The sequence below is a fragment of the Rutilus rutilus genome (genome assembly GCF_951802725.1).
Source record: "Rutilus rutilus genome assembly, chromosome: 13".
In the NCBI taxonomy this organism is placed as follows: Eukaryota; Metazoa; Chordata; class Actinopteri; order Cypriniformes; family Leuciscidae; genus Rutilus; species Rutilus rutilus.
Window position 1 is genome coordinate 20474926 of NC_140218.1, and position 72089 is coordinate 20547014.

Below are 72089 nucleotides of genomic sequence, written 5' to 3' on the forward strand. Positions count from 1 at the left end.
GCAGGTGCACGTGATGCAACGCTGTCAGAGCCGACAGCCTCGTGTGTCAGACTCATTTCAGTGCAAAATAATTACGTCAAAAACGATTTAATACTGCAAATAGCCTACTAGTTTTTTATGTTTATTTATAATTAATTTAGGCGGACAACAAGGCGCACAGTGCGCAGCTAATTAATAATTAAAAAAAAAAATTCCTAACGTCATTTTTAGTCGATTTTTAGTCTAAAATTTCAGGACTTTAGTCGACCAAGATTTTCTTTGGTTGATTACAGCCCTACTGCGTATGCGTCCTCTTCAGCTGTGGCTAGCACCTCAGGTACCACCCCATGCCTGCCAGCTAATGCTATGGCCTCACTCCAACCTGCGCTCGCTCAGGGCAGCTCACGTGCCGGGCACGATGAACACAGGAGCAGACATGCTTTCTCGGGGCAACGTTCCCCCAGAAGAATGGTCACTCCACCCCCAGACGGTTCTCCTACTATGGGAGGTCTTCGGGAAGGCAGAAGTAGACCTCTTCGCCTCAGAAGACAACTGTCACTGCCCAATCTTCTTTTCAAAGAACAGGGATGCGTTGGCCCACGAATGGCCCAACCTTCCTCTTTATGCGTTTCCTCCGGTCTCGATGCTCCCTCAGGTCATCGAACGGATCAGGAACACGAAGTGCGCAGTCCTCTTGGTAGCCCCCCTCTGGAGAACCCAGACTTGGTTCCCAGAGCTGATGCAACTGTCTGTAGTGGACCCATGGCCAGTTCCTCTGAGGAGCGGCCTCCTGGCTCAGGCGAACAGGACGATCTGGCACCCCCATCCCGACTTGTGGGCCCTACATGTTTGGCCACTCAACGGGTACCCCAGGGCCTCCCAGAGGGTGTCCTAAACACGATTATGGAGGCTAGAGCTCCGTCTACTAGACGTCTCTACCACCTCAAATGGTCAGTGTTCTCCAGCTGGTGTTTAGCTCGGAACCTCGACCCGCACACTTGTGAATTACCTACGGTACTATCCTTCCTTCAGGAGATGCTGGACGCGGGACGCTCCCCCTCCACGCTCAAGGTGTACGTGGCAGCCATTGCGGCATTTCATGTACTAGTAGCCAGGTCTTCTTTGGGTAAAACGACCTTGTAGTTCGCTTCCTTAAAGGAGCCAGAAGGCTTAACCCGTCTCGACCACCTTCAGTGCCGATTTGGGACCTTTCCCTGGTTCTACGGGCTCTTAAAGGACCTCCCTTTGAACCACTTCGATCGGCTGATCTAAAAACCCTCTCCCTGAAAACCGCCCTGCTGTTAGCACTGGCGTCAGTTAAAAGAGTAGGGGACTTACAAGCGCTTTCTACAAGCCCTTCCTGTCTTGAGTTTGGCCCTAACGACTCTAAGGTCATCCTTAGACCAAGACACGGATATGTACCTATGGTGCTCTCAACTCCGTTCAGAGCCCAGGTTATTTCTCTGTCGGCTCTCCCAGTCACGGGAGATGACAGTGATGCTCACACGCTCTGCCCCGTCAGAGCTCTAAGAGTTTATCTGGAGCGTTCGGCCTCTTTCAGACAGTCTGAACAGCTCTTTAAATGTTTCGGGGGCCGGACCAAGGGTCTTCCGGTCACGAAACTCACGCTATCCAGATGGATAGTCGACGCCATTGCTCTGGCATACAGCTCACTGGGCCTCCCTTGTCCCTTAGGTGTTAGAGCTCACTCTACTAGAGGCATGGCCTCCTCGTGGGCTTGGTCCAGTGGTATCCCTATCGAAGACATTTGTGCGGCGGCCGGCTGGTCCGCTCCGTCCACATTTGTTAGATTTTATAACTTAGAGGTCCCTGCTTTGCAGGCACAAGTTCTCTCCATCTAGGCCCTGGCTCTGTGGATCCAGGCTAGTGGTGACTCTGACACATGGTTGTCACCCCGAGTCACGTGGGTCTTATACTTAGGTGTCTGGCCCCTCGGTCCAGCTCTAAGGACACATTATGAATATCTCTTGGCCCGATGTTCTGGTCTGTGGTATTCGGCTACTCTGTCATAGTCCCGGCTCTCCCTGGACTCTCAGGGTAGCCACTAGACTAATAGCACAGTGTTTTAAAAAGTGTTCCCACAGCGTTTGCAACGCAGTACGAGAGAACGTTCTCGTAAGGGAACGTACTTGGTTACTTACGTAACCTCGGTTCCCTTAGAGATAAGGGAACGAGTACTGCGTTGCCTTGCCGTACTATTTCTCTACATCAGGTGTTTTTCACTTCAGTCGATTAGACCTGTCATATGGCGAGTTTTCTCTGTATTTATACTCTCCTGTCACGCCCAATTTGGCGCGCTCGAGTCTGGCAGGGCGCCAATCGCTCTCATTGGTTCGCGCGCCTCTGCTTTCTCGCCATTGGTTTGTGCAGTTGCCTCAGCACAGCCTATCAGCGCTCTCGCGCGAGCTTCATGCTCTCGCCTGTGCTGCAGCAATGCGTTTTAAAATAAAGGCTTCAATATTCTCGAGAAAAGGAGTTTTCCCACAGCGTTTGCAATACAGTACTCGTTCCCTTATCTCTAAGGGAACCGAGGTTATTTCCTAGTCCAGGAAACACAATTACAATTTTCTAAATAAATTAATATTATTGAATATTAATATTAATATTATGTTGAACATTTAATCCTATTTGCTTCTATTATTGTGTCTACACCTGGGCACTGATAGCCAACAAAATATAATATTAATGTACTGTAAATGGGTGGTAGCTGTTAAGTGAACACATTCAAAACTATTGTATGCAGGGTAAAGTTCAAGTGTCCTCATGAAATCAGCGGGACATACATGTTATCTGTATCCGGAAATGGAAATAAACCCCACCAGAGTTTCACAACTTTGAATCACAGGAACAGACCTCAGAAAGAAAAAAAACGCTTGAAATACATTAATAGATTAACGTTGAGGCTATAATAAATCAAATCTTCATACAGTTGTAAAAAGGGACCTTTGAGACCTACCAAACCTCCAACTCTCATATCTGCATATAATAAAGGTCTTTCACGTGAGTGAGGTTCGCAAACAACGCGACACAAAATAAGGTCAGTGATATTGATGATTTTGAATTGTTATGATTTTTTTGGTGTGTGTGTGGCCAATTTGACTAGTATCTAAACAATTATTGGTGTATTAAAGAATTTCTCACTTTCATAGGCTTGTTGTCCTTCATTTCCTGGTTTGTGCCAAGTGTTCCTACGTGGCTAACACCAAGTGCTATTCCTTTACACAGTGTTTTACAAGGTAACTCATGAAATTAACGATCTGTCACAAATTTCAAATAAAGAAGTTAATTAATTGATTATATATATGCCTCCGATGCCTTTATGGCATTAATAGATAGATTCACAACATATATTTATAGATTCACAATATTACTGTTTTTACTGTATATTTCAATGTGAATATTATCAGCGTTATTATCAATGTTAAAGCAGTTTTTGCTGCTTAATATTTTTGTATGATACTATTCAAACATTTGTGGTAAGACTAAAAAAGAGAGAAATTAATACTAATTGATAAAAAGTGACAGTGAGGACATTTATAAATAAATACATACATTTATAAATAAATAAATAAATAAATTTAATATAATCTAATAAATCCAAATAAATGCGGTTCATTGAACTTTCTATTAATAAAAGAATCCTGAAAAAAGTATCACCCTTTGAACAAAAATGTTAAGCAGAATAACTGTTTGCAACATTGATAATAAGAATAGGCTATAATAGAATAATAGTAGAATAGCAAATCAGGATATTAAAATTTACATTTACATTTATGCACTTACATTGCATTTCAAGGTACACATTTTACATTCTTATCAGTTATCAGAATGATTTCGGAAAGATCATGTGACAGTAACACTAGACTCGAGTAATGATGCTGAAAATTCAGCCATCACAGGAATAAATTACATTTTAAAAGATATTCAAATAGAAAACATTTATTTTATAATGCAGCCTTGGTGAGCACAAGATACTTTTTTTATAACATTAAAGGGGAACTGAAATGAACAAAATATAATTTGATAACATGTTGCTTATTGAAACTGTAAACAAATTATTTCAAAAATAATATTAAAAGTAAAACATATATGAAGTTTTTCCCAATACTGAAATTTACAATTGTTGTTATCAGAGCGCAGCCGTGTTCGATGACATCACTGGCATGGTACCACTGCCTACTAACGTTATGTCAGGCTATCTACTGCTACTCCGACTGAACTGACTGATTTTGACTGTACAATTTTTTTTTTTTTATTGTACAAGTTAACACTAAAAACAGCATTTAAGAAAGAAATTGAATCATCAAATGAAATAATAAAACTGCATTTTCTTCACTGTATGAATGAAACGTATACTGATTCTTATATAGACACCCTAGCCTAACCAGACATCTGCAACTTTTACACCATCCAGACTGCATGCACTCTACTCGACTGACAGCTGCTGAAAAAGGTTTGAATCAACGATGAATCCGTTTTGACTGCTAAATTCTGCATTATGTTCTGCAATGTGTAGCTACTTCTGAGGGTTAAAGTCATCGGTTCGAATTTCTTGATTGCCGTTTTGACAGTGTCCACCTGGACATTTTAGTCATATTGGCTAATTCTCCTTAATTATTGCCCTGTTTTGATACAAATTGTGCTTATCAACCTTGAATGACATCAGCACGCATTATTTTGGCAGTAAAATTTTGGGCGGTTTTTTCTTGTAGTATGCGGGTTCTCTTACGAGTATCTTACGCTATGGGGAAATCTCTTTTCCGCAAGATATTGAAGCAAAAAATTATCCTTAATTTTGAAATAATGTAAAATGCGTTGTGGCAGCATGCAGGCATAGGCAAGACGGCTCGCGTGCCTATTGGCTGTCCTGCGGCAACTGCAGCAGCCTATCGAGAGAGGCCCCCGTGACGCCAGATCCAATGGGGGCGCTTCACGCCCACTACGTCACGTCCCGCCTAAACTCATGTGGCCTGGGCCTTATAAATATGGCTCAATGGGCTGGTTTCACTGATTTTTCATCTCTTCAGTGGAGCTCACGCATCGCTGGATCCCGAGAGGAAGAAGCCGCGCTGTCTGAGAAAGCTCTTCAGCGGGACAGCGAGCCACTGCACCTGAAGCCGCTGGCCGCACCGCCTTCAGTCGCCGTTCCTGCTGCGCTATCCGGCGTTATATCCTTTTCTCTACTACTGTGTTTTGTGTGTGTGTGTGCGTGTCCGCCACCGCGACACACACTCTTATTGCACTAAAAGAGCCTTTCCTGGGTGAGGATCACGGAGCTCTCGCGCTGCCTTCACTGCGAGCTACTGCCTACGGTGACTCTGAGGACTCGCCTGGCATCCTTCTCCGAGACTGCACCTCCGCCCGCCGCGGTACCGCGCCGTAAAATGCGCCGTGCTCAACGGGTCCCGGAACCTCCCCCAACCCGCAAAGCTCGCCGGTTCGCCCGCCTGCTTCACCTGCTTCGCTAGAGTCTCTTCCTGATGGACAGCGGCCGCCGTCTGCCGCCGCTTCCGTCGTGAATATCGACCAAGAAGCCGCGTCTGTGGGGGATGATACCTGCTCTCCCTCTGTTCCAGCCGCGCAAACTGCGCTGTTCACAGGGGATGTCAGGAGCGGACGGTCACGGGGTTAGTTTTTTCTTTACGTTACAAGAAAGCTACCCCCGCCCATTCACGCGTCACTCACCGGCGAAAGGAGAAAATAGAGTGTTTTAGTCCCGTCGAGGCCGGACTAACCTCCATTTCTCACACATTTCTCATTCCCCTCTGAAGTTCAGGCGACTGGAAATGTCAATATTGCAGTAAACGAGCCTGTTGTAATACATGCACGCCTGCAAACAAACGCCGTCACAAGACACGTTGACGCTCTCTTATATGCTTGCGCTAACTGAAAGCTTATGTATTCCCCCTGTGGCTCAGTGGCGGAATCTTTGGCTTTCGCGCCAGAGACCTGTGTTCGAATCCTGTGTCTGCCGGCAGATAAAATTATGCCGTCAATGCTTTCGTTCTGTCAGTTCCCTTAAAAAGGCGACTGCAGATGTGTATTTTGCAGCCAGCGAGCGCGTTGTACAACCCGTTCGCCTGCACCCAAACACTGTTTCTATGGCAACTCAAAGTCTTCCTAGCCAGTCTAGGGAAACGACGGTGTTCAAGTCCCGCTGCGGCCGGACTTCCACCAAAACTTCTCGCTCGTTCAGTTCCAGAAAATGTGACTGTTCCAGTGTATTTAGCAGAAAACAAGCCGGTTTCACAGCCCGTTTGCCTGCACACAAACCCAGATAAATCCCATAAAGAGAGTGTATTTTCTGGTATTCCGGCCACGGCCGATGGTGTTCTGAGTGTAGTAAAATGCCCACAGCCCAGTGCTCATTCCTACACACAAGCACAGCCCGCCACACGCGGCTCGCACAAATAAACAGAGTTTCTGTATCACAGTTTCTGTAAAAACGAAACCAACGCACATACAGTCTGCTCAAGCAGGCGGTGTTTTCAGTGTTATGAGTGTGCCCGCTGTCCCGCGCCCACATTCACTCAAGATCCGGCCACGGCCGATGGTGTTATGAGTGTAGTAAAACATTCCTACACACAAGCACAGCCCGCCAAAATACAGGGCTCGCACACATAAAATCGACTCATGTCGATTGTGCATTAAATGTAGTGTATGTGCCCACGACCCAGTGCCCACAAACACTACACACTGCATGTCCCACGGTTTCTGTAAAAATGAAACCAACACACATACAGTCAGCTCACGCCGACAGTGTTTTCAGTGCAGTAAATGTGCCCGCTGTCCCGCGCCCACATTCACTCACGGACATGACAAGCCCCACGGGTTCCCCCCGCTCGCTCTCCCTCGGCAACCCGCCGTAAGAGAGTCGAGCGCGGGCAGGCTGCCCGCTGTGATCAGCGCGCCCCCCGCCTCGAACGCTACAAGCACGATGTTTGTGTTTCAGCACACCGGAGTGCTCCGGTCGCCACCATGTCGCGGCCAGAGCCCAGATTTCATTCAACCCCTAGCTATTCATGCAAGTGCGTGGGCAAAGCTTCCCGGGGTATCAGAATGGGTGCTAAACATCATAAAGAGAGGCTATTCGCTACAGTTCGCTCGACGTCCCCGCCGTTATGCGGCGCGAACTGAAACTACGGTGGAAAAGGAAGTAGCACATCTACTTCGAGCCGAAATAGCGAAACTGTTGAGCAAAGGGGCCATAGAGCCTTTATCTCAGGCTCAGAGCGAAGGGGGTCTATACAGCAGATACTTTCTGGTACCGAAAAAAGACAGGGGTCTCAGACCCATTCTAGATCTGAGACAGCTGAACAAAGTGCTTTCAAAACGCCGGTTCAGAATGCTCACAACCAGGAAAATCCTCACGCGAATTCGCCAGGGGGACTGGTTTATGTCAATAGATCAGAAGGACGCGTATTTCCAAATACAAATAGCGTCACGTCACAGGCGTTTCTTGAGATTCGCCATCGAGGGCCAGGCTTATCAATACACAGTCCTGCCGTTCGGCTTGTCCCTAGCACCCCGTACATTCACGATGTGCATGGACGCAGCGCTCGCACCCCTGAAACTCCGGGGCATGCGAGTTTTGAACTACCTGGACGATTGGCTGATTCTAGCTCGATCACAATCAGAGCTCATAGAACACAGGACCATTTTACTCGAGCATCTCGAGAATCTAGGTCTCAAAGTCAATTGGGCGAAGAGTTCACTGTCTCCCAGTCAGAGAATTTCTTTTCTGGGCTTGGAACTGGACTCGCTGTCTATGACAGCTCAGCTATCGCCACAGCGCAGGCTGGACATCCAGCGCATGACGAAATCCTTCCGCCGCGGCACTATAGTCCCGCTCAGAAGGTTTCAGAAAATGCTGGGTCTTATGGCCTCAGCATCATCAGTGCTCCAGCTGGGTCTGCTTCGCATGTGCCCGCTGCAGTTCTGGCTAAAAGCGCGAGTACCACGGCGAGCTTGGACCTCTGGTCTTTTTCGCCTCAAGATCACTCAAGGATGCATCGCAGCCCTGAAATCTTGGAAAGTGACCGACTGGTACCGGTCAGGTGTAAGCCTGGGGACTTCCTCGAGCGTGATGGTGGTGTCTACGGACGCTTCCACCTCGGGATGGGGAGCGCTGCTCGAGGGCAGACCGTTCTTCGGCCAGTGGTCGGAACAGGAAAAACTCCTACACATAAACTGCCTGGAAATGATGGCAGTCAACAACGTGCTGAGGCGTTTTTGTCCCCGATAAAAGGACACCACGTCTTGGTCTGTTCGGACAACATGTCGGTGGTATCCTATATAAATCACCAGGGAGGTATCAGATCCCGAAACCTGTACAGGCTGACGGAACGCCTCCTGGTTTGGGCTCAGCACACCCTGCGCTCGCTGAGAGCAGCGCATGTGCCAGGCCATCTGAACTTGGGACCAGACAGACTGTCCAGGAACAATGTTCCGGCAGGAGAATGGTCTCTACACCCACAGACAGTCCAACTGCTGTGGAAAACTTTCGGCAGAGCAAAGATAGACCTGTTTGCGTCTCAAGAAAACGCTCACTGCCCGTAGTTTTTCTCCAAGAGCAGGGATGCGCTGGCCCACGTCTGGCCCCCTGCCCGCTCTATGCTTTTCCCCCAGTTGCGCTCCTGCCTCAGGTACTAGAGCGAATCAGGGAAAACGGATGCTCGGTGCTACTAGTGGCTCCGTTCTGGAAGATCCAAGCTTGGTTCCCAGTTCTGATGCAGCTGTCAAGCACTCCCCCATGGCCGATACCAGTGAGGAGGGACTCTTTCAGGCCAAGGGCTCGATCTGGCATCCTCACCCAGAGCTGTGGTCCCTACATGTGTGGGCCATCAATGGGTACCCGATAACCTCCCAGTGGGAGTGTTGAACACGATCACGCAGGGCTCCGTCTACTAGACGGCTCTACTCCTCGAAATGGTCTGTGTTTTCTAGCTGGTGCGCAGCTCGTGGTATATCACACACAGACTGTGGAGTGACAGAGGTTCTCTCCTTCCTACAAGAGCTACTGGACAAGGGTAGAGCCCCTTCCACGCTTAAGGTGTATGTTGCGGCTATAGCGGCATTCGCTAAACCGACGCTTGGCCAGTCACTGGGGAGAAACAATCTGGTCATCCGCTTCCTTAGAGGAGCTAGGAGGTTAAATCCTCCCAGACCCCCCTCAGTTCCCATTTGGGACCTTTCTACGGTTCTGGAAGCCATGAAGGGGCCCCCATTCGAGCCAATACAGTCAATAGAAGTCAAACACTTGTCATTCAGGACAGCGTTTCTTCTGGCTCTCGCTTCTGTGAAGCGCGTAGGGGACTTGCAAGCGCTCTCAGTAAGCGCAATGTGCATGGAATTTGGGCCAAATGACTCGAAGGTCATACTCAAACCAAAGCACGGATATGTTCCTAAGTCCCTCAACACACCGTTCAGGGCTCAGGTGATTTCTCTGTCGGCTCTGCCGGTCTGTAATGAGGAGAAGGACGCCAGCTTCCTTTGCCCAGTCAGGGCATTAAGAGCTTATGTGTCACGCTCAACCGTCTTCAGACAGACGGAGCAGCTCTTCGTTTTGTTCAGCGGACGTTCTAAGGGACTAGCTGCATCGAAACAGACCCTATCCAGGTGGATAGTTGATGCTATAGCGCTGGCTTACACTTCTAAGGGCCTGCAGTGCCCATTAGGTGTCAAAGCGCACTCCACTAGAGGCATGGCCTCATCGTGGGCTTGGTATAGCGGGATTGCCTTGCAAGATATATCTGTATGGCGGCAGGCTGGGCCTCCCCGTCTACATTTATAAGGTTTTATAACCTAGAGGTTCCCGCTTTGCAGGCTAAGCTACTTTCGGTCCAATAAATCAGAACTACCTGCCCCGACGCTATCGGCTCAGAATTCTGAAACTGCTTGAGCAACGCTCGCAGATCGATCAAATATCTCTAATGGGCAGTGTTTAAGACCCATTATATTCATCTGTCCAGGCCGATTTCTCGCCCTAGCAGTGTGAAACAATATAAATGGCCCCTTATCAGGTGCTATTCAGTCAGGGATGACGCTTTCAGCCCTCTTCCCATACTCTCTGTGAGTCCCTTGTGATTTTGCTCTATATGAGCCCCGGGCACCTGCCCGTGGGACTTTGGTGTTGGATCTCAGCACGCACAGCGTTTTACACTGTGTTCCCCATAGCGTAAGATACTTACGCAGTACGAGAGACCTCTCGTAAGAGAACGTACTCAGTTACTAACGTAACCTCGGTTCTCTCTAGAAGAGGGAACGAGTACTGCGTATCTTTGCCGTGCCTGCAACACGCTCTGGTTCGCTTCGGCGATGAAAAACCAGTGAAACCAGCCCATCGAGCCATATTTATAAGGCCCAGGCCACGTGAGTTTAGGCGGGACGTGACGTAGTGGGCACAAAGCGCCCCCATTGGATCTGGCGTCACGGGGGCCTCTCTCGATAGGCTGCTGCAGTTGCCGCAGGACAGCCAATAGGCACGCGAACCGTCTTGCCTATGCCTGCATGCTGCCGCAACACATTTTACATTATTTCAAAATTAAGGATAATTTTTGGCTTCAATATCTCGCGGAAAAGAGATTTCCCCATAGCGTAAGATACTTACGCAGTACTCGTTCCCTCTTCTAGAGAGAACCGAGGTTACGTCAGTAACCGAGTACGTTTTGGTGAGCTTTTGGGCTGGAAATCACCGTCCCAATCTGGCAACACTGCATTTTCGAACCTGAAAAACGCGTCTGGTGTGATCGGGGCCTTTTTACACTTTATTTAGTAGAAGGATATTAATTATTTTGTAGGTAATGTCAAGGCTATATTTTTAGTCTTATATAATTGTCGTTTAATAACGATACAAATGGTTTTAAAATTGTTTCAGGTAGCCTTAAAGCAGACCGAAAGTGCACATTATAGGCTAGGCATTTCATTGACAAGCAGAATGTGTACCAACCAGTCTAAGCCTAACGACCAAATAAAACGTGTGAAAGACAACGTGACCGGTCGGCTCCAGTCTTAAGTTCTCAAGGTATTTGCTAATATGAATTAAATACTCATTAAAAAAACTATTCATTATGTCTTGTGTTTCGCTTTGTACATTTTAGTACAAACTACTAAATCGTTTAGCAACAGCATAATAAATCATGTCATAGCGAGCGATGAAAATTGGACTCACAAAAAAAACATACTATGTTTTGGTTAATAACTATGAAACTTAATTACAGCTCATAAGGGAAATATGGATGGGAAAACACGCGGAGAGATGAGTCAAGTTCAGGGTATCCCATTAGCACAGCGGTTGGTGAAGTACTGGGATAGAGTGGAGCACTTCCAGGCATCAAAAGAGGATTTGCTTATTGCCACATATCCTAAATCAGGTAGAGTACAGAAGAAGAAAACAACATGACGAAAACAACACGAATCAATTTAAATAATAAAATCATAACTTTTGTGAAAGGTACCACATGGACACAGGAAGTAGTGGATACCATCCTGAATGAAGGAAATGTGGAAAAGTGCAGGCGCGCGCCCACTCATGAGCGCATGCCGTTCTTAGAGATTACCTCTGCAGACGGTTTAAATGCTGGTATGTGTTATAGAACCAAAAACTGTTTAGCAACTTAAACACACACACACACACACACACACACACACACACACACACACTCTCTCTCTCGGTTTCGCTATCTTTGTGGGGACTCTCCATTGTATACTGATGATGATTTGTATACTGTACAAACTGTGTAGGCCTATTCTAAATCTAAATGAGAACAATAGAAGCAGTTAAACTAACAATAGGAAAAAAAATTTTTAATTAATCACTTTTCCACACCTCGCTGGCTGGTCTCCACAATGTTGGTGATTTCAGGTTTTACTATTTGGTCCCCACAATGTAATATAAACCTCTACACACACACACACACACACACACACACATATGTGGTTTACGGGGACTCTCCATAGGTGTAATGGTTTTATACCGTACAAACTTATGTCCCCCTACACCTACACCCCTAAACTTTTTTTTTTTTTAAATGTTAGCATTTTTTTATTATAAAACACAGTTTTGTATGATTTTAAGCCATTTGAAAGTGTCCTTGTAAACCATGAATACGTTGTAATACGTCATTATACTATGTCATTATACACATTTGTGTCCTCATAAACCATAGGCCATATATACAAGAACACACACACACACACACACACACACATATATGCAAGGTATCCTTTATGCATCTTAAATGATTAAACTGTGTAATGTTTTAGGTATAACTCAGCTGGAGGTTATGGATCCGCCTCGTGTTATCAAGACTCATCTTCCTATCCAACTTGTGCCTCGTTCTTTCTGGGAGGCTGGTTGCAAGGTTGAAATAAGTTTTTGTGCTGTACTGAAAAATATTAAATAATTATACGTGAATGCCAACCCCACCTGCATTTCTCCATAGGTTATATATATGGCCCGTAATCCGAAAGACACTGTGGTTTCATATTATCATTTTGACCACATGAATCTTAACCATCCAGTGCCCGGGACTTGGCAACAATATCTGGAAAAATTCATGACAGGGCAATGTGAGTCATGCTGCAGTTAGACCATTCATTCATTACACCAATTGCCTTATTCTGTGTCGTGTAAAACGTGAATGGACTAAATTATGATAACTTAAATGAACTAATGACTGAATAATTTTTTTTTGTCAGTGGGTTGGGGATCCTGGTATGACCATGTTAAAGGATACTGGAGGGAAAGGCAAAACAAGAAAATCCTTTACACATTCTTTGAAGACATGAAAGAGGTCAATCTGCTTTCTACAAAACATATATATTTTTTCCTATAAAAAAAGTCTCAGTACTTCAGTCTTAGTTTGACTATAATTTACTTGACTTATTAATGATCTTTGCAACGGAAGAGAATCAATAAAAACTAACTTTAGCTGGACAATAACTTTATTCTAGAGCTGCTGTAAAGCCAAAACAATCTCTGATACTTTGATACTTTAATTTCCTATTATCACTGTAAAGCTTGCTTTGAAACAATCTATATTGTTAAAAGCGCTATATAAATGAAGGTGGATGGACTTGATCATTTATTTATAATTCCAGGACCCTGTTCGTGAAGTAACCCACATTGCTCAATTCCTCGGAAAGCAGTTATCAAAAAGTGAGATAGATCAAATTGTGCAAATGACAGATTTTTCTGCAATGCGAGAAAACCCCATGGCAAACTACTCAACTTACCCAGACACAATCTTTGATCGTACCGCCTCAGAGTTCATGAGAAAAGGTCATTTTCATTTTTTTTTTAAAGTACAATTGAGCAACATGGCCTGAATGCTTTTTCCTATTCTTTTTCTCAATTTGTATTTGTTGTATTTTATAGGTGAGGTTGGTGACTGGAAGAATCACTTCAGTGCAGAAGAGGATGCTGCTTTTGAGGAACAGCACTGCAAATTAATGGCTGATTGTCCTATTCCAATACGGTTCACAATATGAAAGATTCACAGGGAGTGTCTCTATTTCCTAGTCCAGGAAACACAATTACAATTTTAAATAAATTAATATTATTGAATATTAATATTACGTTGAACATGTAATCCTATTTGCTTCTATTATTGTGTCTATACCTGGGCACTGATAGCCAACAAAATATAATATTAATGTACTGTAAATGGGTGGTAGCTGTTAAGTGAACACATTCAAAACTATTGTATGCAGGGTAAAGTTCAAGTGTCCTCATGAAATCAGCGGGACATACATGTTATCTGTATCCGGAAATGGAAATAAACCCCACCAGAGGGCATAAATGTTTTTTTGTTTTGTTTTGTTTTTTTAAGTTTCACAACTTTGAATCACAGGAACAGACCTCAGAAAGAAAAAAAAACCTCTTGAAATACATTAATAGATTAAAACTTTGAGGCTATAATAAATCAAATCTTCATACAGTTGTAAAAAGTGATCAAGGCCTAAGTGACCTTTGAGACCTACCAAACCTCCAACTCTCATATCTGCAAATAATAAAGGTCTTTCACGTGAGTGAGGTTCGCAAACAACGCGGCACAAAATAAGGTCAGTGATATTGATGATTTTGATTTGTTACGATTTTTTGTGTGTGTGTGTGTGGCCAATTTGACTAGTATCTAAACTATTATTGGTGTATTAAAGAATTTCTCACTTTCATAGGCATGTTGTCCTTCATTTCCTGGTTTGTGCCAAGTGTTCCTACGTGGCTAACACCAAGTGCTATTCCTTTACACAGTGTTTTACAAGGTAACTCATGAAATTAACGATCTGTCACAAATTTCAAATAATAAAGAAGTTAATTAATTGATTATATATATGCCTCCGATGACTTTATGGCATTTATAGATAGATTCACAACATATATTTATAGATTCACAATATTACTGTTTTTACTTTATTTCAATGTGAATATTATCAGTGTTATTATCAATGTTAAAGCAGTTTTTGCTGCTTAACATTTTTGTATGATACTATTCAAACATTTGTGGTAAGATTAAAAAAGAGCGAGAAATTAATACTTTTATTAATCAAGGATGCATTGAATTGATAAAAAGTGACAGTGAGGACATTTATAAATAAATACATTAATACATTTAATATAATCTAATAAATGCAAATAAATGCGGTTCATTGAACTTTCTATTAATAAAAGAATCCTGAAAAAAGTATCACCCTTTGAACAAAAATGTTAAGCAGAACAACTGTTTGCAACATTGATAATAAGAATAGTCTAATAATAGAATAATAGTAGAAATGTTACCTGAGCAGCAAATCAGGATATTAGACTTTACATTTTTACATTTACATTTATGCACTTTTATGCACTTACATTGCATTTCAAGGTACACATTTTACATTCTTATCAGTTCTTATCAGTTATCAGAATGATTTCGGAAAGATCATGTGACAGTGACACTAGACTCCAGTAATGATCACAGGAATAAATTACATTTTAAAAGATATTCAAATAGAAAACATTTATTTTAATTTGTAATAACCTAATATTTCACAATATTAAGCTACTGTTTTTACTGTATTTTTGATCAAATAAATGCAGCCTTGGTGAGCATAAGATACTTTTTTTATAACATTAAAGGGGAACTGAAATGAACAAAATATAATTCGATAACATGTTGGTTATTGAAATTGTAAACAAATTAATTCAAAAATAATATTAAAAGCAAAACATATATGAAGTTTTTCCCAATACTGAAATTTACATTTGTTGTTATCAGAGCGCAGCCGTGTTCGATGACGTCACTGGCATGCTAAATTACCACTGTAGGCTACTAACGTTATGTCAGGCTATCTACTGCTACTCTGACTGAACTGACTGATTTTGACTGTACACATTTTTTTTATTGTACAAGTTAACACTAAAAACAGCATCTAAGTAAGAAATTGAATCATCAAATGAAATAATAAAACTGCATGTTCTTCACTGTATGAATGAAACGTATACTGATTCTAATATAGACTGCTGTCACTTTAAGAACTACAGTAATGCAGGGATCTAGAATATACTGATACATACAGAACCTTGTGTTTTTGACACTTTAAATGCAATAAGACGATAAGAGAATTTAGTTTAGTGCACGCGCTGTGACAGCTGGCTGTCTGTGCATTGCGTTTAGGCGTCTCTCATACACAGTTTGAAACCGGCTGAAATCACAGTAAGATCTTGCGGGTGTCGTCGATGGATAGCCTATTGCTTATAATGGATAGCATCCTCGATGTCAGATTAAATTAGCAGTGTGATCTACGGTGAACATCACGATAACAACTAAGGGGTGAGTGGAACTTGTTTACAGGACCCGCCGTGGTCACATTTATGCCACAGTCATTTTGCCAACAGGTTATTCGGTCCTTTATGGCATCGGAGGTGTTAGATTCGCTTGTTGGACAGATCACAATTTTTGAATTTTTGCAATGCAATAAGACCCTCCTCTCGATCTGTTATGCTCTTGAGATGCCATTTTGCTGGAGCTATCAAAGTAGCCTATCATGCCAGTGACGTCACAGCTCAAGATGGCTGCGCCCTAACAACAAACTAACATCACTGTTTTCCCCCCTTGTAACTACTTCAGCAGTTTTAAGTGTCCTACCACAAATAACAATGATAACACATCTGTTATATCACCTTTACTTTCTATTTCGTTTCAGTTCCCCTATTATGGATTTTTGAAAATGACCTTTCATGTAGTGTGTAACATAGCTCTAAGTGAATGAAAACATCCTGCAAAGTTTTAAATCTGAAAGTGCACCGTATATAAAGTTATTGTCTTTCAAAAGTAAGTCAATGAAATTAATTGTTTTACAAACGAGTCATAAGCAGTTTCGTTGTGACGTCAAGACAAAACATTAGCATATTGCCTGGCCTCTTATTGCGCGCGCAGACACCAGGGAAAACTTGAACCTCAAACCTGGATAGCATCATGTCGAGAAGATGCTGTGCTCTACAATATGAAGGTAAAGACAGTTTTTTCCCACTGCCCAAGGACGAGCATGTGAAGAATCAGTGGTTAAAATTAATCTTTACCATGATATCACAGCAGTATAATTAAAGTTCATTGCAGGATTCGCAAACCGCTTGCTCTTGAAAGATGGTGTTCAAAATACTTCGTTTTGAGTTTTATATTGTGTAGCTCTCCTGCTAACTCACTTTATCACTGTCTTACTTAAATACTTCTGCTAATCACTTGTGGGCCACTATTACCTATAACTGTGTCTATTAATGCAGATTGTCTGTCGTTCTCACTACTTTGAGGAAAGATTAAGCATGGAGCAAGATTTGTTCTACCAACGTTTATGTTACATCAGTCATTCAAGCTAGAGGTCGGCTAATGTTGCATACATGCACTGTTATTGATACAGTTTCCACGTGTTCACCGCAATATATTACAAAAATACTCGGTAAATAAATTAGTACAAGTAAAATGATCGGTTTGTTGATGGACATGCACTTGTTAATGCTGATGGTGAGGAATTACAGTTGCAACATCTCATAATGTACCTCAAACTGAGTAGTGTATAGAGCGCTTGCACTGATATGGTAAAATCTACGTCATTGTTCGTTACTGTCTTGTGTCTTTAGTTTACGGTGTAGGAAGCCTCAGGACAGCTGACGTTGTTATGGCAGTGGGCGTTTTTGTTTTCGACGCGCGCTGTACGCAGTAAACCAATCACAACAGACTGAGCTGTCTGGCCAATCAGAGCAGAGTAGCTCGCGGAAAGGCGGGATTTAAAGAGATTGATTCATCTGACGAGTCGTTTGAGAATCATTGAAAATGTGGTGCTGTGCAAATATGTCTTTTGACCTTTGATGCATGTAAACCTGTTGTAGGAGACTCCAAAACAACATAAGGAAACTTTAAAATAGCATAATAGGGGCACTTTAAACAATGTTTCTAAACTTTTGTTGTGTTTTATGTAAACCACAGGGCTTGTGGGAACATGTGCGATCTGGGTTCTTCGTAACCTTTTAAAAACGTACTTGTTTGTTGTGGCACAAAGGTAAGTAGCCTATAGGCCTATTAGTTATGCTATTTAGCCCATGCTGCAGGGTTGAAGATATCTCCATTTGGATGGAGATGTTTTTGTATTGATGTTTTTTGCATATTTCACTTTTCTGTCCTTTTAAGCACTGCAGATGCTGAAACAGACCTTATACAGAAGAACAGACTTAATGGTGGACTAAAAGAGAAAATCCAGTTCTGGATCCTCACGGTGGTTCTTTCCATTGTGGGGTCCCGTGTTGCATCACTGGTAGTTTTAGAGTTCTCCCTTAGAGCCATTTCAGCACGGATCACAGGAGGATCAGTACGAACAAAATTCATTGTGACATTTCATACATTTGTGACAACTTGTTATCATTCTAGATTAATCACCCCTGTTCTTTTTGTTTAGGACTCGATTATTGACCCACTGTTACTGCAGCTTGTCCTGTGCCAGTTCTCTTTGGGCTGCGCACTAACCTGCAGCCTAAATTTCCTCCATGAGGGGGCACCGCAAGGCTGGCTAAGCCTCCTCCTTGCAGTTGGACTGAGCTGGTTCTTGGCTAGCCGATGCAGCAAAGTATGGCAACATGTAAAGACAATGTATCCAGTACATAGCGCACAGCGCTATTGTGGACTTTGCATTGGACTCTTGACCACTGGCACTTCTATATTAACCTGGCTCTGCAGTGCCCTAATTATAACTTTTAGTGTATCTGGAATCGCTGCCATATCAAACATAAACAAACACTTTCTGTCAACCACTGAGGCTCTACGATTTTGGACCCCACTCACAATCTGCTACACTCTACTGGTTGTGTATATGAATGGTAAGACAAACAAAAACTATAAGACTTAAGTGGTTTCATCACTGGAATTCCCTTGACAAAGAATAGAAACATTCATGAATTCAGAAAATCATATTAGGCTATGTATTATATAGCATACAAAAGTTTGGGGTTGGTAAAGAGTTTGTGTTTTTGTTTTTTTTTAAGATATTTCTTATGCTCACCAAGGCTGCATTTATTTGATCAAATATACAGTAAAAACAGTAATACTGGGAAATCTTATTACAATTTAAAATGTTTTCTATTTCTGTTATTTAATAGAATATCATATTTATGTTAAATGTTAACTGATGGCGAAACTGAATTTTCAGCATGAATTATTCCAGTTTTCAGTGTGACATGATCCTTTAGAAATCAATATGCTGATTTGGTGCTCAAGAAAAAAGTTGTGCATGCTTAATATTTTGGTGGAAACCAAGTATTTTGTAACATTATCATTGTATTTACTGTGATTTTTAATCAATTGAATGTGTCCTTGCTAAATAAAGTAGGCCTATTAAAAAAAATTGCCAATTTCATGCCAACATTGTCTAATCATGAATCTATACTCATTCTTTCAGAGGATCGCCATCAACAACCTGGCCAGCAGATTCTCAATACAGTTGTAGTGCGACTGGGTGGGCTTTTTGTGTTACTGATTACAGTAGGCAGTTGGTCAGATGTACTCCATGTTCTAATCTGTTTCACTGGTGAAGCTGCGTGCCTGTTACCATCTCAAGACCTTTTGGAAGCCATATATCAGGTTAGCACTAATAGACTGTATTCGGTGTCTGATCCCCACAGCATCCATAGATAAGATTTAGTGGGGAAATATTAAGAGCATTAAATGTAATAACATACTGTATTTTTTACAGCATGCCACCTACATGCAGCCCATTAAAAAGACCTGGAAACCGGGGAGAACAAAAGAAAAATCTGATCTGATCTTGAGTGAAAACTGAACACTTAACCTCAGTTATATATATATATATATATATACAACTATATATATCTTTTTTTTCTAGAAAATAAATTCTCTTCTTCAGTTCTGTAAACACAACCCCATGAGGGTCTCTGGTTTATCTGAAAAAATTTACATGTAAGTATTTTTAAGAGATATGCTGTTCTGTCCTTAAAATAAATGCATTCCTCACTATTTTAGTAGGCCTACTGCATGAAAATAAAGGCCTTATGAATGCCTTCCATCATAATAAATATAGCCATTCAATATGCATATGGTGAATTCAATTCCCTCTACACCTAAATAAATAGCCTACATTATAATGTTTAATCAGAGTAGCTAAAATTAGAGAGTGATTTTTCATTTCCTCCCAAATGTCTAAACGTCATGGAATTACATTTCAGTTCTTGCCACAATATTATTATTTTGTATTAGGCCTATCTATGATAACTTGATTCGATCAAATAGTTGTAGCTTATTCACAAGTCACCTAGCATTATCTATTATAGATAGACATATAGGCTAACTAATACAACAAAAACAGTTGTAATAATTACACTTACAAAATAATTTCGCATGGTTTTTAACATCTTTTAAGCCCTTTATAACAATTTAGTTCCGTCAATTCCTTGGAAGCAGCACCCACACGCTAAAGAAGTTAAACTGTTACTGAACTTGAACCCAAAATAGCTCCACTGGAAACAAAATGGCCGCGGAGCTGTCATTTCTTTTGTTATGCTGGTTTTTGTCTACACTTGGTTATGCTCAAAATGGCGTCATATTTCAAATAACATTCTATTGATAACTGGCGCCAAAAATTAACAACTGAACAATCAAGAACATCGAGTGTGTGATCTGTGTGTGGCGCGTAAATCGCTCTGGTATTTAATCTTTGAGTGTTTAATTCTTCACGTTGAGGTTGTGCAGGATGTTTTCATGCGCTCAGACTTACATGAACAAAACATTTCTCTCAAACGCATTCCACATTTTGTTTACAAACCCGTCGTTTCCTCTGTCGAATAAATATATATATATTAAAACAATTGAGTAAAACAGTAAATGTCTTCATGTCCTTAGAAGTTTGCCACACCGTCTTGAGTTGTTTAGGAGCGGAGAAAGAAAGTAACATTTGGTGTCCAAGTATCCAGGGGATTCATTTATTGTATAACATGCAACCATACTGTATAGGCCTAAAGTGCGCATTTGTATTTCCAATGTGCAATCAATCCCAAATTCAATCCAAAAAGCACTGTCAACGAATTACATTTTATTAGTTCAATTCCATAAATAATAAGGATTTAGGCATATCCAGAAAGTCCATGCAATTCCTGGGAAGACTCAAGACTGAATCTGAAGATTGTGTGGCTTGCTCAAGATCCAGTTTGAGAACCAGCTCCACCTCAGTACAAGTTCCAGAATTTTCTGCCAGTCGGAGGGTTTGTAATTGCTCTTTGTCAAAACTCTATGTGGGCGTATAAAGCGCACGCGCGATTCATCCATTGCAGTCCCTGTTTTGCCGCATTCTGGCGCATGCGTGAATCAAACCCTACTCCTCGTGCAGAGTTGGAAAACGGTCAAATGCTTATTTTAATAAGGAAATGTTATTTGATTGGGCATTATCTTCAAGAAAGTATTGATTTCTACAAACTGGGTACTAATCATCATCATTCTCATTTAAACGTTGGACAGTGTTGATCCTTGTTATAAAAAGGCTGCACTATCATTAATAATTAAGCTTACATTCGACGCGATGCTTGTTTTTTTCAATAACTAATCATGTAAAAAGACATCATTCTAGTCTTTATAGTTAGGACGGGGAGTCTGACCATAATCCACCACAAATAAATGAGGTTTCTGGAGAGAATCATAGAGTTGTCTAAATTGTTTATGTAATAGGCACTCGTGATGTCTTTTGTTTTGACTTGTGAGTCGTATATCAAACAGACGGTTCCCACCTGGATGTTGGGAAAACAAATGGATGTGCAAACGTATACAAAGCAGCAATACTGAAGATAGTAATACTGTCAACACCGTCCTGCCACTGAGTCATGAATAGTTTGTGGTAAACCACAAGTCACAAACATTGTACACCCCAAGATTATGATTAACTTGCATAGCCTGTTTAAAGTCCTGTTCTACAAATAGGCTGTCAAATGTCAAACTAAAGCAAAGGGAACCAAATCTGACTTTTACCTTGCAACCTTAACCAGGACATAAATCAAACGTATATACACATTTTTGCATTTAAAAGTGATATTCAATAAACTATCTCTTATCCGATTTGATCCATGTGGTATTCCGAGTGCTCATTGCATATGCGCGATCTCGTCAAGAACCGGAGCGCGCTCCTCGACAGCAAGGTTCAGGCTCTCGCAGTCAACACAGCTTTCAAGAGCAAGCGGGTCCAATCGTAGTGTCGAGTCAGAGGAACTACTCGCCCCACCGTAACACACATTCAGTCGGATTTAACTCAGTAAAATCTTCTGTATGATCGGGGGACACAAAAACGCAGTATGGTCCGGGAAACCAGACATTTATGGGTGGGGAATTTACCAGAAAATGTACGAGAGGAAAAAATTATCGAGCACTTCAAACGGTAAGTGACGATTTGTGTGAGCGAGACAACATCCAGCAATGTGCTTCCTTCAAGTGATTGGGGGAAAACAATAGCAACACACCGGTGCAGAGTTTAACACATTAAATGTGTGCCACAACTTTCTCAGCAACGCTGCTATTGAGTTGGCTTGTTTTGGCTCACTTAACGTACGCTTGCTAGTGAGTTAGCTTTCGAGAGTCGCAGTCGTCGCTAGGTTGCTAATTAGCACAGAGGGTCGCATTCAAACGCATTACTTGTAGCTGTATATTGACTTCAGCTTGCTTTATTTTGCAACCCAGACGTCAGTAGCATAACTTAAAGATTGTAACGTATGTTGTTGGATAGTTAAAAAAATACTGCGAGTGAGTTGAATGGGCTAAATGGTGTCTACTACTAAAGGCATTACAGTGGGTGTTGTTTTGAGCCTCCTCGGCTCAGATGTCATGCAAGCGGTGACCGTGGCTGCGTCTATAAGAAGTCAAACAATATCAGCCTGGGGATACTTTTAACACGAGTTCATGTATGAAAATGTTCTTGACCAACCTGCAAATGATCATTATGCTAGTCTGTGAACATGTGGCGACAGTTCCTACTACTGCACCAATCGGACGTTTTAAGTTGTCAGTCAGAAGTTTGTGTATGGCAAACTATTTTGTCTTTTATGGCAACAGGAAATATTTTAATTGTTCTCAGTATAAAAAAAAATAATAATTTCAAAACCACCAATGACTGCACGTTGCACCCACATACCTGATGGGTTTTATGCCAATGAATGTCTGACCTGTATGGATTCAGGTAATGCTAGGTGTCGTTTTTCATTGAATTCACGGGTTGTTAAATCAGAATAACACGGTTTGTTAAAACTAAATGGTGCGAATCTGTCGTTTGATACAGCGTGGCGAGATTTCTTGAGTGACATCGCAATATTGTATATTACACGTTGAACACATCTGACGTTATTGTTTATAAAACAAACTAAATTATCGCCTAGGTCTATATATATAATGTGTGTGTGTGTGTAATATATATATATATATATATATGAGAGAGAGAGATATCAAACTTAATCATACATGTATTCTCACATAAAGCGATACTATAGCAAATGTCAACTGCTTGATTGTTTTTATCGTCTCAAAATGTAAACTAAATTATCCCTCAGACTCAGCTGTCATCTACTAAATGCGACTATAATGCATTAAGATATTATAAACATTAACGTCGTCATCTTTTTGTAAAGCTGCCTTGAAACATTGTGTATTCTAAGCGCTAAAATTGCCTTGCTTTGACCAAAGACTGTCTAACGACTTTATTGTCCACATTCATTACCTACACGTACGCACAGTTACGTATTTGTAAAAAAATACAATCAAAACACACTAACGTAGTCTTTGAACAATGCAGGTGTGATCGAACTCATTATTATAATGGTGTTTTTGTATGGTTGTATAGCCTGTATTGATGTTCAGGCTGGAGTTTACGAGCATAGCACTAGACCTCACTATCGTAAGAAATTACTTTGCGAGTCGAGGAGGGCAGGCACTAGCATGAGAGAACCTACATATAAGATTTGAGTAAATAATTTATTCATCTTGGAACAAGCGCTTTGTTGTCTCTACGGCAGCCTTTTGTTCATGTGACTGTCCATTTAGCTTTGAATTGTGGTAATAACGGTCGCCCTTTGAACGGGAACTAAATTAAAACACGCTCATGCTCATTTATTGTGAGCAACATTAAAGGAGAAATTGTTTTCTGATATATACAGGAAAGAAATACAGCTATATATACATTTATAAAAAAAAAAAAGAAAAAGAAATGCTACCCCCCGAAGTGATTTGTGAACGGTGACTCTCAAAGCTCAGGTCAGTGCGGCAGAGGTACTTATTGAAGATGGGGGACGGGAGAATGAATAAGCAGTGTGAATAGGTTTGTAAAATGGCGACGGAGATTGTGTGAGAACTGGTGTGTCAGACAGCTGCTCACCTAGAGCACCCATTTGAATGCCTATTGTTTATTACAAATTTTCATACTTTGCTTACCAAGTGTTGTTTTATCCCTTATGTACACCTGCCATCTATAGGCTATTTGTTTTGTTTAGTTGTGTAATGATTGACAGCACATTTATGTGTAGTATATTTACATGAAGTTTATATAAGCACTATATATCATCAAACATGTCCAGAAGAGGTATAGAGCAGATCAAGACATCATAATGAGGTTTCAAGCCTGAATGATTTGACAGAATTATGACATTTGACTGATTTCTGGCATTTGTATACATCTTAATGGTGCAATAACACTGCAAAATAACCAACATAGCCTCTTCTTTTCCTTCAATGATGTGTTGCGCCAGAAACAGACAGTCAAAATCTGATGTTTGTTTTCTTGTCATAATAATTGGATGTAGGCTATTCAAATGAAGGGAGGTATTACTAGTCTGGCATATGGTTAATGCTACTCATACAGTGGTACATCTTTGTGTGGTGATGAAGAAGGCAGGCTGTTTTTATTTGAATCTACTTATTTACATATTGCACAAATGACTGGTGCAGAGGTTTGTTTTCACTCATTCTTTTGCGCAATCAAATCTGCCCTTTGCGGATTATCTGAATGCATAATGGTTGTTCATATCAGCATAATTGACTGCATGTATAATTAGTTAATACCTTTTTTCACCTTTTTTTAAGGTATGGACGTGTGGAGAGTGTCAAGGTCCTCCCAAAACGTGGATCGGAGGGTGGAGTGGCAGCTTTTGTGGATTTTGTGGACATTAAGAGTGCTCAGAAAGCTCATAATTCTGTCAACAAGATGGGAGACAGGGACCTACGCACTGATTACAATGAGCCAGGAACTATTCCCAGTGCAGCTCGAGGCCTGGATGATAGCCTGTCCATAGCCACTCGTGGGCGGGATGTTTCAGGGTTCACAAGGGGGGCGGGGGGCCCTGTGTATGTGCCCCCTGTGTCACTCCACAGCAGAGAGGGACGCTTTGAACGCAGACTAGACGGGTAAGTGGACATAGTTTTTCTGAAGGCAGGGGGACCATTCGTTTCTTGTAACTCATCTCTCCCTCCCAATTATTTCCGTCATTAATTGGGCTAATTTATTGTTTTGGGGGCGGGGGACATATGGGAAATTAAGTGAACACACTGGAGGGTAGTGATTTGGGCATCACGCTTTGATGGTTGAGGTCTGTCATCGCTCACCGTGTAAAGATGAGCCAGTTTTGAAGTTTGTCAATGCATGGTGAACATGCATCGAAATTCATAATCATTATGTAGAGCTTAGCGTGCCTCTGCATGGGGATTCTCTCAGAGTTGGATATCGCTTGCGAAGAGAATCCAGGGCATGTTTCGGATATCAAAATATTTCGGGATTTCTGGAAGCGAGAGCGCATCCGTGACCGCAGCCTTACCTGGAATTGCCCTATTCTGGAGTACTGTACCGCCCAAGGTGGATTAATGTCTTACTTCATGTTTTTTACTCTGTTGTTGTAACACGATTACGGTGTTGATCAATTAAGACCCATTGATTGGTAATTGGATTAATGAAATGGGTGGTTTAGGATCAGTTCTTTCCCTTCGATGATCTGGAACGCTCTGGATGATGTTCTGTGGATTCTTAATCACACTGGATTAATATTACCCAATGACAAGGATATTCTATCACTACAAATTCTTTTCTCTTTTTTTTCGGGATTATTTGTGGTGTTAGGGTTTTGCTGTTAATTACATGGGAGACTTCTGCCATTGATCAACATGGTAGAATGTGACAGAAACACAGTGAGCAAATCTCTTTGTTTATTCATTACTTATTTATAGACCATTTAAGTTCATTTTTGCTTTTTTCCCTAAACGCCGAAGAAAAAAATAATGGATTTAAAATAGTTAATGGTCTACTCTCCTGAAGAATTAACTGATTTTTGGATCCATAAAGTAAAGCATGGAGGTATTGCTGTTGTGGGGTTGAAGACTTCTCGCTTTGGATGTGAAATATCCCAGTGGATTACAAATCCCCATAAAGGATCTGGAACTACAGCAGACTGTGGATACACTATAGCTAAGATGAAAGTCGTTTTTTCCTGATGGACTATTCCAGTTCCAATGGATTATTGATCTCTTTTTCCAAACATCAATGAAGATTCCACTGGGATTTGTAAAACATTGATCGAACACCCATGTTTTCTGAGTTGACTTGGATTATTAACATCACAGTGGTTAGAACACTGTTATCTTGTTCTGATGGGATATCTGGAAAGTGAACTGTTTTCAATCGTAAGGAGGTGGCGGGATAAGATTCAAAGAAATCTTTTTATCTGCACTGAAGAGGGATTTAACGTCTCAGAGCCATCATGTAGAACAATTTTACATTTTTCATATTTTTAAAAATCCACAGAGACATTTTGTTTCAAAGGACTAATGAAAATGAAGAACAGAAGTAATGCTGTATGAAGAACCAAATGATGGATTTATTATGTTTTTGGACTTCTTTCTCCAGCCTGTTTTTGATCTGATGGGGATCTTTGCACTGAATCTGAGTTGGACATTCTACCTCCTGACTTTTACCTCCATATGCTTTTCCCATATCGATAATTTTTTTTTTTTTAAGTGCATGGATTTTTTTTTTTTTTTTTTTTTGGCCGAACTATTCTGTTGGATCCTCAAAGATAAGGATTACTTCGTTGGTTTTTTTCTTACCATTTTTTCATTCTACATTTTTAACCCCCTTTTTTGCTCACAAAGTCTCTGTCTCCCTAAATTGTATTTGGAATTGTAGGTCGGGTTACCGCTGTCTGAAAAGGTTGGTATGTTCTGCCCTGTGTATATTAGCTGTTCTCTAACCCCTAGTTTGATCCCCTGTCTTTTTTCCATCTCCCACTAACAGATGTAGCTGTTAAACAGGCTGTTTTTAGTAGCTTGTTGGCATTTGCAGATTTTTACCTCACTTTGCTGTCCCTTTCCTGATTCTCACTCTCTTTCACACTCCCTGGCCTTTTGCCTCTCTGCTTTACCTACGTGAATAATTTGAATAGTGTTTGAGGCATGTCATGAAAAATAAAAGGTTCAAATGACTTTAAAGATACAGCAAAGCTGACCAAACACATTACAGCTCTATGGAAATGGAGGAGATGGCAAATGAGCTGTGGAGTGTTGTGATGCAATGTTTCACCACTGTTTGTCAGTTCTTGTGGAAATTACAGGAGTGGACTATATGTATTGTAAAGGTTGATCACAGTCAAGTTACACAGCTGGCTTTCACTAAACAAAAGCATCTTTTTCTAATAGAAACCAAACCAATTAACTAGGTCAGATTTGTTGCTACATGCTCACTATCACTCACTGTCAATGACTAACAAATACTTATTCTGGAGAAGCTGTATCTCAAGCGTTAAATTTAACTTGTCAGTTATTATTTAAACCTTTTAGTGATTGGAAATGACAGAATTCACTTGCATTATAAATAGCTAATATATTAATGCATAAATGTATGTTGCTTGGCAACCTTACAGTTATTAATGGTCAGTGTTTTTTTTTCTTCTTCTGAAGAACAAACGTAATGCTTTATGAAGAACCACATTAATAGACTACCTCTCATGGATTATTGCATATTAATATTTTCTTTCACACACTGAAGACTTTTGAAGTTCGAAAAAGTAAATGAAATAATCACTTTTATTTGTAATCTAAAAACTGTTACTAAGGTACTGAAAAACCTACAGTAGTCGGTTAGAGTAATTTAAAAAAGTGATAAAATTAACAGAATTCACTAGTCTAAAAATGTAATTATCTGTTACTGCTTATTTCCCAGTAGTTTGAAAATATCTCTAGCTATTTGACTTGAGATAGGTTGCGGAATGGTTGCAGTTATGTTTTAATAGTTTGAAAGGGCTACTAAAAATACAATCTTCAGGCATTTCAAAATTGCTATTAAAGTGAAGCTAGCATAGAGCTTAGCGTATCATAGCATCCCCTTCACTCATTTCCCGTTCTTTAGGGTTTGTTCCTCTTTTCTTTTCTTTACTTTTTTTTTTTAAACATGTTTTAGATTCACTCTCCACATGAGACATTATTCTACAGCATGACTAGATCAAATGTTGGATCGTATTATTGCAAAAGACCTTTATTCCAAAATATTGAGTTTTTATAACCCGTGGCTTTGATTTTATTCTTTGAGAATGATTTCATTTTATTCATTAAACTCCATTCTTGTTAGTTAATTAAAAAATCACAAACTGAAGCAGTAATATGCAGTCATGCTATCATAAGAGGGAAGTAGGAAGGTATAGAATTTGTAATCAAAACACATATTTGCTTCATTATTTTCATGGTAATACAGAATAAATGAACTGCATCTAATTGGTAAAAAAAAATTAACTTAGTTTTTTAGGTAGGGTAATGAATATGCATTTTCTCACTAAATAGACAAAAACAGTAGTTTTATGCATAAAAAAAGAAATCAAATCAAGTTCACTTCTATCTAAGAAACTGTAATCTGCCAATGTAAAATAAATGAATCTCTGGGTTTTTTCCCCTCTAGCCTGTGTAACTTGGAATGTGACTGACCATGGCATGCATGACTTTTGTCATGCATATTTTTCTTCCCTTTTGTTTTCAATATAGATTCAGTATGATTTCAGAAATGCAAAAAGAGCCCCCCACCCCATAAAAAAAAATTTCAAGTTGTCCTGACCTGGTATCAATGTTTGGATTGAATGCTATGTTAAAAGGAAAAATCTGAGACAGCATCTTTCCAACATGCACTTGCAGTCTATGTTTTGATTAAATCACTTCTTCAACGCATGTCACTTGATTCGTATACCTGTCAGGGATGAAAATAACATTCATTTCATTCTTTCCATTTTTCTTTGCCATCCTCCATCCCTTTCCTTGTCATGCAGGGCTGCGGACAGTCGGGAGCGATCTTACGATCACAGTTCCTATGGACACCATGAGCGTAGCAGCAGCAGCAACACCAGTAGTTTCGATCGCCAGCGTCACTATGAGACTGATTATTACAGAGACTCTAGGGACCGGGCCCTCAGTGGAGCCAGCGGGAGTGCCAGTTCTGCCAGTGGCAGCATTGGAGGCGGCTCATCAGCAGCCAGTGTAGGTGTCGCAGGGAGCGTTGCAGGAAGCAGCAGTGCTGCTGGAAGCAGTAGCAGCACTGCCGGAGTGGGAAGTGGCGGCTCGACACCGGGAGGCATTGTCTACTATGGTTCACGAAGCCGGAGCCCTAGTCGTTTTGAGACTACAGAGACTCGCTATGAGCCCCGTGCCCGTGAAGCTTTCACACTCGCCAGTGTGGTCCATCGGGATTTATACAGAGAAGAAAGAGGTAGACGAGGAGATAGGACATACCACCACAGTCGCAGTCGATCGCCACACTCTTCACACAATCCATCACCACAGAGGCTGGCGAGTCAGGCAGCGCGGCCGGCACGCTCCCGCAGTGGCTCAGGATCCCGCAGTCGTTCCTCCAGCTCTGACTCCGTCAGCAGCACCAGCAGTAGTGGCAGTGGCAGGTAAGTGCTGTGATGCATCTTGGTGCAACTCATTAGCATATATATGGCAGTAAATTTGCATGATGAAAAATATTTGTCAGAGCTCAACAACAACAAAAAATGTCATCTTTTTTTTTTTTATACATTTTTATTTGCCTGCCAATGTTTTCAAAGGCAAAAGAATCATACATTTTTATTTTTTACCAGTCTATTTAGGGCCCAAGCACAGATGGTGCGAGGACCCTCTTGGAGTTGCTCTGTTTATTTTTTATACACATTTTATTATAATATTAAAGAAGTAATTTTTCATTAAAGGGATACTCCACTTTTTTCGGAAATATGCTCATTTTACATCTCCCCCAGAGTTAAACAGTTGAGTTTTACCGTTTTAGAATCCATTCAGCCGAACTCCGGGTCTGACGGTACCACTTTTAGCATAGCTTAGCACAGATCATTGATTCTGATGAGTCCAGTAGCATTTCTTTCAAAATGACCAAAGAGTTTCAATATTTTTCCTATTTAAAACTTGACTCTTCTGTAGTTAAACCGTGTACTAAGATCGACGGAAAATGAAAAGTTGCGATTTTCTAAGCCTATATGACTAGGAACTACTCTCATTCCGGCGTAATAATCAAGGAACTGTGCGGCTGTACCATGAGTGCAGCAGGCGTAATGATATGACGCAGCGCCTGAAAATAGGTCTAATAGGTTAGACAAACTTAGTCCCGGTCACGTTGGAAGAAGTTACCGAGCTGGGGACTATTTTCAGGCGCTGCGTCATATCATTACGCCTGCTGCACCCATGGTACAGCCGCACAGTTCCTTGATTATTACGCTGGAATGAGAGTAGTTCCTAGCCATATAGGCTTAGAAAATTGCAACTTTTCATTTTCCGTCGATCTTAGTACACGGTTTAACTACAGAAGAGTCAAGTTTTAAATAGGAAAAATATTGAAACTCTTTGGTCATTTTGAAAGAAATGCTACTGGACTCATCAGAATCAATGATCTGTGCTAAGCTATGCTATGCTAAAAGTGGTACCGTTAGACCCGGAGTTCGGCTGAATGGATTCTAAAACGGTAAAACTCAACTGTTTAACTCTGGGGGAGATGTAAAATGAGCTTATTTCCGAAAAAAGTGGAGTATCCCTTCAAATGCAAACCTCTACGGACACACTGAAGCTCGAGTTGCCATTGGCTAGTAGTAGGGGTGTTGAAATGAATCGTTGCGATTAAACCGCAATGCGGACGTGGACGATTCTGCATCGATGCAGTAATAGACCCCAATCGACCATAAAAGACCAGAAGCACGCGTGAGTGTGTGTGCGCACATACATGCAAGGCCGCGAGCGTGTGCGTGTGTGCGTACGTGTGTACGAGGCTGCGTGTGTGAGCGCAAGTCGATTGCGAGTGTGTGTGTGGGCATTCTTGTAATTTAAGTACACCTGACAGTTTCATGCGCTCTTAGTATTTACTAGTGTTTGTTCTAAATGGTCCTGTCATCTGCTGTTTAGATTCAAGTTGTGTTTGATGTTTGCTACATTCAGGAAGTGTATTTTCTTGGAGCAGATAAAATAAAAAGGGAGTTCATATAGCTATCTGCCTGCTTGTATTCATTGACAAAAATGTAGGCATGTGCGGTAACGGTAATATTGAAAAGTGAGGATACAACGCATCTTGATGCATCGTGATATCGAATCGGTGACATGATAATCGTAATCAAATTGAATCATGAGGCCAGTGAACACCCCTATTGGCTAGGAATTATTTTTATTTTACTCGCAGATTTTTTACATGGAATGCAAGAACAATGCAAATTAAAAAATTATACATAAATATAATATGAAATATACATTTTAAACACTATTGAAGACAAGTAAACAGTCTGTAATAATATAAGAACAAATTATCAAACTACAAGCAATAGCACAAATAAACACAATAGAACAAAGATACAAATGAAATAAACAGGTTTTTCAGGTAAATCTAATACTACTTGGATACAGATTAGGTAGATACGTTCACTTAAAGGGGTCATCGGATGCCCATTTTCCACAAGTTGGTATGATTCTTTAGGGTCTTCGTGTAAAGTTTGTAATATACTTTGGTTAAAATTCTTCAATGGTTGTGTAAAACAACACCTTTTTTACCTCTTCAAACAGCTCTGTTCACAGCGACCTGTTTCGGTGCATGTCTCTTTAAATGATAATGAGCAACTGCTCACCCCACCCCTCTCTTCCATGGGGGGTGTCTACACAAGACACGTAAAGTGCTGCCTTGGTAATCTGCCTCGCAGAAAGTATACAAATGGCTGAGGGAGAAAATATGCTAATACGGGACAGTCCGCCAGTGGTCGTGGGCGGAGTATGAGCAATATGACATCATATTGCTCAGAAAATCCAAACGGCTTGATTATTGAGAGTGTTTAGGCTTTTTGAGGATTAAAAAAAAGTGAATGGATTTTTGTCATTGTATGGTGGTTGTGTCCACACACCGCAAAGACACATTTATATGCAAACACCATTTAAAAGTGAATTTTGCATCTTATGACATAACCAACTATGTTTACTTGTATACTTGCCAAGACATGCATTTTGACATAATTTTGTGTGAAATTATCTTTTCCAAGCACAAGAAGAAGTGAAATTTAGCTCAATTCAGTAATTGCGTGCTGTCAGATGCTCGCTTCGGATGTACGAGTTATTTTCGAGTCTTCTTGCACTTGAATATTTCAATTGGCAAGGCTTAAAAACATGTGCAAATGATATGCAGCACATCAGCACTGATCGGGACAGTGTCCATTCTTTTCACGCGGTATGTGTAAGCCTCCCTCTTTCTCACGTTGAGTGCACATATATGTGAGAGAGTGTGACAGAGGGTGCTCTCAGCCAAGCGACGGTTCGTAAAGCTCAGTAGGCAATAGTATTATGATCTGCGCTAAACTTATTTTTTGGCTCTTACTCAATCACAAGCAATTTTTTTTTAGTTGCCCAGCATGAAATTTGGTTGCATATGCGAGTGATTTAGTTGCATTGTAAAGGGCTGAAATGTTAGGATACGTAAATTCATGAACACAATTGGCTGGAAAACGATGGCATATGATGCAAAACATTGTTTTGTAGTTTACATTATAAATGATGCTTTAAAGACTATCACAAGTCATTTTTGTAATTTCCACAAAACCTGATCTGTTAGGTAGCTAGATAACATCTGTCTGACGAATCAGCAGAATTTGCAACAGCAATGTAGATTACATCACGGAAAATCAAACATTTAAGTTTGCAAGGCATAAAATGGATGTAAAATATCAGAGAATGTAACATTTCAGTGGCAAAGGCCAAGTTCTGTAAACTGGCCCAAAATTCCCTCATGTGGGCTATCTTTATTATTGAGCCTTGTTTCTTTTGAAGATTATGCACTAAATTCTTCAGTGAGTGCAGTGTGCATTTTCAATGTTAAAATACTTTGTCCTAAATTAATATGCCTTGACAAGAAAGCAATTCATATGTTGTGGCTCCATGGCACTATCAAACATAGTTTTTTCATTTGTTTGCACATCTCGTTTAAGCATCTCAACTTTGGCTCAACCAACAGCGTGAGTTTGAGTCAGGACCATTTGCTTGGTTGATGTAGGTCTGAGAAATCTGTTTGGAAAGTGGGACAGAAATGACATTACTTAGTCATTCAGTCATTCTTCTGTTGTCATTCAGCTTTCATCATTATTTATCACCCAGTCAGGCTTTTTTATTTTTATTTTATTTTTTATAAATATGCTTGACTTGTTGTCTAGCTTTTGTATTACATTTTCACAGGATGATTGACGCTACAGTACTTCTAAAAAGAAACTAGTGAGGCTTTTAAATGGCTTTTCTGTCACTTGAATTGATAATATTGTTCTGTTGATCACAAAAACAACTTTTTATGAAATTAATTAGTTATTATAAGTATTCACCCCATTCAATCATAATGTTACAGGGATGGGCAACGTCGGTCCTGGAGTGCCGCTGTCCTGCAGAGTTAAGCTCCAACCCTGATAAAAAAAAAAAAAACTCACCTCTCTGTAGCTTTAGCAGAAATGGTCTTAGGGAGATACGGGGGTCCAAGGCTCTACCATTGGAGAAAAGTCTAACAGCTAACTTGGATCACGTGTGCGTTGATAACCAATCACATTACAGCCTTGACTCCATTGAATTTTGTTTAGAGCTGTGCAACATTCAATCACTGTTTGTGGTTACCATAGAAATTAATGAGATGGGATGTAAACGGAATCATACCTGTTGTGCAATTGTCCATGATTTCTCTTATAAAACAGCATTTTTTCAGTGTAAACTCTAAAAATAGATCAATCCAATATTAATGTTTAATTTGATGACTCAAATTCTTAATTATTGATTACTAACTTTTTATTTACCTTTAACCCCTTTTGTTTTACTACATTGATTGAGTACATTGATTGTGTTGTACTTCAATCAATTGAATTTGAAACCCCTCAACCACACAGATTATATCTTCTTAACTATTTGTGTATGTTTAAAATATTTATAACTAGTGCAGCCATTTGGATTATGGATAATTGGATAATTATTTTAGATTTAGTTTTGGAGGGTTTTGTTTATCTGAGCCATTTCTGCTGATTGAATGCTGTAAACTGCAACACAACTTGAAAAAGTCGAAGAGAGGCAATCATTTTTATGAAAACTGTATTTTCTCTCATTCCTGACCAAGTTGCAGATTTGGCTTTGAGCACTTTGAGTCGGCATATTGGGATGCCCTGGAGCAGATTCGCGTGTAGGCCATAACAGCTCTGGCCAAGAGCCGCTTTTCCACCGTCGGGCCGAACGGTTCTCATTGCGTAAATGTTCCATTCCGTGCCGATCCGGGCCAGCTGGTATGATTGCGGTTTCATTTTCCTCTGTGGGGCTGAGAGCGGCCGCTCTTTGGAATGTAATATAAACGCGTCAGTCGTTGCCTTGGTAAAGGTTTACTGATGATATGAGATGTAAATAGCGTAAATGTACTAAAATAATAGTAAATTTACTTAACTCAAATTGCGTGCTTAACAAGCGTGCGCGTCTCGTCAGTAAAGCCGGTTCCTTGATTAGTAGTAAATCGCCATCACCTGCTTTCCATCTGAAAGCAGGTGATGGCGATTTACTACTAACTTTACTGACGAGATGCGCATAACAATGTCATGCGATATATCGCCCAGCCCTACTCTTAGGTGAGCCCATGACGATCTGCCCTCTTAGCATATACACCGCCCTGAGTAAGCCGCAGCAGTCCGCCATTTTTGTTTCCTCTCTGTTGCAGCTGGTGATATAGTCTGCACCAAAAAAAACCATCGCAAATATTCTGTTATTGGATGTACCAACAAACATAAGAGTCTCCATAGACTCCCGGCATCTGAGCCACTGAGGACACTGTGGTTGAATTTAATTTATGTAGGAAATGTGGCAAAGAAATTTGTTAAAGTGTTTTATATTTGGACAAATCATTTTATGCCGGACTGCTTCACAAACAAAGGTCAGTTCAGCACTGGATTTGCACAAAAGTTGTTTCTGAAAGATTTGTAGTTTAACATGACTTTACATGCTAGTCAATGAGTTGAATCAACTTAACTCCGCAACAACTTCATAAATGTATCCACTAACCATTCAGAAACGTCCAGTTGCATTCTAAAAGTCTCTCCATCAGTGTCCGACGCCTGTTTGAACATGTAAGGCTGAACATTTTGGCTGCGTGACATTCTCCAGTTTTATTGTTGACAACAAAGGCCCCGCCCTCTTCTGGAAAGGGGGCTGGGAGCAGTAGCTCATTTGCATTTAAAGGGACACACAAAAACTGTGTTTTTGCTTATGCCCAAATAGGGGCAAATTTGACAAGCTATAATGATCTGTGGGGTATTTTGAGCTGAAACTTCACAGACACAATCTGGGGACACCAGATACTATATTAAATCTTGTGAAAAGGGGCATAACAGGTCCCCTTCATAATGTAGAGCTCTCTGAAATGTTTCAGCACAAAGAGTTGTTGTGACTAATATATCAAAGGGAATGCTTTTAGTTTAACCCCTCTAAAAATGTCCTTTTTACCCAAATCTGTAAGACAGAAGCCTTTGTGTTATGTAAATGTATTAATACAATAATGAATCCAATAAAAAATGTCGATGTTTGGTCCAAAAAGTCGAAATGTAAAAATGTATGTCATGAGCAGCCTTGTGAATCGTTTGCATGTTATCACCAAGCAGGTGGGTAAAGTTCATACATTTCTTGGCCTACCCCTCTGTGTTATAGACATGCATATCCAGGAAGTATGTCTGTTGAAATAGGGACAAACAAACATGTAGATGCGGTGCAAAGTAAATCATTTCCAGCTATCGGAAGTAATTGGAAACCATTTTTTAAAAACAATGACATCATACTTGAGTGTTCCAAATGTCAAGAAAGGTGTCCATATCATTTTCAGTATTTTTAGCTGCACTGTTTACCAATGACAAGCCCAATGTTAAAGGGTCATGAAGATCTAAAGGCCTGTTCACACCGAGATAAACATTTTAATTTGAAATAATTTCAGACCAACACAAACAATTACATGCTTTCATATCGACAGATTTTTCGAAGCGACAGAAAATAGGAGAAGACGGAATCCAGAACCGACTCTCTTGTCACTTTACTGTTCACTATTTGGTGTTGTTTGATAAACACCATCGTGAATACCAAAATCTGAACGGCTGTTTGACTTCCTTTCTTCTCCATGACAAGCAAGTGTCAGAAATGGAAGGTTGCATACCACAGCCCTTGTGTATCTCTGTACCTTTTGTTATTTCTTTTGCTTTGGTCTGTACAGACAAATCACATATGAGTTTTTGGGCTGAATATATGTCTTGACTCTTGATGTCAGAAAAACCTTAAAATATTAGATGTTACGATGTTGACTAACCTAGTTGATGTTGCGTACTTTCACCCTTTGATGCTGACTGGGCTAGACTAGCTACAGGCATTGGGTCGGTCAGACATCAATGAATGATAATTCAGAAAACTGTGTTCAAGATCCGTTTTGATTTACAGTTGGCCTGTGGCTTTAGGACATCACTACAGACTTTCATTTGTAATGAGATGTGGGAAAATTAGTAGAGATTGGTGCAGCCAAAGCAATTGATATAAATATCCAGGTTTTAACAAGTGTTGTTTGTTAGAGATTTTTCTAAGCATGCACCACAAAACCATTTTGTGTCATTTTTCTGCAAATTATAGGGTGGGCGTCCATAGGAATTAAGTGCTGTCATATATTTATTTTTGTTTTGTTTTAGAAACTCATCTTTATGTGACTTAAATGTTTTGATTGTTTGTTAACAAACATTTTGAGGGTGCCTTTTTTAAAACCAGTGTACTTGTATAATTCAGTTTTTATGACATTCATGGCATTTGGAAAACAAAACAAAATTATTTAAACATTCATTTCCTTTTTTTCCCCTTTTTCCCCCTTTTTTTTTCAATGCAGAGTTTGTTCTTTTCTAAATAAGGGCCAATGTGCATAAAAACCCAAAAATGAAGCGTATTGCTTTCCTATATGCTAGGCGTATTGTATGCTTTTTGAGGAGAAAAGGCTGTAGGGGAATTTTAAGAAACAACAGCTGATGTATTTTCACACTGCCCACTTGAACTCCCCCCACCCCCGTGAGATCCAGTTGGAACTGGAAATTTCTAGCCACTGCTGGATCCCTGCCCACTCCCACAGGCCAGCCCCTATCAGCCGCACTTCTGAGAGGGAGAGGGAGAGGGAGTGAGAAAAGAGGGCAGTGCAAAGATGTAAACAGACAAAAGGAAAGCCATGTATAAATCATAGTGGGGAAAGAAGTATCCACTGTAATGTCAAAATGTCAGGTTTAGGCAGTCATGGTACTATTTGAAACGTATTAAGTGTAATGAAAGAAAGATGAATTTGCAAATGCGTGTATTTATTTATTTATTTATTTATTTATTTATTAATTATTATTATGATTAATAACTATAGTATATACTTGAGTGGTTGGTTCTTTTTGTTCAAGCAAAAGGTTTTTTTTTTAATTAAATTATTGTTTGTAGTTTTAGCTTTTTATGCAATCATTGTTTGCTTGCACAGTTGTTTGGCTCTTGTCAGTGGCTATTTGATGAGGTTAAGAGAAATAAAGGAGTGTCACAGTTGTTTCAATATTTGAAACTTGGATAAGCTAGAGTGTTGTAGATATTTTCAGTCACTGACAGACAGTTTCTTTTTTTCTTTTTTTGTTGTTGTTGTTGCAATAGTGCCTCTCTGAGGTGGGAAAATAAACTGCATGAAAAACTGGAATTTGTAAATTCCCTTAAAAGAACCATTCTGAGCAAGTTTGTGTTCTCTTACAGTAGTGATTCCAGCAGTAGCTCCAGTGATCGATCTCCAGCTCGATCTGTTCAGTCAGCAGCTGTACCTGCCCCTTCTGCTCAACCTCTACCTTCACTGGACAAAGATGAACCTCGCAAAAGTTTTGGTATCAAAGTGCAGAACCTCCCTGTGCGCTCAACAGGTGAGGCTTTTATGAGTTTGTCAAATTAAGTAAAATGAAGACATGCAACTTTTCAAAAAGCAAAGCAAAAACCGTATTGCCCAACAAATGTAAGGATTATTTTGCAACATGCTTTGGTGAGACAGTGTTCCTAAGCAGTACTAAGAGTATTATTATATTATTCTGCTCTTTCTATCAATTTTAGATACAAGCCTGAAGGACGGCCTTTTCCATGAATTTAAGAAACATGGCAAAGTCACATCAGTTCAGATCCATGGTGCCTCTGAGGAACGATATGGATTAGTGTTTTTTCGCCAGCAAGAAGACCAAGAAAAAGCTCTAAGTGCATCTAAAGGGAAGCTGTTTTTTGGCATGCAAATTGATGTCACTGCTTGGCATGGCCCAGGTTGGTTTCTTGCATTTAGTGCACAATTCTTTGTTGTTATTAAAAGGTTTAATAGTAGCATTGGGCCTAACATTGTTCTCTAATCTGTCGCTGAATAGAAACCGAGAGTGAGAATGAGTTCCGGCCTTTGGATGAACGCATTGATGAGTTTCACCCCAAAGCTACAAGGACATTATTCATAGGAAATCTAGAGAAAACCACAACCTATCATGACCTGCTGAATATATTTCAGCGTTTCGGAGAGATTGTTGTAAGTAGCATTTTGAAAATGTGTTTTAAAAATTGTGCAAGTTTAAAAAATATATATTGTTGACTGTGTTGTCAACACTGCTTATGTATGTACTGTTTTTTTCTTCTTTTTTTTTATCAGGATATCGATATAAAAAAGGTCAATGGTTCCCCACAATATGCCTTTCTCCAGTATTGTGACATAGCAAGTGTCTGCAAAGCAATTAAGAAAATGGATGGTGAATACCTTGGTAACAACAGGTTAAAGGTGAGGATGGGATCAGATTAATCAAGTGATTCAAAATGTGGTTGTCTAAAGTAATTTTTTTTGCTACGTACAATTAACAGACAATCTTCATTTAGTAGAATATTTTTTGAGAAGAAAAGAGTATTATACAATTATTTTATAATTCTACTCATTAGAACTAAAACCGATAGATTACACAGGACATATTGGTTGACTAAATGGGTTTTCTTTCCTGCAGCTTGGTTTTGGCAAGAGTATGCCTACTACATGTGTATGGTTGGACGGCTTGTCCTCCAGTATTACCGAACAGTATCTAACAAGGCACTTTTGTCGTTACGGACATGTTGTAAAGGTATTCATCCTGTGCATGATTTAAAGTTTCTGTATTTTTCTTAAACTCATGTTCTGTACTCTATTTCAGTAGAATGAAATGCATTAAAATTTGATGCTTACTTGATTTCTATATATAACATTTTTCTTTTTTTTCTTTTTTAGGTTGTGTTTGACCGACTGAAAGGAATGGCCCTTATCTTATATAATAATATAGAGTATGCGCAGGCCGCTGTCAAGGAAACAAAGGGTTGGAAAATTGGAGGAAATAAAATAAAGGTCTGTATTATAATATGAATTTTACCACTGTACTTCAGAGTGACTTGACAAACTCACTAATTGTTTGTCTAGCATTGATAATTAAATTTGTTTGTAGGTTGACTTTGCCAACCAGGAAAGCCAGATGGCTTTCTACCGTTCAATGCAGGCATCTGGACAAGACATAAGAGATTTCTATGAAATCATATCTGAACGAAGGTGAGATGTTATATGTTAACACCTCTTTCATTGTGTAGAATCAAGGTGCCTTTATATCCTTTTATATTTAATCATTTATTTATTTATTTGCAGAGATGAGCGCCGGCCGCCATATCATGAGTTCACAGCTGAGCGGGCATACTATGAGAATGTGCGTACCCCAGGTTCCTACACAGAGGATCCACGCCGAAAATATCCTGCCAGAAGTCGAGAGTTTTATTCAGAATGGGATCCTTACCAGGGAGATTACTATGATCCACGATACTATGATGACCCCCGTGAATACAGGGATTATAGAGACCCATATGAGCAGGATATTCGAAAGTACAGCTACTTACAAAGAGAACGTGAGAGGGAAAGAGAGAGGTTTGAAACGGATCATGAACGCGACCATGGTCGACGGACAATTGAACACAATCAAAGCCCATCCCATCCACGTCGTCCCGCTAGCCCTGCTGCCTCCCCATCCCTTTCTGAACGTCCTCCCAGTGACTCTGAACATCATGTTTACAGCCGCTCATCTGAGCGAAGTGGCAGCTGCAGCTCACTTTCTCCACCACGATTTGAAAAGCCAGATAAAATTCGTTTGGAGAGGCACAATAGGAGTGATAAATCAGAGAAAGACAAATCAGTCTTTGAGGCAGATCGTGGAAATGGAGGAGAAAAAGAAAGACGTGCTGGACGTAAGGAAAAAGGAGACAAGGACAGGACTGAGAAGCAGAAGTTGAAGAAATCAAAACTTGCATCCCCCACTGTTCCATCATCAGAGACAGACCTTGAACTTGACAGGGACACTAGCCCAGAAGCTAGCTTAACTTTGCGAGGTAAAGCCAGTAAATCATTTGTCAAAGAATACTCTGGAAAAGGAAAACTTGATCTGCCACCTTGTGTTGTACAGCTGACAAGAGTAAAGGAGAAGGAAGGGAAATTAATAGATAGTATCCTCAGTGAGAAACAAAAAACAAAGGTTGGGAGTGATCCTGTTCGGTCTCCAACCACCCCACCCTCAGTTGATCACAAGAGTATGCCTTTCCGCATAGACACTCAGGCTAGAGATTTCTTTAAGCATGGAAAACATCTCAAGGAGAAAGGCTTGGCTAGTCAAGTTGAGGTTGTGGATAAAGAGGGCAAGGTGAAAAACAAAAAATACTTCAAAACTGATCTTCAATTTGACACTAGCTCTTCTGTGGATGCTGACCGATTGGCTGCACGAAAGAGGCGCTTTGAAGAAACATCTGGAAAGGCTGATAATTTGAGGAGGATAAGTCAGGAGGAGGATGAAGGCAAGTTAAGGAGATTTATTGATGAACCTTTGCTGAAAGACATTGATTTTGATAAAAAGTTGCTAAGAAAAGAAGCACACAAGAGAGAACAAAAAATGAAGCCAGAGAGGATGGTTACTGTTAGTACTCTAAACGAAGAGCTAGACACTGTAATGTCAGTAGGCCTCAGTCTAGACCTTCAGGCCCGACTTGGTGAACCAATTGAGGAGGCAATAGATTCCTTTGATAGTCTTGATCAAAAGATAGGTTCTTTTGGAGTTAATAGTCAACCAAGTTTCAGTCTTGCTGTCTCTGATGATGGAAGTGTAGATATGGAATTTGCTAGAGACCAAGAACAGCAGCACGTAACTAGCTACAGCGTACTCTCCTCAAGGCTGGAAAGAGATTCTGAAAGTAAGGAAAGTTTGGTCTCGGACATTGATCACTCGCAGAGTTGCAGAAAACAAATGGAACAGAACCGTCGTCTACAGCAACAATTGCTAGACTGTGATAAATCTGATAAAACTGAAAGCACACCCAGCACTGATGCAGAAGACTTTGAGCATCGAAGTCTTGTGCATGAGTTAGGAAAACCACCTCAAGATGTAACTGGCGATTCACCACCCACTAAGCGAAAGAAGTTAGGAGCATTTGAATTTGATTTTGGCACTAAAAGAGAGCGAGATTATCAGAGGTTTAGACGGATAAATGATGAACCTGAAAGGAGACTTGCTTCACTTCCAGGGACACCCTTTTCTGAGGAGGAGAGAAATGCATCACAATTGCTGGACAAAGAGCCAGATTCACCATTGGCAATGGACAAAAATTGCTTGCATTTTGATGTATCAAAATACAATATTGGCAACACAGAGCACCAAGGACTTTTGCCACATGCAGAGATTTTGAAAGTGAAAGCATCAGTGACAGAAGAGGAGTTCTGTTGGGAGAGCAATATTAGGCAGGCCACATTGACAGGAGAAATGAGCTTCCCTACCAGTTTTGTTAAACGAGAAAGTATCCGAAAACGCCCTGAATGTGAATTGGAGCCTGGGGAGGTTCAGTCAGACTCTGATGAAGATAGTGAAAGTAGGCACCTTTCACTAAAGCTAAACTCTTTCAAAAGAGAGCATGAGGAGAAGCTTTCAGATGTAAAGTCTTCTGAGTCTCTTGAAAAGAATAAGTTCTATGAATTTGCATTGGATAAGACTATAACGCCAGACACCAAAGCTCTACTCGAGCGTGCTAAGTCACTGTCTTCATCTAGGGAAGAAAACTGGTCTTTCCTGGGTCATGACTCAAAATTCAAAAGCTTTCGAAATAGCACAGACAAGGAGAAGTCTGAACCCACTCCAAGACCTATTCCTTCTTGGTACATGAAAAAAAAGAAAATTCGCTCTGATTCTGATGGAAAGTTAGATGCTAAAAAGGAAGATGCCAAGCCTGACGAACAAGAACGACAAGAGCTCTTTGCTTCACGCTTTCTTCATAGCTCTATCTTTGAACAGGACTCGAGGCGACTTCAACACCTTGAGCGGAAAAATAGCGACCCTGAAGTTAGAGTTTGGAGAGAGAGTATTGCAAATGATTCCCAAGGGGAACAAGCTGGGGCAGGAGGAACAGACCTCTCTCAAGAACCAAGAGTACTTTTTCATAGCCGCTTCTTAGAACTTCAACAAAGAGATAAGAACCAACAGCTGCCCATTTCAGAAAGAGTTAGTGTAAATGATCAGATGGAGGAGGAGAAGACACTGGATGAAGAGTTTGGGCCATCCCCCAATGTATCAGAAATTTCCCAAGAGTTGTCAGTAAGTCATATGCCAGCTACAACATCACCAATCTCTCTCTCTAAAGTTTCAGAGACTTCTGTGCAGCATGATAAGCCAGTTTTGCCCTCTACATTAATAAACCTAGATGGTCGAGCAGTTGTGAATGAGTGGCCTGAAGATGCTCCAAAAGATTATTCTCCATTAATTAACCTAAAGGAGGAGAACACAGCTGTTGCAGTGAGTACTACACCTCCTGAACCCATTATAAAGGAAGATGTGACTGTCAAAGAACCTAATGAAAAGCTGGGTGAGTCCAAAAGAACTGTAAGCCCAATTGTTGAACAGGATATTGATGTCAAACCTCCTACTCCTGGTGCATCTTTAAGTAATGTTGAGCCAGAATGTGATCAATTTCAGGCATCTTCTCCATCGTTTCCAAAGCCCAGTCAAGCTCAAGAGACTGCTGAGCTTTCAGAAATAAAAATGGAACCTGCTAATACTTATCTTCACAAGGTTGCATCCCCACTAGATGTGGAGCTGCCAGTCACAGAACCTGAGATTGAACTGGTACAGACACCACGTAAACAACCTAAAAGTAAAAAGGTAAAAACTGTCTCGCCAGCATCAACACCAATGCCTCAAGTTGCTAATGAGAAACCAGCTACACGAAAGAGTGAACGCATTGATAGAGAAAAGCTAAAAAGATCTTCATCCCCCAGAGGAGACTCCACAAAACTCATTGCTGACTCCAGAAACTCTACGAAATCTCCTGTTCATGCTACAGATTCAGAGCAGGGCCATGAATCAAACACAAACCATGGCAGAACACGACAGCGACGGAATGTACGATCTGTCTATGCAACACCCCTTGAGGATGAAGCCCCACAATCAGGAAAGGAGATTACAGAACCTCCCCGTGTCACCCGTAAGCGCTGTAGTGATAAGGAGGCTGGAACACAGCATATGGCAACCACACTTGGTAGAAGAGGTCGTCCACCCAAGACTCGTAGAAGAGGTGATGAAATGTCTCCAGTTAAGGGAGATCATACCAAAAATTCTGAGAGTGAAGACTCTGAAAATAAAGAGTCAGCATTTAGTGGAGAAATATCAAAAGCAGCAGAGGCATGGCGCTCTCCACGATCTCAAAAAGGGCAGTCTTCACCAATAAGAGCAGGACAAAGCAGAAAAACATTGAAATTGGACAAAGTGCCAGGTAGCCCAGAATCCATTCAGTCAGACAAAGCAGGGGTTGATGTGTCACCTGCCCTCGATCACCAAGCTGAATCCAAAGATGAAACTTCAATGCAAGTTGGACAGTTGTCACAAGAAACCAAACAACATAACATATCTAAAAGAGAAAATGAATTTGCACATTCTGATAAGGATAAAACAACTGATGCCGACATAGAAATCACTCCTGTAGAAAAAACACAGCCATTAGATAAGAAAATCAGGGCATCAAGGCCAACAAGAAACACCAAAACAATGCCTGAAGATAAGCCTGTCAACGTTATCAATCTCACTGTGGATGCAGCTAAGAATGCCCTTCATTCAGGTGAGGACAAAGCTGTAAGCTTAGAAGGGTCTTTGGAAACCAAAGCCCCACAGTTAGCAAAAGAAGAGTCAAACATCCCAGTTTACCACAAAGAGGAAGATGTGCACAGTACTGATGAAAAGGACGAGTCTCTTTCAGAAATGGAGCCTCCTACTGATCCTGTGGCTGCCTTGCTTGCCCGTCAAATGGAACTGGAAAGGGCAGTGGAGAATATTTCAAAACTTACTGATGAACAGCTTCCAGCACCTTACAAAGAACCTTGTACTGAACCACCAACCCTAACACCACCTGTTATAGTACAACCTGCAGATGATACAGAGGTAGAAAAGCCTGCCAATCCAGCAAGTGAAACTGAACTGGCAGCTGCAATTGATTCCATTACTGCTGAGGATATATCTGGTGATGCAGATGGATTCTCTGCTCCAACAACATACACAGCCCTCCTTCCCACACCAGAGACACTTGTTCTGCCTGTATCAGGTGAGGTTATTGAACCTGAGACAAACTCGACTGTAAAGACTATTGTACAGTCTGAACAAGATAGTGTTAAAGTTCCAGATTCAAAATCTTATCGAACATGTAAAACGGATACTTCATTCACAGAATCTCCATTATCAGAGGCAGCCAAAAAAGGAGGAAGAGCACGGCCGAAAACTCCAAAGAAATCCAGAGGTCGGAAGGTTTCTTTGAACAGAAAATTAGATATGGCTGAGGATGCAGTGCTGGAACCTGAATCCACTACAGTCAAACTTCCAGAGTCTATCCCAGAAGAGATTAAAACTGCCAACCCTAAGGCAGCGACATCAGCAGCTGCAGCAGCTGTAGTCACTGTTGCTGCTGCATGCAAACATGAAGCTACATCTACAGTGATTTTGGACACACCAAAAGAGGCAGAACAGCCTGCTGTTGACCAGCCTGAACCTCAAGAATCTGCCTTCCACTCTGGAAATAACAGTCCTTCTTATTCAAGGACACAGCAGCTATCTCCTGAGCCAGTAGCATCTACCCTTACTTCTACAGCCTGCCTGAATTCACCTACATCCTCTAAGACTCCTCTCTCACCCCCTGAGTGGAACACCAGGACAGAGGAGAAGGGAATTATCCCTAAACCTAAAGTTAAAGTGTCTTTGTCTACACCAGGAGTTGGGGGACCTCCAGCAAATCCTCCCATGCCTCCTGACACAAAGGCCTCTGATATTGACCCAAGTTCCAGCACATTGCGAAAGATTCTAATGGAACCGAAGTATGTATCTGCTTCAAATAGCAATGCAGTCCCAGGTATGCAGTTCACAACCACATTAGCAGATCCACGGATGTCTAATAATGAAAATTCAGTTGAGGCTGTGCTGCCTTTAAAGACCTCTCTACCTGAAGATAGACCTAGCCCTATAACTCAACTTGTACCTAGTACAGCACCACCACAACCACCTCTTCTGCAACAATGTGGTACTCCACAGATCTTAAAAGAGAAACTGGCTATAACTTCCACCGCTACTTCAGTCATTAGTCGGATCCCTATGCCCTTTGATTTCGAGGACACTCCTCGGATCTCTTTAAGCAACCGTAGCTCTGGAATGTCCATACCGAAGCAGAAGTATTGTACAGGCTTGAATGAAAATAGCAAGTATCATGGACTTAACCCCTCTGAGGATGGCGGAAGTGTTGGGCGCCCTGTTGTTGAAAGCACACATTGTAACACAGGGTCAAGTAGTGGCTTGAGGGTCAATACATCCGAGGGTGTGGTAGTGTTGAGTTATTCTGGACAAAAGACAGAGGGACCACAGCGGATCATTGCTAAAATAAGTCAAATCCCACCAGCCAGTGCAGTTGATATTGAGTTTCAGCAGTCTGTTACAAAATCACAGATAAAACAAGAACCACCATCTCACCCATCTACACCAAAAGGATCACAGACACCTACGGGTTATGGACATGCAGGGGTAGTATTAGCTGGCCAAACCTTTAGTGCTCAGCCTGTTATTTCCTCGATTAATCAGGAATGTCCCAGCTCTGAAAAATCTGAACCATCCTACCACACTGGTCAACATGGAGGTTCTGTGAAAACCTTCCAACAGTCCACAAGCCATCCTCAACTTCTGAGATATAGCCAGTCAATTACACAGCAGCAGCATTTTAAGAAAAATGGAGTAACAGAAACCATTTCAATGAAAACTGATATAAAACCATCACAGAACTTCAATGTTAAACCAGTTTTAAGCCCACACCATCCATCTTTGGTGGGCAATCACATTTTAAGTTCAAGTGCTCCACATGAAAGAGTGGTCTCACAACCCAAGCAAGATTCACATTCTCCAAGGTCGTCAGGCCATTCCACGTCACCCTTTCCAAAAGTTTGCCCTCCTAGCAGCTCAGTTGTTTTGGGACCAGCTGGCCCTATATCTCAGTATGTGTCAAATATACACCATGCTGAGCAATCAGTGATAATGCCCCCTCATAGCGTCACCCAGTCTATGCCCATAGGTCATTTGTCCCAAGATGTCAGAGCCAGTACGGCATCGTTATCTGGAATAGGTTATGGAATCCGTTCAGAAAACCTCTTATCGCCTCGATCTGCACCTCCACAACGTTCCACGACTCCTCAACCTGCAGTGATCAGAGATGTTGTGCTGAAGTCACATGCAGGTTTATCTGGTGGTGGCCAGGTTGAGACAAGCAATGATGATATGCTGAATCTCCCACAAGGACTTCGTAGAGCTTCTGCACCACAGTTACAACCGGAAAGCATAGTAATGCAGCCTGAATTCAAAGGTCTGCATCACAGGGCATTGCGTCTAGACCAGTATGCCAGAGATGTGCGTTTACTTGTGCACCAGCATTTAACTGACCATCCAGGTGTTGTAGAAAATCGCCAAACTCGAACACCAGAGGCAATGCAGTCATCTTCACACATATCATCTACTTCTTCTAAAGCTTCCCCTGTGGTAAAGAATGCTCCACAAATTGTGAGGGATGCACCAAAAGCAATGGAGCTGAAGATGACACCCTCCCCTCACTCGGACAGCAGGATAATAGGGCACACCCCTGGCTCTGTGATGGTATCTTCTCAAGGAGTTCAATTGATTCATACTGGAAATCCAAACTCCATGTCTGAATACTACAGAGAAATGCGTGGCTTCCATTCTCAGTATCCAAGTCATTCAGTAATTGGAATTAATTTGGCTAATCGTGGAATTGCTGCTTCTCAGGTGAGAGTTTGTTTTGTGCTCTACAATTATAATTTATGCAATACAGTTATCAGTTATGTTAGCCATGATATGTATATATGTATATATAAATCTTGTCTTGATTTAAGATGTGCATTCTTCACTAGGTCTCACAAGTTGATCAATGTCAAAGACAGAAGGTTCCCTCTGTCTCCTCTGTTGAGTCTGTGGGAATGTCACAGACATCTTTTGGTGAATCAAAACTTGACGGTTCTCACATTCGACACCCAAGCTCCATGGATTTGTCTCACATATCACGAGTTCAGAGTGAGACGGGCTCTCCCTCTTACACTTCTCCAGTGAATATAACACCCAAATTGGAGTTGCCTATCACTGTGCAGAAGGGACCTCAAGGACCTATTTCTAACCAGTTGCCACGTCCATCCTCAGCCTCTTCTCAGATGCGATCAGAATTTAAACTTGACCACACAGGACTTCGGTCGGTTGATATGGTGCAGTTGTTAACGGTTTGTAATCTTATTTTACTATTATTTCTATAGATTTTTTTTTAATTCCTTCAGAAGTACAATGGATATAATATTTATTTTTGTAATTGTGGTTGTAACTGTTTTTGTCTTTGAGCAGAAATACCCAATTATTTGGCAAGGTCACCTGGCACTTAAGAATGACACTGCAGCAGTACAGCTACACTTTGTGTCTGGTAACAATGTTCTGGCTCACCGTTCACTGCCACCACCAGAAGGAGGTGCCTTTCTTCGCATTGCCCAGAGAATGCGTTTAGAGGTCTCACAACTTGAGGGAGTTGCAAGACGTATGACTGTAAGTATCCCGTCTTATTTTATACCTCTTTCTCAAACCATATTAAGGATTTGTCTTAAAGTGCCCCTATTATGCTATTTTAAAGTTTCCTAATGTTGTTTTGGAGTCTTCTACAATATGTTTGCATGCATCAAAGGTCAAAAAACTGTTCTCATAATATACATTTGCACTTCACCACATTTTCAATGATTCTCAAACAACTCGTCAGATGAATCAATCTCTCTAAATCCCTCCTTTCCGCGAGCTACTCTGCTCTGATTGGCCAGACAGCTCAGTCTGTTGTGATTGGTCTACCGCGTGCAGCGCGTGTGTCGAAAACAAAACCGCCCATTGCCAAAACAATGTCAGCTCTGCGTGTCCTGAGGCTTCCTACACCGTAAACTAAACACAGTAACGAACAATGACGCAGATTTTACCACATCAATCCTAACGCGAGTCCGATGATGAAACATTGGAAGAATTAGTTATTCAACCCGAACCTCTATAGCAAGGACGACTCGAGCAGGACGTTTCTCAGTGATACACTACTCAGTTTGAGGTACATTATGAGATGTTGCAACTGTTATTCCTCACCATCAGCATTAGGGGTGGAACGGTGCATGTATTCGTATTGAACCGAAACGGTACGGGCGTCACGGTTCGGTGCATGAATAGACACAGAGAATACACGGTATAAAAATAAATAAAACTCGCATGCAAATTAATTAATGTAATGCGGAACCACTGTTAGATACGCGGGTTCTTTAGGGACACCTAATCTGTAGCCCCGCCTTAGCTCTTTAGCTCTGTGGCTGTAATGAACAGGCTGCGATGTCAAGATTGCAATGCTGGAATATGTTGTGTGCGTGCGTGTGAGAGAGAGGCGCGGGCGCGATCGAACAGTGGAAACATAAAAACATACTCCGTCATTTTGTTCATACAGGACATCATTCAAACTGCAAAGTGTTTACTTATATTTGTGTACACTTGCAATAAAACACAACATTGTGCTTTTGTCAAACTGTAACCTACAACTGTCACCCAACCAAAATCTCTCTCACACACACACACACACACACACACACACACACACACACTGTTTAAAAGCAAAAAATATTTATCCAACCCCATTTAAAAACAGTCTGTGGGTGACATCTTTTGGACATTCATCATATTGCATTGGTTTTCATTTCTTGTCCTCAAACAGAGGACTAATCTGTTTATTTTTAAGTTAAACATTCTACATTGATTAAAAAAGAAAATCAAATGTGTTTTTAATGGTAGTATTATTTTATACAGAAATAAATTGTTTATAATTAAGATGAGAATAAAGTTAGTGTTCATTTTAAGGAAAACAAATATATTGATCTGGGGCCGTATTCACAAAGCATTTTATCTTACCACTAGGAGTACTCCTAAATCGCACAAAAAGATTTTAGCTAGGAGTTTTCTCTTAAAAGTTATTCACAACGCCTTTCAGACCTACTCTTAGTAAAGAAAAATGACAACTCCTAAACTAAGAGTGAGTCTTCGTTGCTATGGATGACGTCATTACTCATGCACGAGCTTGACTGAAGTGACCACCTTGATTGGTTAATGATTGTAACGCGGGAATGATTCCAAACACCTCCCGTACGATGATGAGTGACAGGTCTGAGAATGCGTGCGCTACACAAGTAGTGCGAAGGACGGAAGATGATGAATAACTGAATAAATAGCCTAAATGAATAAAGAGTAAGGCAAAACAAATAGCCTAGTAGCCTAATGAAACATATGGATTGATGCAATATCTTTGCAACATTATTGAATTAATCTGTCACTATATGCCTCTGCCTACGTTTGCAAAGAGAAGAACATTTTAATTTGATTCACAATGAAATGTTACAATTAGTTTACATGCAATGAGTAGCCTAGTTTTGGTTGTTGTTGGTGGCGTTATTGCAGCTAGTTATGCCTACAATGCAAAATTGTTCCCTCGCGATTGGAAGCTCCTGTAGCCGCCGTATACGCATTTCAAAACATCGCAACGTGAAATGCCACAAAAAGCGGTTTGTGAATAGGTCTTAGTGAGTTAGGAGTCCTCTCGACTTCTTTTAAGCTGTCCCAGTCTTAGGTGCTACTTTTAGGGCTAAAATGCTTCGTGAATTACTCTTAGTCAAAAAAAATTAGGAGTCCTAAAGTTACGAGTGACACGCCCATTATTTTTAGGAGTTGCTCCTAAATTCGCCAGTTAGGAGCTACTTTTAGCCTTAAAATTCTTTGTGAATACGGCCCCTGAAATATAGCAAATTAATTTTAAATTCATTCAGGTATAATTACCAAACATATCTCAAGGTCTTTTTGTCTCTTTATTAATTTAATTAATAAACTAATTATATAAAACTATTGTCAATGCACTACAAATAAACTGGTTCTATGCCTTTACTTTATTAATAAAACTTATTTAAAAAATACAAGGCTTAAGACATTTATTTTCCTTTGGTGGTACAGCCTGAGACATGCACAAGAAAAAAAAAAAGCCTTCTGCATTTTTGTTTTGCTTTTCCCTCCATTGTACCGAACCGTGATGTCTGAACCGAGGTATGAACCGAACCGTGACTTCTGTGTACCGTTCCACCCCTAATCAGCATTTACAAGTGCATGTCCATCAAACAAACCGATTATTTTACTTGCACTTGTTTATTTACAGAGTATTTTTCTAATTTATTGCGGAGAACATGTGGAAACTGTATCAATAACAAACAGTGCATACATTAGCCGAACTCTAGCGTGAATGACTGATGTAACAAACGTTGGTAAAACAAATCTTTCTCCATGCTTAATCTTTCCTCAAAGTAGTGAGAACGACAGACAATCCGCATTAATATACACAGTTTTAGCTAATAGTGGCCAACAACTGATCAGCTGAAGTATTTCAGTAGGACGGTACACTGTAAAAAATGATTTTTTGGTGAAGTAAATACTACTGAAAAAAAACAATGTAATTTACATGAAAAAGTTAGTTCAGGCAAGAATTTAAAAAACGAAGCAAATTCCATATCAGTACTTAATTCAAGCGAGTAGAAATGAAAGCGTAAATATCAACTCAATAAAATTAAGTAAAAATTACTCAACTTTTCTGATACTGGGGTTTCCATCATGCACTGGACCTTGAATAATTAATGAGGTTAATTTTTCACTGGTTTCCAGCTGTATTTACACTGTTTTATCATTGCTTTTGTTGTCAGGATTAGTAACTTGCCATTTTGTGACATTTCGAGTACATTTTCTGCTCAAAATGACACATTCAAACACAAAAACGATCCATCAAATGTTACCGTCATTGTGTATTGTCTACCAAGTATTGAGGTCTTTGCATTCACATGATGCTTAACATCTGACATGCTATAGTATAAATTACTTAGATAATCTAAGTAAGGCACATACTATAAATGATTTCAATATTATTGTTTGAGTGAAATGTAATGCAAAGGAAATTTCAACTAACCTTTTACTAGCCAAGTTAAAGTTACTTATTTTCTTTGTTACTTTCACTTAACTAGGTTAAGTAAAGTTTACTTAATTCCATATTCCAAGTAAATTTTACTTAAAGATTTCTAATTAAAGCTACTGATAAATATGTTTAGGTTTTTACTTGGCAAAGCTTTGTAAATTTACTAGCATTTTCTGAGTGGAAAAAGTTGCCTAGCTTTTTTTAAGTAAATGTCACTCCAAATTTTTTTCAGTGTAATAATGTGAGTTAACCAGTTAGCAGGAGACCTACACAATATAAAACTCAAAACTAAGTCATTTGATCACCATCTTTCAAGAGCAAGCGGTTTGCGAATCCTGCATTGAAAGTAAAATAAAGGGAACACAGGGATTATACTGCTGTGGTATCATGGTAAAGATGAATAAAGATTCATATTGGAATCTAAAGCGGCACATTGGCAGAAAACACAAGGATGTGCTACGCAAACATAGTGCAGCAAAAGGTGAGCTATAGGCCTGCGATAATAAATTAGATAAATAGGTAAGGTAGCTATTGTGTTGTACCCCGCTCTTTATAAGCGAAAATTACACCACGAATTAAGATTTCCTCCCATGATTTTAAGAATTCGTTCTCTCATTTAGGCTAAATCATGGCCACAAATTAAATATGTTCTCTGGGTTTTAGTAAATTATGGCCACGTTGTTGAAGTAATTAATTATCTCGTTTTATTAAAACTATTACAATTATTACAACGTGGCCATGCACGATTTACTAAACCAGGTAGTCTAACGAATTATTATATAGTTAATTGTGTGTTCGCTTTAATTAAAATGAGGAAACAAATGATTTAAACATGGTGGCGTTGGGTGGGAGTAATGAATCGTTAATTCTTTGTGCAATCATCATATCAGTGCAACTAAAAATAACCTATATAGCCATAGCCAACACACTAATATTGTTTATGGGCATGACAATCCAGATGTGTTTTGTGGAGTTCTTAGTTCTTTATGTATTTCATCTTGTTTTTATTTATTTTTTATGTGCCTGTTTTGCAATGGCAGTTGTGTTCACGGAAATAAAATAAAGAAAATCTAATATACTTTTTCAGTTATTGCATTTTATAGGCAAGTTTGCAAAAGGGCAATGTCATGTTTTTTAATTGATAAAGTTAATTTAATGCATTCAAATGAATAAAAAGTAGGCTACAGACTTTAACAGAATGTCATATCATAACTGCTATTTATAATCCTACTATTGATACATTATTTCAAGAAATACAATACAAACAGAAATCAATTAGCCTACTACAGAGAAATGTAATGTCGGAGCAGGATCTGAGCGGGATTTGTTTTACCGGTGAGCATGAGCGTTTTGTGAGTGGAGCGTTTGCTTGGGCCGTGAGCGTCTGAGCGGAGCGCACGTGCATAGCGCAGAATATTGAGCTTCGCTCACATGCTCTGGGTGTATGCGGGTGGGCAATATGCTAATGTTTCGTCTTGACGTCACAACAAAACAGCTTATGACTCGTTTGAAACCGATTCATTTCAATGACTCAGAGTCGACTCTTACTTTTGAAAGACAATAACTTTATATACGGTGCACTTTCAGATTTAAAACTTTGCAGGATGTTTTCATTCTTTTAGAGCTATGTTACATACATGAAAGGTCATTTTCAAAAATCCATAATAGGGGTGCTTTAAATCTAATTTTAAACATATCTATTAAAGCAAAGCGAAACAACAAAATCTACTGAAATGTCAGGATAATATTAGGAATTTAAAGGAAAACCTTTTTTTTTTTCTAGGCTGAAAATGAATACTGCCTACTGTTGGCATTGCCTTGTGGATTGGACCAAGAGGATGTCCACAACCAGACCCATGCTCTTAAAACTGGTTTTATCACTTACCTGCAAGCAAAACAAGCTGCTGGAATTATCAATGTCCCGAACCCAGGCTCGAATCAGGTAAGTCCTCTTAAGAACAAAAATTATAACCGTGTGCAGAGTTTTTCCTGAAAGAAAATAGTTTAGCAAGATGCTCATGTCTAACCACACATAAAAGATTAGATGCTTAGCCATCTGCTGACTTAAAATGGGACATTCCACTAACAAATAATTTTCTTTTGTCTTCCTTGTAGCCAGCCTATGTTGTCCAGATTTTCCCTCCTTGTGAGTTTTCTGAGAGCCACTTGTCTCATCTGGCTCCGGACCTTCTCAATAGCATCTCCAGTATCTCTCCCCATCTTATGATTGTCATAGCTTCTGTATAAGAGGGAGATCCCAGCTTCCCATACCAACATGCCAACACCAGCCTTTGAGACTTGCCAGTTTTCTTCTTTTTTTTTTTACTCTGGAAAGCACCTCAATGTCCTTTTTGGCCATGTACTCGCTCTCTTTTTGTTTTTTCACCAGCCTTTTAATCCATTGACTCATTGCCACTTTCGTTTAACTGTGTATCATCTTAAAGTACACAGGGATAAATGGAGCTATCCACAACGATCAATTCTCTGATCATTTTTTTCCCTTTTTTTCATTTGGAGATTTGTATCTATGGTTTTTAAAACACTGAAGATCTTTGGGATTTTTTGGACATGGGAGTTAAGGAATTTTTTATTGATATCTTTTTTTTTTCTTTTTTTTTTAAGAATAATCAGACCAATCATTGCACTATGTTATGAAAATCAAAAAAAACAAAAACAAAAAAACAAGTTTGTACAAATTTGGTTATTGAAATTGTAATTTTACTTTATTACTTGGACATGCTTCATTCACCAGCCATTTGTGGTAGACTAAAAATGTTATCAAGTCAAAGTAGTTCGATTGAATTGCTTTGACACATTTTATAAAACAAAAAAATAATAATGTAATATAAAGCAGTTACTGTTCAATCATAAGTAAAGAAAGTTACTTCCATGTTATTTGTAGAAATTGCTCTCAATATAGCCCTTGTTCTTTCCCAAAGGGACAAAATGTTGGATCATTGTAAGTTGTACAGTTTACACTTGATGCCTCAATTGGGGATTGTATGTATACTTTTTTCGCTTTCTTAATACTTGCAAAGTGAATCAGGTGAAGGCCTGGTTGTAAATATGATGTATATTTAAAGACTTTCAAAGCAGTCATTAGACACTGCATATGACAAGCATAACCAGATTGACAACCTATCGCCATCAACCGTGAAAGTGAACTGTCAGTTACCACTTGAGTATCATTTCATATTTTTGTTTTGTTGATGTTTTTGAAATCAATCCTGTGCCATAATTTTTAATGGAGAAAGCTAAATGAATTGAGATTTATCTAGTTTTATTTTGATACTTGACTTTGTATTTGTCGCTTGATCTTTAAGGCCTGCTTTTACATTGCCTTGTTTTATGCTTTTTGTCCCCTACCTCTATTTCTGTCTTTTTTTATTGTCATGTTAGTAACTATTGGGGGATCCCAAATGATGATATTGTCCGTAGGACCCCTGAAGTGTTAAATTCTGTTTTCCACTGTTTCTTTCTTGTTTGTTTTTTTACATACCTCTGAATGTCCAATAAGAACAGTGCAATGCAAGTGGTAAATATACTTTGTAAAGAGAGAGAGAGAGAGAAGAAAATATGTACAAATCTGTCAGGAGACATGATAGAGACTTGCTTTTTTGGTCTCCTTTCTTCATTGGTGTCTCCTTGAGCCAAGCTGTAAATAATCATTTTCATTTTGTGTGGCTTTTGTTTTTTTTGTTTAATGTCAGGGTCACTATTTTGTTTTGTGAGACAAAACAAAAGTATGTAAAGAAAACCGATGCAGAAAGTAAACCATGAGTCCTAGTTTTGCAGTTTCATTGGGTTACTACAAATTCGCTCATGGCTATTTTGAAGGCACTTACATTTTTGATATACAACTTTAAAATATCAAAATACCAAAAGAAAGAAAACAAAAACAGCTGATCTTAAAATTTTGTCGGATTTATTTTATTTCATCATTTTGAGTGTATTTTGCTGTTCCTCTATGAGGACATTTAAAGATGTAAAATACATTTTGTTTGTTAACACCTCTGCAGATCATTAAATGGTCATTCACTCTGTCTTGTTGGTGTTTGTTTGCTTCACTCTGATCTCCGTTCACTATCAATTTTACACTGTAATACTTGCCTATCATGTACAGTTTAGTTCAGAGTGGTTATTGCATATTATGCAATGGTATTGGTCAACTTTTTAATCATTTAAATTTTGCATTGGACAAAATGGCAGCCTTTGAAATTTGAAATGAATCAATTCAAGCATAACATTTAATTGGAGATCAATGGCCTACAGTGTTAGTGTCACTTATAGCCACTTGATGGCAGTGTTGTGATACTGAAAACATGTTCTGTATTTTCATCTAATGGTTTATGATGGGTTTTGGCTACAGTGAAGTTAAGTCTTTAGTGTGGTTATACAGTGAACCTGAAAAAGAGTGAAAGAATATGTCTAGGCTTATTCCTCAGGCACAGCACATCTGATGATGATAAACCTACATTAAACTTTTCAATCTTAAGAAGAACAAATGGCCCATAACTGCCATTATAAAGAGACATTGGAATAGATTTTTATAAAAGTATAGTATCATACTATACAAAGTTATAAGGACCCAAAAAAGTATCATGCATGACAGTTTTCCTTATTTTTATAAAAGAAAATATTTTGAGAAATGCCCTTTTTTGTACACACAATAGAAGTCAGTTTGGTACATTCTTCAAAATATCTTTTGTGCTCTGCTTAGAAAGAAATGTATGCAGGTTTGGAACGACATGGGTGAGTTAATGATGAAAATCTTTGGTTAAAATATTTTAAGGTGTCATTGTTACAGTGTAATTATATAAGTTATATATATTATATAAGTACTGAGTAATATTAATTAACGTGTACTTACTAGGGTTATGGTAGGATTAGGGTTTGGTTGAGGGTTAGTTGAATGTAATTATGCATCATTTACTGTTATTACTATGTAACAAGGACACTGTAAAATAAAGTGTTACCCAGTTTTAATTTTGGGGGTGAACTATGCCTTTAAGGACATTACGTGTTATTTCGATGTTTTGCTACTTTCCAAAAAGTGTTTTATGTGCCGGTGTTTTAGCCAACTATGCTTGTATGCAAGATGGTTATAAACGTTTAAGAATAAATGTCTGTATTTGTATGAGGGAGGGTGAGCAGGAAAGAGGTATTTTGTATTCTGACCAGCTCTTGGTTTGATTTGGCTGATCCCGTATAAATCAAATTGACAAACCCAACCCGCATTATGTTCCTCCACAGGGAATTCACTGAATTCCCAGGGGCAGTGTTTTGTGGTAGCGCTGGCATGACCCTGAAGACCGGGAAATTTGTGAATATGGCGAGTTGGAAGATACATCACAGAGAAAACTCTTTCTCTAATGATCCAAATGTATCCCATCCCGACCACAACGCTTACGTTGAAGAATACTATCTTGCTCCAAAGCTGTGGCTTTTATGTCAGGTTTAATCATAGAATATATAGATATTTTGAACTTGCATTTTACTTGAATGAAAGAACATATTCTTAGAGACTGAGGTTCAGCTGCGATAAAATCTTGTCCTACCTATAAATCTGAAAGACAAAACGAAGGGCAAGTTTCAAAGACATATCGCTCTCCTCGTCTTTCTTTTCATCCCAGTAGGAAGTGGGGTGTGTTCATGGAAAAAAAAGGAGGTGAAGAATATAAGATTTACAGTGCCATGACAAACCAAGACCAGGAATGTTAATTGACACCCACTCCCGGCAAAGCGCAGTGATGCATTTGCAAGGAAGTTTGAGGATCTGGAGGGCCCAAAATAATGAAAGGAAAGTAGAGGTACAGCATCTACATGACTCCTCTACAGTTATAAACCAGGCCGACGGCAAAGGTAGCAGTAGGAAGTTTGGTATGTAGTAAAAACCACAGTTGGAGGACATTGCAACAAGAACAGGCATGCAAATATCTAATTCATTCAAATTGCTGGGAGGGTTTTTGACTGCTTTATTGAGCCCATATGTCGGTGGCCAAGTGATATGATACTTAGATGGTATTTTTATAAACACATCAGGCCGCTTTAGAAAGATCTGTTTTGCATTTCTCCTTAAGCCCTCACTTATGGAAATTAGAGCACACAAATATGAGAAGTATTTGCTTATGACCACAACAGTTATCCAGTTATAAATAAATGTTTTTTATTATTTTGTATTTGGTTATCGTGCATGTACAGTATATTATGTGTGTGCGCAGGTGCAGGAATGAAGGGCAAAAGCGTCTCTTTAAGGCACGTGTTTGTACTGTCCTTCTTCCTTCTAGCTCTCTGTAATTCTATGGGCATGAACCACACTGACTCGGCTCCAAAAGACCAAATTAGAAAGAGGAGGAAAATGTTAAGAATGCTGAAAATACTGAGGTTGGCTTTTCTTTTTCTGATAAGTGTCCACTTTCCACCAGTCATTTGGGCACGCTAAACATCCTTGCAATTTAAATTATCTCACAAGCTGCTGAGCTGATACATTCCTTATCACAAATAGATTTACATGTGCAGTGTGTTCACTCCTTTTGTTTCCTTCAACCTAAAACTTGGAATCCTCGGTTTATTAACTCCACATATCAAACAAGATAACAGGGTGGGAGTTGATGCACAGATTGTGGAGGAATGTAACTGTCAGTGTGCTCAAATGGACTGAAACACGGAGACATTCTGAGAAATTTTGTAACTGAATGACTAGCAGTGAGTGGTTACTGAAACTCAGATGCAGAAATTATGTAACGGATCATTTACACTGAGACTGTCTGAAATAAATACACAGATAGACATAACACGGCGAGGTCACATTAGCAAAATTTTGCCAGGCAAAAAAGGGTCTATTGTCAAGTGTAGTGAAGCATTCGTGTGACCAACTTAAACACGAACGAAAACACTCTATCTATGGAAATGCTGGACATGCTAACAACACATGCATTGACTGACCAATCAAGATCATTATACAATTATGCTAAACTTGATTCTGATTGGTCAACTGTTTTTTGTCTCATGTCAATAACTGTGCGCTTCACCATTGTCCCAAATGAAGCACTACACTCTGCACTTATACTATTTACTCAACCGTGTAGTGTATGAATTTTACAAGTTTATTTTGTCATTCAACATGGAAGTCTGATAGCCCCTCTTCCTCCCCTACGTAATTAAAGCTGTGACGATTGAGTGCATGAAGTATCCACTTTTAGACATACACTCCTGAACTTCCCACAGCACTTCCCCTCGGGGGATTCCCCACCGCCATTTTAAAGTGCGTTCAACTTCGAAGGAAGTTTATTTGGACAGACCCTCGACGCCTCGATTTTGACAGAGGGAGCAAGTCTACTCATTTGTACTTCAGGCAGATCCTAGACCACAATGCAAAACGATTATGACGTCACAACAGCAATTCACAGTGCTCGCACTTAATTTGCCCACAAGTGATCAAGGGCTTAAAGCGTTTTCATTTCAACCCAAGGGAATAAAAAATGGATTTAAAAGCAGCCCGAGATTCCACACACTTTTTTGGTCAATTAAGTGCATCATCCGGGTATTTAAAATATGAACACACTACTCGCACTATTTATACTACAAATCGGCATAGAATAGTGCATAACTACGCCAATTGGGAGTTTGGGACACACCTAATGGCATACGGCAGTGCTACACTGTAAAAAAATGATATGATCAGTAAATTATGACAACATAGTTTTTACATAGCTTTAACTCATCAAAATAGGTTAAGCAAGTTCTAAAAGATTCAACTCGTTTTTTAAGTCAGTTTCATGTAATTTAAGTTGAAATGACTTGACCATCAAAGTTGATTGTCCTTAAAAATTGAAGGCAGCAATTTTTATTTGATTTTTTTACAGTGTACTTTCACATCTCCGTATCTCTGCAGTCTCTCTGTCCCAATTTGAGTAGCCTATGCACTATTGTGTCGCTTGTAGTAAATAGTGTGAGTAGTGTTTACCCACTTAAAATTTTAAACTTTAAATACCCAGATAATACACTATTAAGAAAAACTGCATCTAAAATCGCATACTTCCCTACTATATAGAAGGCAAAAACCAGTATGTGACAAAAGAAATGTGAATCCGAATTCACAGTAGGTCTACTCATAAAAGAGTAGACAAAAAGTACCCAGATGACCTACTTCTTACAGCGAGATTCTGAAGTGTGCATACGATGGACACTTTACAATCCCATGAGGCCACGGGAGAGGGTTTGTGAATGGCAGCGAAGCAACAAAGCTGATGCTGGTAGATCACATGATAATGACATGGCAAATATAGTAGGCTACGTCAAGATTACATTCATACTACACACATTCTTAAAATATAGAACATACCTTTTTTAGCAGTCGTGATGTAGGCTTTACTAATTCAAAGTAAGTACCTACTCAAGAGAATATGTGATTCTATGGCAAAGTAAGTACCCTATATCGGAATTAACAGTAGACTTCTCATCAAAGAGTAGGCAAAAAGTACCCAGATGACCTACTACCTCCGGCGAGATTCAAGTGTGCATATGACACTTTACTATCCCATGAGGCCAAGGGAGAGGGTTTATGGCACACCTGACCTGACGCTGGTGGTAGGCCAGTGACAACATGGCGAATGTAGTAGCCTACGTCATATAGCTACTCACACTATCAGTGAATCAGCACGAAATAAACTCATAACAAAGAATTAATGAATAAAGGATAACATGAAACACATACAATAACACTACATAATCTGTATTTTATCTCAGCATCACCAGAGTGCACGCTAATGGCGGCACCGATCGTTAACACTAAATAGAGTTTACAGACATAACACTCTCATATACATCGGAAAACAATTAATGTGAACAGTCTACAATGATGGTGTGCATTTTATTTTATACCTGTAAAAGACGATATTAATAGGCTACAGCTACACGTTCAAGCGATGCTCATCGTTTCTTACCGAGAATGAAGCGTATCGCGTAGAACTACATCTACAAATGTAGCAATGATGCGAACATGCGCGTATAACCAATCAACACACACATCCTTCTCCAGCTATATGAATTGTATTAATTTGAAGCAACGCGTAGCTTATTATACAACCCAAAATATTTGCAACAAGCATTTAGATGAAAACAGTAATGATAATAAAATAATCATAAATCAAATATAAATCTGAAAATAATCTCTTAAAGCATACGGTAAACACATGAAAACCACAGAAATACATAAGAAAACTGATAGAGATAATAATTATGCAACTTATCAAAGGAAAAAAAATATATATAACATAAGAAGCTGTTAATTTTGAGAATTATTCGGCATAGCTACATGCACCTGAAAAAAATTTTTGTCATAAACTTAAGTACAAGGATAAAACATATGTTTATGAACAATCATGGATTAAATATGCTTAGTCACTCTTTGTATTTGTATTGCATGTCCAGTTTTAATCCAACGAAACAGATTTCCCATCACTCACAAGCGCTGTGCTCCATTGTGATGTCATCGGCGCGTTCTCCATTGTGTTGTCATAGTGATCTGTAGAGCGTTTGTATCGTTGTAGCGGGATCTTGCATTTTGTAGCGAGTCGTCGAATGATTGTGAGTATGGTTTTTTATTCAGGGTTTGGAGATTTGAATTTTAATATTTGTTTTACTCAGATTAAAATCTACTTAAACAATAGAATGTTATGTACTCTGCAGATACATGAATAGGCATGCTATACAGTGGTAATTTGTGTGGAAAATGTTGGATGCTAAAATATAAATTGGGTTTGATGTTTTTAATATAGCGTTAGCTATTTGTTCATATGCTCCCATACACAGATGATATCCTCCTATATTCTTGATATTTAATGACACATTCTCTCAATCAACACAACACATTAAATCAACTAATACAGACTGTAACTTTTAAATTTCATAAATGGAGAGCTCCATAGACTTTATCTTGTCTTTGCGAGGAACTCCACAACTCCTTTAGTATGATAAATTTTTATATGGACCTGTCTTTCAGTCTCTCTTGCTTTGAGATCCTTTATATTCTTTGATCAACCAATAGCAGATCTGATGACACATTGAACTGATAATGAAAACTGATTGGCCTTAATGGTTATCTCTGTATCTCTGACTGTAACTGATTACATATGCAAAAGGAGGTAATTTTCATTTAGCCTCCTTATGCCTTTAATGGCCATTTTGGACAGACTAATGTCCATTTGAATATTTATTCTCATTGGTTTGTTTAATGGAGCCTTTATTGCTGTCATCCTCTTCTATTCATGCAGTAAATAAAATTTGCCTTGACTACCAGGCATGATAGAAAAAGATACATATATTTTTACATTACATGCATCTTAGTTGTCCACATTAGTAGTTAAATTGACAAAAATATAACTGACCTTTTTCAGCTTAATTGTTAATTTTGAATAGATTTTAAGGAGGCTCTTGGACTGGACTCCCTTGTCTCTTCTGATGGACAGCCATGGGCATACACTGTAGAAAATGTATTTTTTCCATATGTTTACTCAACTCATCTCTTCCATTTCTCTGTTTTTCTTTTTACAGATAGAGATATATAGTGAATAGATTGTTCAGTTCTTTAGATCATCATCAAATCAAAAATAAATATGAGTATGTCAACCTTTCCCATCGGTTTTCCTGAGAGTACAGAGCAGTCCTTATGTCCTGAACTCTCAGATGAGCTCACCATGGCCCTTGCTGCAGGGGAGTGGTGGGCAATAATGGAGGTTGCACATCCCATCTCTGAGGAGCCTGAGTATGGGGACCTCACCTCAGGGGTGTGGTGGGGAACAGTGGAAGCTCCATACCCCACATCCATGAAGCCTACGAAGCAGAAAAAGGCAGAGGGAGCACCTGTGCCCACCAGGTCCCAACAGGAATCAACCATGCATGCCAGTTCTAAGAAGTTGAACCTCACCTCATACCTGGCCTTCAAGGATGCATCTGAGAAGGCCCTGAACTCAGATAAAACACTAAAAAACACAGAACGGCAGAGAAAGTGGAGGCAGAAAAAGCCACAGGAAGCACCAGTGGCTGCCGAGTCCCCACAGGGAGCACTTGTGCCTACTGGGTTTCCACATGGAGCACCTGTGCCCAAGTCTCTACAGAGACCACCTGTGCCTGCCCCAAAGGTGCTCGCATGTTTCCCACGTGGAGCACCCATGCCAGAAAAGGTCCCAGACAGGCGAAAGCTAAAGATCCCTCAGCCTCTGAGATGGGAGCTGCTGCTGAAGAGGCCTCAAGCTTCTTCTCCTCAAAGAGCACCCATTCCTGGCAAGACCTCAAAGAGGGAAAAACTAGAGGTCCCTGAGCCACTGAGACGAGAGCTACTGCAGCTGAAGCCTCAGGCTTCACTTCAGGGAACACTGCCTGACAATATCACAAAGAGGCCACAGCTAAAGATTCCTGAGCCTTTGAGACGGGAGCTGCTGCTGCAAAGGCCTCAAGCTTCTTCTCCTCAAGGAGCACCCATTCCTGGCAAGACCTCAAAGAGGGAAAAACTAGAAGTCCCTGAGCCACTGAGACAAGAGCAACTGCAGCTGAAGCCTCAAGCTTCACTTCAGGGAACACTGCCTGGCAAAATCACAAAGAGGCAAAAGCTAAAGATTCCTGAGCCTTTGAGACGGGAGCTGCTGAGGCCTCAAATGTCTTCTCTTCAGGGAGCACCCGTGCCTGACAAGACTGCAAAGAGGGAAAAACAGCAGAAGCCTGTCTGTTGTGCACAGGGATCACCTGTCCCTGACAAGGTTCCAGAGAAGAGGAATCTGATCTCTGAGCTACTGGGGAAGGAGCTGCAGCAGCAGAAGCCCCAAGCCAATAAACCTTTCCCTGACAGGACACCAGTGGGAGTGTCTGAGCATGCCAGGACCCCACAGGGAGCAGCAGTGCCTGCCAGGAATCCACAGGCAGTGGCAGTGCCCTCTGGGGCTCCTGGAGCAGATATGCCCCCAAGGATCCCAAAAGGTGCGCTTGTGCATTCGGGGACCTCACAAGGATCACTTGTGCCTGCAGATTCCCCAAAACTGAGAGAAAGCCTCAGGATCCCAAAGCAGCAAAGGCAGAAGCAGAGGGAGCACCAGGGACAGCAGAGGCAGCAGAATATCCTAAAGGGAGCTTCTGTGTCTCCACCTTGTTCCCCACAGGGAGCATCTGGGTTTCAACAGGAAGCACTCATAGCCTCCAGGGCCCCACAAGATGTACCTGTGCCCATGAACTTGTCCCCATTCCTCCAGGGGATCCCAAAGGGAGCTGCAGTGCCCGGCAGAACCATGAATCAAGGGAAATACATGAGCCCTCACCATCTCAGGCAGCAGAAACCAAGTCCCTCTGCACAGTCCCATCCTGGACCACCCATGTCCAGTCAGAGTAAGAGGCTGTGTCAGTGGAGCACAGAAGCATCTGTAAGTCCCTTCCATCTCTTGTTTTTACTTATTTTCAGATTTATAAAAAATAAATTAAAAAATATGCTTCTATGTTTTCTAGGTCCTCTATTAAAGTCATTTTATATTGTATTTCAAAACTATAGAAAGATATGTGTTTAGATTTAGTCTAACGATTTAGATTTAGTCATGATTATGTTTGTTTTTTCAACAGGACAGTGCAGGCGTGTGTCAGCCACCTCCCCCAAATAAAATATGTGTGGTTGACAAGAAGGTGGAGCTGAATCCTAAACTGAGGAGCCAGAATCAAATAAGCACTTCACATCTGGACCAGAGCAGCCTTCAGCCCAGGTCCCAGCAGAACAGGAAGAGAGCATTGGTTAGTTCCCTCCTTTCTTTCAGATTTAAAAATGTAAACACTTTAATAATTTAATATAGTATCATATTCTTTTCAGTTTATAGAACCCTCATATTGAAATTGTAGAAGGAACATGTATTAAGATTTTCTCTAAGAATCACTCATTAAATCTGGTCAGCGTGACATGATTATATGTCTGTTCCTTCAACAGGACAATGCAGGTGTGGACCAGTCACCTCCACAAAAAATGCAGCGCTTGGCAATCAAAGTCAAGGACCAGCAGTTGGAGCCAGGCAGCTTAAAGAAAATGAGCTATTTATGTAGCATAATGATACATTTTTGTAACGTTTTAAATATTTAATATATATGGTATAACACAACACATGTTACCAACATATGTTGTGTTGGTAGCCTACGCTTTGATTTGAATGCATAAAAATAAAAAAATTACAGTGCTCTTAAGACATCAGAGTAGTTTTTGCTGTTTATCAAGTTTAGGCCCATAGGCTATACACACGTATACGCCGTATATGGCCACATTTAAAGTGATATTGCGTAGGCTATACTCCTGTAAAGGATGATATTAGAATGAATAGGCCTACACAAGCGATGCTCCTTCACCGTTGCTTTATCGTGAATCAATAAATGATATGTAACGTTCTACATTACATTAATATTGTAATATACAAGGTCTTGTTTTGAGGTCGTTTTGGCGTGGATTATCTTACTTAAGATAATTGAAACTCTAATCACTATTGTATGTGTTTATTTTGTGTGTGTTTTTATTTCATAAGTAGGCCTTGTAATTTAGCTTTATAATCTACAGCCAGTCATAGACCTAAATCCCGTAAGGGTTTAACGACTGTATTGTAGGCCTAGATCTTTTTAGTATTTTTCAAGCCTTGACATGGATGTCAAATGAGTCTGTGTGTGTGTGTGTGTGTGTGTGTGTGTGTGTGTGGTGAGAGTTATGGAGTGTAAATTAGTCAGCTTTTTTTCTTGACTTTTTTTTTTTTAGCTGTACCCCCTTTAGTGACAGGACAGGAGATATACACAAATACAGCACACACATAAATAGGCTGATAGGCATGTAGGCCTACCATACAGAAAACAATGGCTTCTTTCATAGCCATTTTTGTGAGTTATGGTGGTCTTTACATCTGAAAGGCTATCACATATCATTTGAAATCATCTTTTACAGACATGAAAATCTGCTGAAGACACTTTTGGACGATTAAACTGCTCTGTACAGTTTTCCTCTCTTAATGTCACTCTCCTTTGATAACATAGCAGAGCAGACATTTGATAACATAAATATAGGCTGCAGCGCATTTAGATAATCGCTTCACTTCAATAACATACTGTATTTATCTGATATAAACCTCTTGCATGATGGCAAATTCAAACCAGACCTCTTGATTTTTGTCTTTTTTGGGCCCGCTGAAGCACCGTGTCAAGCTTCAACAGTTTACTGTGAATAGCTGAATCAAAACAAAGCAACAAAAAGGTTTGAATATGAGAGCCTTCTGACCTTTCAGTTAGGGCAGACTGAAATTAAGATCTTTGAATGGGCAATGTTCCATTTTTATCTCTGAATTAGTCATAGGAAAAAGGAGACCTCACTGTTGATCACGCGAAAATACTGTAACAGATGACGTATGACGAGAAGCCACACTGTTGTGTCTCACTTGCTGGCAGAATAGTCTGAGGAAAACATTAGGATTTGATGCTGCTCTTCTTTTCATACTGAACACAATGGCCAGGATGTGTTCAGTGCTGGATCGGGTCGGGTGGCACTGGGGTCAGCTTGCTCTTTGCGTAGAAAAAGACTGGAAAAGGTCAACGCTACTGGGATAGGATTCACCTGGTGACTCAAGCCATGTAAATGCATTACCTCCCCCGTGACATCATCTCCTCTGCTCTGAGGCTGAAATATAATCTCAGACGCAAGTAAAGATGGGCCTTGTGCATAATTATATCTCACTGCAAAAATGTTTGAGTTTGAGCACAACTCTGCTCAGTTTGGAATCTGGATGGTTATTCTGGTTTCAATACAAGTTAAGCTGGCATAATTTTGGTTGCCACATAAAATAATTTCAATTCATTCATCATTTTCTTAAAATAAAATAAAAAAGAAGCAGCAAAAATCAAGGTTGCAGTGAGACACTTACAATGGAAGTGAATGGGCTCAGTTTTGGAGGATTTAAAAGCAGAAATGTGGAGTGTATACTTGTACAAGCACTCAAATGAATAATTCCGTGTAAACCTGTGTATTTGAGTTGTATGGTTGTTCTAATTGTTACGGACATAAACAATATGCAAGTTAACATTGTTAGTGTGTTAATGTCTTGTGGTAAATCTTGAGTTGTTAGTACTTTTTTGATTTTAAGAAAAGGAGGGATGTCAATTCATTTTGTGTTATCGATTAGCTTAACTTGTATTGAACCTGTAATATTCTTTTAAGCACAATCAATGCTCTGTGTGTGTAGAGTTTGTGTTTAGTTTAGAGCATGCATGGATTTGACAAACCCAGAACTCCCACAATGCCCAAGTTTTGGGTGAGGCAGCATTTGGCAAATCTGTTGCCCTGTGAAATTAATCCATTAAAGTCAATGGATTACACCAAGTTTGAAAAAGGAAAATCCACAAGCCAGACAGTAAGCTTTTTCTGACTTGTTGAAATTGTTGAAACAACATAAGATAAATGCAGTCCCAGCAAGGATGTATTATTCAGAGCGCTTGACAGTAAGACTAGTGTAGGCGTATTTACCTGACTATAGCTATTTAGCTTAAAGGGAGTGAATTTCATTACATAGCCTACACTGTCTGGCATTTATTTGGACTTTTTGTCAACTTTTTTTGCAGGAAAATTGTTTTTCTAATACAAAATCAGGCCTTTGTTGATTTTTTTTAAATTAGCAGGTTTTTTTTTTTTAAAGGATACAACAAATTGACCAATTAAAAATGGATAATGAACACATTCTGTAATTTAAATGAGTTCATTTCCTAACTGGGTTTAGAACAAAATAAAACTTAGTACTTAATTAAAAGCACGCTATGTTAAAAAAAGAAAATGTATCTTATATTTATGTTTGATTATAATTATTGTGTGTATTGTGCGTGTGTTTAATTTCTGTAGGCAGAAATGTTTAGAAGTTCATGGATTAAAATTAGTTACTGTTCATTAGTACATTTTAGATGACACTTGCTGTTCAGATATGAGGCATGTGTGATCTTGAAAGAATCATATATGGAGGACGACAATGCAACATTTTGTGTTGCATAAGTCGTTCCTGCCTGTTCGAAGTCTCTCACACACACCCTTACCAACACACCTGATTTATTTGTGGTTAAGGTGGAACTTTTGGGACATGTAAGAGCAAGCAGAAGGAGCTGGGAGAGAGAGAAATAGAACATTAAAAAGGAGGAAGAGATGCAGTATAGGAGTGCTACAGGATCGCCACCAATTTAACCGTCACATGTACCGCACCGTTGCCTAAAGCACTCATAAGAGAAAGAGACCGTCTCTTTCTCTTATGAGTGCTTTAGGCAACGGTGCGTTACATGTGACGGTTAAATTGGTGCCGATTCTGTCCTCAGACAAGGCGATCAATTCTCAGACACCTTCTGTAATGTGGCATGCTCTGTTCAGCTCCATACATTTTCAAGTATGCATTAGGGCTGCATAAGATTAAAAACTTTTTCTGCTATATGAAGAAATAGAGCAATGTTCACCAGATGACTTGATATTTGGAAAGAATTAGGCCTACTCATTCTAGAACAAGGGGCAGTGATTTTGTTGGGGAGTGCAAAAATAAAAAATAAAGCTGTAAAATGGTATTTTACTCCTGAAGACATTTTTTTGATTGCAGACGTTTATCGTTTAGGGATAAACTTTTTTTTTATCCCTGGGCTTACTCTTTATAAGAAGTAACGCAAACCTCTTTCAGTAACCATGAAGTCAAATCTCTTCTCTTGAGTTTAAAATACTAATTATTGAGGATTTAATAAAAAATACAAATTAAATAAAATATTAATATAAAAATAGAACATAATAGAATAATGATTTAAATATTATTGAAGTGCTTTTTTATTAGTTTGTAATGGTTGTACTAAACAGTGTTTTTGTTCACCTGTGCTTGTCGGAAGGGGGTTGGGAAAGGGAGAGGCATTTTAAATGGTCACCATGTGCCAATGTGTTTAAACTAAAAGGGCTGCTGTCATCTGGTGAATCATTCTGAAGGTGGTGTTTAAGTCGGGCCAGCAAGGACAGACATGTTCTCGTACCTCACTTAAAGCCCCCCATGAGAAGATGATGGGCCACAGATTCACAGCACTGTGTAAGATGTGACATCTGTCAGCAAATGAGGAAATGATTTGCAGCCTTCAATCCCACACTACTACTTACCTGTCAAAACAGAGGAGCTGTCAACATGATGACTTTTTGGGTCAGGGAATTTTTATTTGAGATTGACCAATTTTAGGGTCAATAAAAAAAAATGTGTCCTACTTATTCATTTATTCAAGAATGCATTGAAAACACAACCTGTTCTATGATGAGTATGTTTTAAATTTCTTAATATACTTTTTTCCCCTGTGGATGTCATGTTGTGCGACTCCCCAAAAATTTGAATTTTTGAATAAATAATATAAATGCTTTGTACCTTGGAAAATCAATTTTAATACTCAATATTTATATCAAATAATCAGTATTTTACACTCATGTACTTATGATTAAGTAGCTATAGGGGCTACAAGGAAAATATTTTTTTTTTACTTGATGGTTACCCGACGAGGTATTATGTTCTTGAAAATGGTATAAAACATTTTAAAAGCCATATGAAACCAATGTAAATACAAAGAGTACATTTCTAAGAAGGTGGCGTGTATTTTAAAAGTCATTTTTAAAAGATTTTTCCTTTTCTTTATCATGGACACTGATGTCATTGACCCTTTAAAATCCGTCTCATAAAGTATTGACAGATAATTTGTAGGACACATTAGATTACACTGTTCTGTGCTGCACCCAAACTGTCTCTCATTGGTTTCCATTGTTATCTACCCATTGGTAATGAGGCTTCCGTGACCCACATAACCGTACTACACATCATCCTTGAGCTGCTACTTCGGAAAAACTTAAGGTCCCTCGTTCTTATCAAGTGGATAACACATTTCCATCTGTTGTAATCCTTTTTATCTCGTTTTTGACTAATCTCCACTTTGATCCTCCTTTTTCCTCCTTTTCCTTATGTGATACCACTACATTATGAGTTTCCCCCTCCATCAGTAATTTACACAGCTGTCTTCCACTTTCTCTTGGCTCTGGCCCCTTTGAGGGTGAGGGAGGAAGGAAGGGCCAGTCAGCTGGTTGGGGGGGGGGGGGGGGGGGGGTGACATGCCTGACGTTCCTAATGCCTACCTCAATAAACCAATGTTAACCTCCTGGGGCTCAGACTGCTGGAACAGGTGCCTTATTGCCGTCTGCTCACTCAATACAGCGCAGTGAAGCCGTAACTACTTAGCTGACCACAAGTGCAGACAAACAGTCTCGCACAGAATTCAATCACGCAGTTTGGACACACAAACCCGTGTATATTATCTGCAGCTCTCTCTTCCTGCTGCCAGGCTCATCTGATATGACGCATGACTGAACACACTCAATGTTGGGTGGGTCATGTGCACTGAATCAACAGGTGGCCATTCAACAAGACTGTCATTAATACAGTAAGCAACTCTAAGTTTGGTAGAGTTAAGTAAACGGCATTTGCGTTTATTTTCATTCTCAGTCTTAAACTTCGCCTCTCAGTCTCAGTCGCACATAAGTTTTAAACCATTCCCTCGCATAGATGATTTTGTTGGTGGATGAATTCCCCAGTGACAAGGTCATTCACCTCCAATGAACATCTAGAACATCCCTTTTGCTGGTCTTGTGTTAACTGAGCCTTGAGCATATCTAATTGAACAGGAGGTATATTGTTGTGTTCCAAGTCAGAGCATTGGAATGTTGTTATAACGGCCCTTGGTGCCCAGAGAGCATTTATTCATTCAAGTGAATATGTGCAACGCTTTATGTAGTCTGATCACATGATTGGCCAGCTATTAGTGGTTGCTCATTTCCTTGTCGGTCTCGACTCTTTGGTCTGTTTGTGTTGGGGTGTGTCTGTGAAATGATAAATGAGATTTATGGTACTGTACCAAGCACAATAATTAAAATTGCAGTAATGTGCAGGAATGTTGCATCAGGTTATCAGTTAGACAGTTTTCTCTAACTGTACTGTATTGTGAAATATAAAGGAATAGTTCTGAGTCTCAGTTCTGATTGGATAAGACATATTGAAAGTTGTGAATGTACTTTATATATTTTAAAGGGACAGTTCATCCCAAAAAAAATCATAATTTACTCACCCTCATGCTGTTCCAAACCTGCATTCTTTTCCTTCTGAGGAACACACACACACACACACACACAAAGATATTTTAAAGAATGTTGGTAACCAAACCATTTTGGTAACCTTTGATTTCTATTGTATACACAAAAGACTTTTTTCCTCAAAATGTCTTCTTTTGTGTTCCACAGAAGAAAAGCCATTGAGGATTGGAACAATGTGAAGGTTAGTGTGACAGAATTACATTTTTAAACTTTAAACTTTAATTCACCAAGTTGCTTGCTACTTTGATGGCAACTGCAAACAGCCTGCTGGATATTTATGCTTTTGACACAATGATTCCTAAATAAAATCACTACAATTACAAGAAGGTAACAACAAAAACATGCCAACAGTTTTTAGTTACGCAGAGTTGTTTTGCAAGTCATCTTGAATACTATGAGTGAACGTAACATGTAGGATAATTATAAAATTACATTTTATAAAACGAATAAGCCACTTGAGTAATTTATTCACCCTTGGTTAACCAAGCTATTGGCCCTCCGCCTCACTAATGCAAACCTACCCATGGCTTATTGCTGTCATTTAACCTGCTTTGCTCAATGTGCTATTTATAATAATACAGTGTTTCATAATTTCATAATTACACAGTGTTGACTCTCTCTCTCTAGTCTATACATGTGAAAATAAACATTTGATCCACAAAGAAGTTGTGATACTAAAGAAAAGAGTGAAGACCCCATCTCCAGCCCCCTTTATCCGAATCAACAGAACGGACGGCATTTCAGAGATGCTGAAGTGTTGGAAAATCGGTAAGTGGAGTGGAATTTCTCTTTATGTCTCTTTCTACCGACCACATAGTCTTGCTGTAATTTTAGGGTTAGGGCCTCAGTGGCATCTCCTCTATTCCCATCATTATCTCCATCTGTGACCACATACGGTAGAGTCTACATTGCAGCTCAACTGAGATGCTGAAACTACATTTAAAGCATTGGCTGTATGTGGACTATATACTAGTGACAACTCTGACTCCAATTCAACCAAACAAATGTAGACTAATCGTTGAACTATCTACCCAATCATGTCTGTCGTTAAAGGCAAAAGTGACCACACCTAATGTTTAGTGCTCTTAGTTGTCCTCATTCAAGTCCTCTGTTTTATGATTACGTATGTTATCGCTAAAGTCGAATCATAAACTCTCTGTGGTGATGGTTCCCAAGCGAAACCCTTGTTTAGCCCCTTTATGTGGCTCAGCTGTGTGTGGTCTTTGCTCTGAGCATCTTTCAGAATT

At 39.8% G+C, this 72089-nt stretch overlaps 2 protein-coding genes across 4 annotated transcripts; both read left to right on the forward strand.

Annotated features, from left to right (window-relative positions):
• The first annotated feature begins 2468 nt into the window (after positions 1–2468).
• On the forward strand, positions 2469–19496 carry LOC311302420 (uncharacterized protein). Its single transcript, XM_084428295.1, has 16 exons — positions 2469–3037; positions 3150–3236; positions 4371–4453; positions 11220–11372; positions 11453–11581; positions 12265–12362; positions 12444–12570; positions 12700–12794; positions 13102–13282; positions 13379–13489; positions 14179–14265; positions 17460–17532; positions 17661–17838; positions 17926–18343; positions 18922–19103; positions 19216–19496. Exons 3-16 carry the CDS (start codon positions 4420–4422, stop codon positions 19300–19302), a joined length of 1953 nt encoding a protein of 650 aa, XP_084284421.1. The 5' UTR covers positions 2469–3037; positions 3150–3236; positions 4371–4419; the 3' UTR covers positions 19303–19496.
• A 143-nt stretch (positions 19497–19639) lies between these two features.
• Positions 19640–55708, forward strand: spen (spen family transcriptional repressor). Of its 3 annotated transcripts, none has more exons than XM_084427575.1 (15): positions 19640–21897; positions 24585–26697; positions 28796–29419; positions 37779–37939; positions 38124–38324; positions 38423–38574; positions 38695–38820; positions 39038–39151; positions 39295–39408; positions 39506–39606; positions 39700–47395; positions 47521–47880; positions 47999–48193; positions 53449–53607; positions 53781–55708. In XM_084427575.1, exons 5-15 carry the CDS (start codon positions 38291–38293, stop codon positions 53910–53912), a joined length of 9183 nt encoding a protein of 3060 aa, XP_084283701.1. In that variant the 5' UTR covers positions 19640–21897; positions 24585–26697; positions 28796–29419; positions 37779–37939; positions 38124–38290; the 3' UTR covers positions 53913–55708. The 3 variants fall into 3 exon arrangements, with proteins under 3 accessions (XP_084283701.1, XP_084283699.1, XP_084283700.1); XM_084427573.1 differs by having other exon boundaries at positions 24585–24905; XM_084427574.1 differs by having other exon boundaries at positions 24585–24905; positions 37782–37939.
• Positions 55709–72089: the final 16381 nt, after the last annotated feature.

Bases quoted from the DNA above. Each gene is read 5' to 3' on its own strand.
- LOC311302420 (XM_084428295.1), top strand. From the start codon at position 4,420: ATGCACTCTACTCGACTGACAGCTGCTGAAAAAG. The intron at 17,839-17,925 runs GTACGAACAAAA...CTTTTTGTTTAG, and splicing joins CACGGATCACAGGAGGATCA to GACTCGATTATTGACCCACT. The intron at 18,344-18,921 runs GTAAGACAAACA...TCATTCTTTCAG, and splicing joins ACTGGTTGTGTATATGAATG to AGGATCGCCATCAACAACCT.
- spen (XM_084427573.1), top strand. From the start codon at position 21,815: ATGGTCCGGGAAACCAGACATTTATGGGTGGGGAATTTACCAGAAAAT. The intron at 47,396-47,520 runs GTGAGAGTTTGT...ATTCTTCACTAG, and splicing joins GTGGAATTGCTGCTTCTCAG to GTCTCACAAGTTGATCAATG. The intron at 47,881-47,998 runs GTTTGTAATCTT...GTCTTTGAGCAG, and splicing joins ATATGGTGCAGTTGTTAACG to AAATACCCAATTATTTGGCA.